Here is a 72,089-nt window from a genome sequence, read left to right as displayed (position 1 = left end):
AATATATTCATATAAAATACTCAAATATGAATTACCCACTTTAATATTTTGGCAATAGATTGAAGAAATAGTAAAAACATGAAATACCCACAACACACATAGTAGATATACACATTTAATACTGATTGGAACTGAATATTTTATTCAAATATATTTCTTCTACAAATAATTATAATTTTTTTTGCTGCTACAACAATTACAAATATCCTTTGAAAACACACAACTTCTCAACACTACATAACGAAATAGGCTTCCAGAGCACAACATCTGGAGCACTCTTTTTGGAGCACCAAAACCATGAATACAACAATCTCAATCGATGAAAAATAAGCATAATCAAACTACACTACCATATCTATCAAAAGTAGTCCTGAAATTAGTTAGAGAGTAGAGCCATGACTATTTAGAGCCAAAATTCAAAGAAGACAAGTGAAGACAACATTCAAAGAAGGGATTCCATACCTAATAAGTGTTAACTATTTTTTGCTCATATAGAAAAAATAGCCCTACATTAAGTCTTAGGTTCAAAACAAATAGATGAGTTTTCAAGTGTAAAACCAATAAAAGAGCCTTTTTCTTTTTCCTCATGTCTAGGTGTTTTGATGAAATAAATATGCTTTCAGTAAAAATTTAATGTTTATTTCAAATAATTTGGCATTCATAGTTTGAAAGTCATGCATATATTGAAGGAAATGCATATTTAGTAAATAAGTAAAACACTTTCCATGTTTCTCTAAGTTGTTGAGAACCCAAAGTGTTTCTCCATGTGTTACACCTTGCTCCAAATTTCTTATTCACACTGCATGAAGGCAAAGAAGACTTCAATTTTGATGTTTGGAGGGAAAATCTCTCATTCTTTCAGTTAACCTTGATTTAAAGAATCAACTATAGTTGAAAAAGTCCAAGGTCCTACATGGAAAGATAGGAAACCCTAGGTTTTCATCCTCATGCTTGTAAGTCTTAGTTCAAGCTATTATGGTGATCACAATCAAGAAAAGTGGAGAAGAATAGCTTGTTGTCGGCCATAAAGAGGGAAAAGAATGATACATTTCATGCACATTCAAGAGATCGAGTAGTTATAACTAATAAATCTATTTGTTAAAGAGAAATCATTACCATTGCAACATCAAGCTTCATTCATACCTCGGGTATGTACTTTGCCTCATGCTTGTTTAAGAGGACCATGCATAGAACATTGAGATTTGTATCTCAGCTATGAAGACATAGCGGTATATCTTTTTCTTGCTTCAAGATTTTCATAAAGGTTTTAGAGTTTCCATGAAAAAGGTTCGAGTGATTTATCACTCAATACAACAATGTTGCAGTATAGGAGGACCAAAATAGTGATACTTAGTTCTCTGCAAAATTCTTAGCCACGGTCCTAAAAGGTATAGAAGAAAGGGTTTGATTTTATCCATCTTTAGAAATAGTGCAGCGATGTATACAGTCTCATTGTCAATTCATCATCATAGGCTTTCAATAGAGAATCCCTTAGGCAGAGCACATGATATAATAAAAGGGTAATCTTTATAAACATCAAAGGAATACAGAATCATGTAATGAATAGTCAAGTATAATCTAAAGAGAAGAACCTCATTGTTATAGATCCATAAGAACCACACTTCACAATCACAAAATAAATCCCTCTAATGATCTCAAGCATTGAGAAGACAGTTAGAGAAATAAAATCCCTAGAGAATTCTTAGCAACCAAAGGTTAATGGACAACCACATCAAATGGATGAAGAGCATCCACAAAGAATATGAGGTCATACTCAGAGAAAAGAGTTTCAGCTGGTTAGAAGGATCCAAAAGCAAAGGCTATTAAGAGTTCAATGTCCATTGTTGAAATAAACCCTTGATTGTTTTGAGCATGGTCACATGGTGTATATAATCATGAGAAATATCATGATTTAAATAGTCTCCATGAAAGAGTAAAGAAGCACAAAGAATAGTTCCTTCAAGGACAATCACACTGAAAACAACAAATGTAATGAAAGATAGTAGCCTTATCAGCACAAGAGAAATTTCCACATACTCTCAGAATAGTCTTGTCAAGCTTCAAAGATCATTGTCCATACACAAATAAGACAGTCACATGAGCAACACAAAAATATCATAAACACCATTCTGAAGAGAAGTCTAAGACTTTTGATGCAGTTGTGCATACAATAGAACATTCATGCTAATGTAAATATGAGAAAAGACAGATTCAGTACTGTTTGTCAATGAAGATGCCATGATAGAAAGAATAGAGAATGTTGAGAAAGAGACTCAAGGAAGTTTCTAAACAGTGCACATCACAAGCCCATAAGGTTATAATTGATAGAGTCTAAGTATGAAGTCATCAAGATGTAGAGCAAAGAGTTTACATAAGGTTAAACTCAGAAAATACAGAGTAAAGACAAAAATATTAAAACAATATTATATGCCAAATAGCTATAGGAATGTCAAGGATTCATGCCAAAAGAAAAGTCCCAAAAATCATTCAAGCATAGATAAATGAGTGACAGAGGGAAGGCGGGGATTTCAGTCCATGAAGATTGCCAAAACATCATCAAAGCACAAGGATATTAGAAAAGATTCTCAGACCTACAGAGGATAGTCCCAACTATTACAGAGGAGTCATTAACAAGATTCCTTAACAAAGGTTGTGAGTTAAGGAAGATAATTTTAGACTAGAGTATGAAATGCTTAAAGATCAAAGAAGAGCACGGTTTGTAGATCTTGAATGTCAAGGCAAATCACATTCAAAATAGTGAAATCCCTAAAATCCTAAGAGAACACAACATGAAATCATGCCTCACCTCTACACTCAAACAAAGCCATAAAGATAGTAGAGCCTTGAAATAGGTTTCCATTCAAAGAGGGATTGTTGAAACAGTCATAGTGATTATACATATTCCTGAAATAGAAAGGTTCTCATTACTGTCAAGAAGGAACAAGGTCAAAGAAAAGGTCTACAATGTTGTATATTTCCCAAAAGGAGTTAATAGTCAAAGGTAGTGAGAGATCAGTCATCAAAGTGCAAAAACACAATCATACACAACTTTAGGGCATTTTTACAGACCTTGTGAAGCATGGAAAGAGTATAAATAGTATGGTCTTGAGGACAACGAACCTTTGAAGACATCAAAGAATAGAGATACCTTGGCCTGAGGATATGGTTAATGCATGAAGGAGTAGTCATTACTCTATGGTGCAACAAACAACAATGAAGGTAACACTGTTAAAAAAAGACACTGTATAAGGGCCTAGACAAATATCTAAAAGAATAATAGGTCACATTCTAAGGGTCTCTCTAAGGCAAAATAATGTCCCAAAAAAAGGATTACAATCCATGATCAAAGTATGAATAGAAGCAGAAGCAACCTTCCAAAGTAGTCACAGTCATCTCAAGTCACAAAGCGTTATACAGAGGAGTGACAGTTTGGTATTGCAAAACATAGTAATATATCCATGGAGAAGAAGAATGCAATCCCAAGCCTATAAAATGGAGGTTGTTCTAAATCATAGGGCATATTGTCCATATAACAATACTCAAAGTAGAAGGTTTTTTTGATCATGGGCGCATTGTAAAAGTATTTGATACAAACCCCATTCAAACCCTTATGAGAAAGGAGACATCATAGTTCAAAATACAATGGTTGCAGTATTTACGAGAAATTTATGAATGAATGGACCATGAAGTGGGTTGTTAAGAAGCTGAAAAAGAAAGGCTAGAAGCAATGATCAAAGCCTTTCACAATCATACTAGAGGACAAATGACAGATTTTTGTTCATATTATAAAAGAGAAAATGCTTTAAACTCGGGATTTGTTACAAATCTTTGGATAGTGACCTGGAGTAGAGCCTCAAGAGCCCTATATATGTCATTGCAAGGTTAAACAAGAGATTAAGATATTTCAAGATTACACAAACCATGAAGATGAGTAGCAAGGATCTTCACTCATAGAGTAGGCTATCAAATAGAACAACATCAATGTAAAGAGGTATAAACTAAGAAATAAGATAGTTATATCAAATGACAAGTAAAGAGGTGGAAATGACATTAAAATGATATATCAAAAGAACAAAAGTCATTCAGTAATGAAGTGTATCGATAGTAACAATGGATTCACATAAAGATCCACAAGTGAGCCAAGATACAAACAAAAAAATTAAGCTAGAACAGAGGACAACCAACATAGAAAATGCAAAGCCTAACAACCAAAGAGGACAAATATCATAGTCATGAACAATGAGGAAAAAAACATGCTGATATTTGCCACCATTATATGGCACAAGGATGGATCGAGAACACAAGAACACAACCCATTATAAGATGTAGTAAGAGTACACTGTAATAGACAGTAAGCATAAAGAGAGTTATTTATAGATAAGAAAGACATTAACTTTGCAGTCAAATTTAGTAGTATACAGTTCCGTTTGTAGGAATTATTTGACAATTTAGGTAGAGAAAAGGAGGTCTAAGAAACAATGATTTTGTGAAACTCAAAAGGACAGAATATAAAGGAGGTCTTTGATAGTCAAACCCCACTTTTACCAGTAGTCATCTTCCAAAGATTCTTCATAACCTTTTGAGAGAAGCACCCATAACATTTTAGAATAGTAAGCTACAAAGGAAGAAGCAAGTTCTAGATATAAAAGTAAAGAACTCTAGTGATTGACAAAGAGGGCTCTTAGCTGGTATTTTGGAAATTCCTGGTTTGAAAATAGTCAAAAGTTTTTAGTGGGAACAATACATCATAGTAGTGCTATCAGGGTACTCAAGAAGAGAAGCTTCAACATAGTGGCAAAGGTCCTCACAACATCAAGAATATAGCATCTCTTCATATTCTTAACAGTCATTGGCTTACAAGAGGGTAGTCATCACTTGGTGCACTGTTGATTACCCAAGTAGCTAAAGAAGCCAATACCATGATTCAAAGATCTAAGCCAAAATGAGTATCTCGGACCTATTTATCACATGTCCAAATCAGAAGTCACAATAAGAGTAGCAGCATTAGCATCTCTCTGCTAAATATAGTCTTGAGTATAGTCTATGTAACAATAAAAAGAGCTTATAGGTATGTCAGTAGAGAAACTACACTGGTATTGAGCATGCAACACTAGCAGTAAGAAAAAGGAACACTTGACACAGTCCAAAGATCATCAAGAGTCATAGACCAACCAATGCAAACTAGTCAATTCTTTATCATCTTTGTAACAAAAAACCAATCCAAAAGATAGAATATAATACCACAATAACTTCCTGGGATTGACAAAGTGGTTCTAGCTCACTTCCTTCCTTTGAAAGAAGCTTCCTTCAACTGAAGCTCATCCACGACCACACCTACAACTCAAATCCATAAGGACATAAATTATTATCCATTAAAATAAAGTAATTTTTTAAAAACATATCTGAATTCTTGTTGAACTGGTGCAAAATCTTGGGAAGTAAAGAAAAAAGTTTGAATTGAGGGACAAACCAATATTAATTACCATATCTTAAAGTTGAACAAACTTGTGAACTTGACAAAGGAATATTCATACCCTGCCAACTAGTGTGTCAATCCATCCCAAATCAATCAATCTCTGATGTTGTATATTATCTATTAAGAATTGTTGTCATTTGGATGCTACATTTGTTTTTAATACAATTGCGGGTTTCTACTTTTGATATATATTTTTGGATATTGAGTGGTTTTCAAGACTTTCAAATTGATGGCAAAGCAAATGTGCCTTATATACAGAGGTGAAAATATTGAGGTGGTACACATGCATATTTAAGGATAAACCACACTTGAAAGTTTATCTTTATATGATTGATTTTTCCTTTTTCTTCCCATTATAGTTTGTGGTTGTACTACTTTAAGAATAATTTTGAAAGCATCCCTTGTTATAGGTATTGGCTCTCTGAAATGTCTGATGCCTTCTTGCATCAAATGAATCTTGCTAAAATTAAAGGTTGCACTAACAAAGATGGCTGCAAAAAAATGACATTTTATTGTCCTCTTTTGCATTATTGATCTAAAGTTTGATACTTTTTATTATGAGTTTCAAATTGATTCATTCTGGCAGGTAGTTTCAGCTCTCTTGACTATCATCCTCAAGATTCTAAAAATGACTTATTAGAGGCATAGTTTTTTTTTTCTACACTCTATACCAAAATAAAAGAATACAAAAATTATTGTTGTACTTGTACAACTTTTTTATTTCACCTAAAGGATTTTTTGTTACAAAAGTCAACAACACTGTTGGAATTCCCATACAGATGATTTATTATGTGATGCATTTATGGGAACTCAAACAAGAAGCAAGCAAGTATTTCAAGTCTAGAAAAAGAATTGTATTGTCAAAACTAAGAAACACACATCAAGCTAAGAATATTTCACAAGCATTGAACTATGGGGCTTAATAGTATTGATTAACAAGGAAGAAACATTAGAAAAGAATAAATGACCATCATAATTTTTAATAGTTAGAAAAAATAAAACATATCATAATGATAAAATGCAGTGAGATGGGTTCCCCTATTAATCAGGTAATCAACAAGAGTTTATATTGAAGGAACCTAAAATGGTTGAAACCCTCAAAGAGGTTTCTCAAATCTATCCTCGGGTCAGATGGTCTCAAACATTATGGGTTTTTCAGGTCAAGGGCTTTAATTGAGGTTGACTTTAGGAGCAAGTTGGGGGAATTGATTGCAAAACAATTCGTTCAAGACTAGAATTTTCATGTGGTACATTCAAAACAGTGATTTATGTTGTCCAGTGAAGTTGTGGAGGAAGCAAAATCTAATATTTAGCATGGAATGTCAAAAAAAGTCAAGAATTAGATGAATAGTTGGAAAGGAAATTGATTATCCTTTGTGAGGCAGATAGCCATGATCAAAGTTGTTCTCCAAGCTATTCATATTTTTTGGTTCTCCATAATGCAAGCCCTAAAGAAGCTTCATTAAGAAACCAGTCAAGTTACGCCTCTTTTCTTGTGTTAGCAAACTAAAAACAATGAAAGATTCTCTCAGTTGCCATGTAAAAAATTGCCTCTCTAAGTCTACAGGGTTCATAGAAGTTAGAAATGGCAAGATGGCCAATCCTACTTTAAATGAGATGGTGGTGTGGAGGCTCTATTGAGAAAGTAACTCTAAGTAGAATACTATGATATGTAGGAATCATTTGTACAATGTGGACCTAAACAAGATTTTCACAACCACAATGCCTCCAAAAATCTCAAGCTTTTGGAACAATGTGGATCATGCCAAATCAAGGCCCTCTTTTGGAAGACTAACAACTAATTTGTGTGTGAAAAGTGGAATAAGTATCTGCAAGCTATAAGACACAACACTTCAATTACGTCATTACATGTATGGCTAGACACATATAAACATGAATAATAAAACCATCACAAATCGACCAATTGTCTTCTAAAAGATGTGAGTATAGACATGCTCTCAGATTTGTATAAGCAATACCAGTGATTGGACTACACCAAGACAAAGGATTTAATCTATATGAGCATGAGAATAAGCTAAATGGATGCAAGATGGATGCAAGATGGATGAAAGATGGATGAATATTCAAATATATGAATTCAATCAATCATAATTGAAATAAATATGCAAAAAGATAAACTAAGATGCAATAATCTCAAAACGAACAATATCTTCATTGACTCTAGAGAAAAAACTACATAATAACAATAAATCTCCACTGTGTTTTGAATGAGAGATGAAGGCTAAATTTATACAGAATCACAAGAGAGACCAACGGTCAAGATTGATTAGCAACGAGCGGTTGAGATTATTCAAGATAAAGCACAATTTAGGATAATTGAAATAATTGAGAGATCAAATTCAGTTAACCTTGAGATAGATTCCAATTATAGATTCATTGAAATGCATTCAGATTGTAAGTTTGAGTTTGCGTTGTAGATAAAATTCAATTAATTCCATGCACTTGTGATAAAAATAGGTGATTCCATGCGATTTCTTTAATTTATCCAAGAAAAGAGTCTTTTCAATGCAACTGAACTTCTTTTCTCAAAAGCTTTGAGTTCCAATTTTAGAGAATGATTAATAAATCATTTAATTTCTTTTCTGATTTCAAGTTATCTGAATTTAGAAAAAAGAAATAATATCTCAAGTTTTATTTCTCTTCAATTCAATTCTTTTATTTTATTTTCAATTTAACTCTTGCTTTGCATATTGATTCATTTTTTGTAATAAATTAATTCATTTTTTTATGATTAATGGCAATTTTATTAATTAATTAAATATGCTAGGATATTTAATAAATTAAATAGGATAATTGATCAAAATGATATTCTTGGAATGATTTGATTAATTAAATAAATATTTAATTAATATAGAATAATTCACTTGCCATGTGACATTTAATGATTGAAGGATTAATTAATTAAGTGCTCAAGGTTGATTTAATTTCCTTTGGTTAGGACCTTGGTGATGTTGTCAAGATTAGGGGCCCATGGTTTAGATGACCATTTTTAGGGTATTACATTTGCCCCTCTTTGAATTAATATGCAAGCAGCGTGTTGGTTCAAAGAATAGTTAATGTCTAGGAGATACTAGTTCTGAACTTGATTGATCATGAACCAAATGAAGAGCGAGGTGTTTAGCTTGATTTGGAGCGATGAAACTGAACAAAGGTGATTAAAGAAATACCAATCCCGAACTTGATTGAACTAGGACCGATGAAGAGAAAAGATACCAAACTTGAACTTGATTGATCAAGAAGCGGATCTTTTTGATCTATAACTTGATTTAACTAGACACAGTGAGCAAAGATAAAATCGATCTTGAACTTGATGGATCAAGACATGATGAGAAAAGATAAACTATCCCACTTGATTTGATGCGATGAAACTGAACACCTGCTTAGATTGAGTGTGTGATCAACGATACTCTTTAAACTTTTCATTGAGTTTAAATGAATAATCAGCTTGATGAAAAGCGATTAAACTGATTAATGTTAAGAGACTGATTTAGATGAAGACAATATCAGCTTGAATTGAAGCGATGAAACTGATATGCCCCTAGAGATTGATTTGATTTAGATGATCAAGAAATCTCAACTTGATATGAAGCCATGAAGCTGAGATGCCCCTAGCGATAAGGATTTGATTGATTTTATTTAGTTGAAAATAATTTCCTTGAATTTTGATTTGATTTGGAAAATTTGTCGACTTTAAAGATGTGAGGTCATAAGGTCATGAGTATGCCCCCTCGGGAGCGAAATCGAAAGATAGCAAGGGTACACGATTTTAGGCAATTGTTGGCAATGATAATTATATGAGCACCAAGAATGATTCAAAGGATCATTTGAAGATTTAGTGATAATTGATGAGAAATTGAGAGCAAAATGATGAAAGAATGAGTATTTGATGAAAGCACTAAGTGGTCTCAGGTTGTGCGAAATTGACTAGGAGATTGATCTCAGATTTTGATTTCGATCTTGAACATGGAATTAGGATGGGAAAATTAGCTAAGGGTACAATAAGCAAGTTGTAAAATTAAGGTTTTGGCTATATAAGAGGTCCAAGCGTCATTTTCAATTCATTTTAACCTCTCCAAGTTTGAAATTCTAAAATCCTTCTGCGAAGAAAAATGGCCATTCCAATCCAGGAGCATCGATTTGAGCGCCAGAGATGTCATAATAGACCGCAGAACTATGAGCCAGCGGTAAGTAACCAATTTTAAGCCTTTGCATTTCATCAATTTTAATTTTTTGTTGATTTTTTTTTCTTTTTTATGTCATTCAAAATCAGTCAATGTTGTTTTGTCATGCGAGAAGATACTATCTCTCGTATGACAAACTATCCTCATATGTTTTGTCATTTTAGGCTATATGTTTTGTTGTCTGGGGTCATCCCATGTATCGTATGAGATTTTTCTTGAGAGCTCATTTTATCGTGCGAGTGCATACTATTTGTCGTATGAGAGCCTTTTGTCGTGTGGTATGAATTCCTGACTCGTACGAGTTTCTTCTTACACTGTGAAATGTTGTATGGAAAACAGAGCATTTTTAAGGTCCAAAACATGAAATTTTGATTTGGCATTTTGTGTAGTTGGATTTTCCTGATGTTTAACATGTCTCGTAGCGTAATTTGAATGACTTTTTGATGCTCTGTCATTTTATTTTTGCAGGTTCAATTATCACATATCCTATTTTGGTGTGTCTATCCTCCTACGATGAGGCTAGTCTGTGAGTTGTTTGATGTTGATATAGCACATATTGACTTGTGCATCTTTACTCACCTTTTAGAGATGCCTAATATATGTGTGAATCATGGGATGCTTACTGTACTTGTTGAGCGATTCCATTCTAAGAATAACACCTTTCATCTACTAGTTGGAGAGATGACCATTACGCCAGAGGATGTTTATAGGATTTTGAGCTTTTCATTTGTTGGGGATAAGGTTGACTACGATTCTGCTCAGCATCCTGATATCTTAGCCTTGAGATGCATTTGTCATGATGAGGACATTCTTGAGCGGGCTATCACTTGGGATGATATGATAGATAGGTACAGTGAGAAGCTTCCCTTAGCATGTGTATTAGCAGGTTTCATTGGTTGTTTCATTATGTTGGACAGGGGACAACAAGGGTTTTTGTGGGTGGGCAAGGATGCTGGAGAGACTACTGACTAAGTCTAAGATATTAGGGTGGGGATCTTTCCTATTATCCCACATGTATCGTGAGATGCATGAGATTGCATACATGGATATGAAGAGCATGGCAACAGGAGTGTTGGTTCTTTAGATATGGGCCTAGGAGCATATCCCAGTTTGTAGACCGATTGTGGATGATGCTAGAGATCCACACCAGTCGATTGTTTATAAATATTCTTGATATGTTACTCAGCCCCATTTGGGCAAGACAGACTATTGGAGATGACAGCTCGATGATCATATCATTGTATTATGGAGACTGTATAGGGGTCTGGAGCTATGGGATGACTGGAGAGGACAGAGGAGAGATATGTTCATGACTCATCCTCTTATTGGGAGATCGATGTCCATCATTGAGAGATTCGCGGTGTTGAGAGTTATGAGGCAGTATGGTAGGCCTCAGGGCATATCACAGGAGTTCACCGCCTATGCTCGATATGGGGACGTGGAGAGACGAGGATGGGGATGGAGGCGGAGAGCCTATGAGGGAGCAGGGGGTAGCTGACCCACTACAGTCCATGAGAGTTAGATTAGCAGGTCTGGAGTCATAGTTGATAGTGGCTCAAACATATCTTGCAGAGCGAGACCGACAATTGGTGGAGGTCAGGGCTGAGCGTGATCGTCAACTCACTGAGATGAGGGCAGAGCAAAACACTCTTTAGCATGAGGTGTTGCATCAAACAAGTCAGGCATCATATTATGTTGTAGCATATAGTGTAGCAGTTCTATTAGTGCAACAAGTTGTCCCCTATTCTCAGTATATGGCACAATCTGAGGGAGCTCAGGCACCTAGGCAAGATGCTGGTCAGTAGGCTCCACCTCCTTCACCACCTGATGATGACGGAGAGGTAGAGAGCTAGATATTTATAGCTCCTAGATTTTGTTATATACCCCATTTTTCATAGCCCATACAATTCTTGCTCCGATGAGAGATTGTATATGACATTTGATATCATTTGTACTTCGAGATATTTATGATGATATATATGAGATCTTGATTTGATTTCATCATACTTGTGTTGATTGATTATGAGATATTTTTCTATATGCTTTATTCTATATGTATGCATATTTTTTCAGTATGTATATATGTAATGCAGATGAATATGGATGTTTTTTTTTTGTTTCTTTTCATATGCAAATAAATGATGAAAATGAGTAACTAGTAACACACAAAAAAATCATTTTTCTATGCAATAAGATGAATGCAAATGAATGTGTATAATAAAATGTATGGATCTATATAAGATTCTTATGTATGCAACTAACATCTCAATAAACAAGTACTCGATCAAAGAAATGATGAAAAAGAGACCACTAAGCTGAGAAATGATGATACTTCAAACTCTCATTCAGAAGATAAACAGATCATTGTTATCATGCAAAAATCACTCAAAATGCATAAAATGTAGAATGAATGCAACCTAAAACCTAGTCACTAGATTTGGAATGCGTAATTTTCATCACTGAGCGTTTACAAACATAGCAGGCAGAATAGAGTTCCTTTCTTTTCATGTGCAATATTAATTATCTTGTCCACGATGACCTTTTTTTTGTTCATATCCTTGGACAAATTACGCATGCATCTAGATTGCACATTTGAACAAATTCCCTCAAAATAGACAAAGAAATGATGCTAACCTCCCTGTAGCATACAAATAAGCGGAGTCAAGGTATGTGTGGCGATTTCACCTTAATGTGAAGGCACTTATCACAGACACCCAGTTGATTAGATGTTTCCAGATCATCAAAAACATTCCTACAAGAAGAAAACAAAGAAAATATTATGCCCCCAATCCTTGCTCCTCCTAGTCAAGATAGACTTCCTCGAGTTACTCAAAAGGAAAAATAATCAAAAACTAGTATAAAAGACAACACACAAAGAAAATTTCATGCATATCTCAAACTATTTAGTGATTTTTTTTCAGTATTGCTGTTTTGCTTGTGTACTCAGTGATAAAACTCTTCAGTAGTTAGGAAATAGGTGACTGACTCAGATTGGATGACCAGATATCACTGACGGAAAGATGACTTGGTTGATACTACTTAGGAAACATAAAATGCTCAGTCGATTACCCTAAGACTAGAACATTGATTAGTTTCAAACCATGAGGGTTCCAAAAGAACCAGGATGTCACAAAAGTGACTAAAAGATATGTATAAGTGAAAGCATAGATGCAACACTTCAGTACAGGAGATAAGATGAACCTAGATAAAATTCAGCAACCATACTGATCTATGTCATTGTTTTGATTTATGTGATCATTGATAGGAATGTCTGGTTTCAAAGAGTAAGTACCCCGTATAAGACTGATCTGTTTGGTTTCGAGTGTACCCTTCCTGTATAAGACATGTTGATGTTTGATAGAGTTTAATAGATTTATTAACAAGACATGCAATAAGTTTGATTGCAGACTTTGAGGGTTTGTCTGTGGTTGATTTGGTTTGAAGGATGGTCTATGCTTTCTTGCTTCAATTTTTCAGTTTTTTTTTTATATTTTGATTTTTAGGATTTTTTCAAGACCTTTTATGATTTTTAGGATTTTGTCAGCTATTCCCCTAGTATGCAGACCTATATGACATGATTATTTGTAGAATACATATAGAGACAATGATTTTTTGATATGACCTATGTTAATGCAATATGCATGATGAAGATGCATTTCCTATTTGAACAAGGATGACCGTGTTTGTTCAAAATTTCGTAATACACCAATTGAATTGAAGGTATAAAACATTTCATAGATAAATGGTCAATTGATCCTTAAGGTCCCCTAGAAGATCCAAATTAACACACTTAGTGACTAGGATTTACAAATGGAGAGGCAGAAAACTCCCCCAATAGATTCTTGAAACTTTGATTTTCTTTTGCCCATGTGAGTGCAAATGAGTTAATTTTTGCTCTTGTGTTCGCTAAAGATCCTTAGCATCCTATATGATTAGCTAGGTGGATTATCCTAACTTCAAAAGCATCATGAATAGAGCCTCGCTACTAGCAAGCTTTTAGAGCTCCGATGAGGTTATAGACTGTAATTTCTCGAATATTTCTCCATTACCAGTAGGCATCTATAGCCCTGATGGAGTTACTCGCATGTTCTCATAGTCAACATTTTTTTCGCACTTATACGCGTGATATTTCAATTATATATAATTGCTCTTTTGCCTTGAGATGAATATTTGGCATAGCACTTTTTCTCTTTTTTTTTTCTTGCCTTGATTTGTAAGTAATGAAACCTACTTGGGTGTGACAATTACAGCGATGCTAAAGTAGAATTTTAGATTATTCACTAGTCATATGATCAACTAGGTGTCTAGAATGAATTAGAGATATTATTAATGTGTTTGAGATATAGCAATTGATATATTTTGGATTAACAAGTCTCAAATAGTGAAATCATTACCCAACCATAAGTAAAGCATCGTCACGGGGTAATGTTGAAAATGAATGACCTTATGACCTCAAAGACTTCATGTCCAAATATCTAAGAAAGGAGACAACCTTTATTTGCCTTGAATGCAAACAGATGATAAAATTGGACAGTTGCCTTGATATATTAATGTAGCTATATGCAAATGCATAAATTGTATGAATGAGATGCATTTCAAAATGAAACTATATGTGATGCAGTGCTTTTCAGAAAATGATATGCAGTGCAGAAAAAAAATGCTAAACTAACCCAGCCCTTAGACATGATATCGTTGAAGGTGAATTTTGTTCATAAGGTCGGGGAGTTTTGTGTAGGTAGTTCATTGGTTCAGCATAAAGATGTCTTTCCAAGAAGGACTCAACTAAGTGTACATGTCCAGCATCTCCAATGTTGATTTCCTTATTTTTTGGATTTTGTGATGAAACTAGGGTAAAGTCTTATGAAAGGATTGGATAAGGGGTATGGAAGGATGAAAATGAGATGTTGGATAATGGATTAGATATTGAAATTTTGGTGCATAAGTGAATGGAAACGTTTGCAGGATCACCATTGGCACATATCTTGAGCGATGGAGGAACAACCAGGAATTTTGAGATTTGGATGGAGGAACAACCAGGGATTTTGGGACATAAGGATCCAAAATGGATGAAGGAGGTGATGGAGAAATATATTTGGAAGGTTTGGATGGAGGAACAACAATCTTGGTTGTTGATTTATTTTTTTCTTTAGACTGTTGTGCTTCAAGGAGACGCTTAGGGATCCACATGGTTTTTTTATTTTTCATGCTTTTGTAGTTTCTTGGAATACATTGCTTCTACAAATGCCTTAGGAACCCATATAGTTTTTTATTTTTCTTTCTTTTTCTCAGTGAACCTTTGTGTCCTTCTAGATGGATCGAAGGTATGTGATGGGATGGGGTTTGGGATAGACTAGCCTAGTCTATGCTCTTGGATCCTTTCCTTGGATCTCCTGGTGTTCTCCTCACACGCTAGGGTCTCTAGGACTTCCTTTGCTTGAGGAATCCCCTGACCTTTCCCAATCCACCCACCAATGAGTTGCTATGCTGCTCCTAAGGTCTCACCTACTCATGAGACTCAAAATCCCTTACTGTGGCTAATAAGGCCTAATCTTGTTCCACACCTTCCAAGGTCTTAGCAAGGTTGTTTCAGGTCTATTTTAAGGTTTTTCCACCCATTTATGAGCCCCCAAGAGGTTTCAAGATTCTAACCCCTTACCAATTTCAAAAATTTGGGTTTTTGCCTTAAAAAAGGGCTACAAGGATTAGGACCAATTAGGCCTCCTAATCGGTCTTCTAGGGCTCCCTCTCATAAATGACGCATAAACAACCCTATCTCCCAAAATGGACTGCCATTCAATTGGCAAGGGCTCAAGGATTTTCTAGGTTTTGGGCCTCCAAGTGGTCGTACAGTGCCTAGGGCGAATTTTGGGGTTTTACAAGGGTTTTATGAGGGTTTTGTAGTCTGCCTAGGTCATAGTGAAGGTTTTGTGTGTTAGCCACCTTGTGTGGAGGCTCCTCCTTCACACCATTTATGCTTCAAACACTCCTTTTCACTTCCTCCAAAGGATGTACTCTCCACTATTCAACCTTTCTCTCCAAGACCTCTGCATTCTGACCTCTCCTAACTGGGCACTGTCCAGTCTCGCCTAGGAGTAGGTCTTTTCTTGGCCTTCCTGCATTTTGAAGGTCCCTTCTTGCTTGGGACTAATTTATAGGGTCTTCACATCCATTCCCCATGGTTTCATGGTGGTTCCACAACGGGGAATGGAGTTAAGACTTCATTTACACAATCCTGTCCAAAACTAGACAGTAAGAAGACAATTTACAGACTATTTACACACACACTCAATCTACAAGTAAGAACCTAAACTAATTGCTTGAAATGAAATTATTTACACCATGAATGATAAACCACACAGTTTTGGACGTATCTCAATCCATTAACTTGCTTGCTTCCTTCATACAAATTGACTGGTAACAGTTTTACAGTCTCGGTCTGATGTTTTTGCTAGGGTCGTACAATGTCTAACATCCAACCCTTTCATTTAGGGTTTGTGGGTACTTATACTACCTATACCTCAGTTTATGTGCCCAAACTAGGGTTTTCCATGCTAACCTAAAGAATTTGACATTATGGTGGAAAAGTTGCTTGACAACTTTTAAAAGTTGTCATGCAACTTTTGAGCAACTTTCCTAATGTTGCTTTTTATGACTCCTAGACCCACAATGGGCCAACCTAAGGACACCACCATGTTAGAAAGGACCCCTAAACACTTCAAGGACACACATACACTCCATTTTCAAGAAAATCATAATCTTGACTCATGACCCCTAAGATCTCCACTAGGACCCTAGTTAGGACCTAGTCTAGCACACATGAGCTCATAGCTCTTATTCATGTACAATGGCTTCTAAAGAAGCATATCACCAACAAGAAAAAGAAAGAGAAAGAGTCTATAAGGGTGCTCTTTCACCATACTCCCCCTCTGCACATAATTAAGAAAAAGAAGAAGAGATGAGAGTCAGGTCTATTCCAAGTGCCTTGAACCTGCTCTCCTATGCCCATGTAGCTTCAGATACTGGTTGATCTGCCCATTTCACTAAGTGCTCCATGTAGACCTGATGTCTAGTTGACTTCTTCACCCTTGATTCCAAGATCTCCTCTGCTTTAGGCTTCTTCACTTGTGGTAAGACATTCACATCAAGGTCCTGCAGTACCTTGGCTTGGTTCTCGGTCTACCCTTCTATCTCACCCTTATACATGATCAGGTCAGTTACATTAAAGACTGGTGATATAGCTAAATCTGAAGGTAGGTCAACTTTGTAGGCATTCTTACCATATTGCGATAGGATTCTACAAGGTCCTACCTTTCTCATCTGCAGTTTGGTAGGCTTACCTCCTTGCATCCTAGCTTTGCTCAAATGGACCATCACATAGTCACCCACTTTGAACTGAACTTCTCTCCTTTTCTCATCCACTTTGGCTTTCATTTTTTGAGTGGATTCAAGGATGGCCTTCTTAATCTACTCTTGAACTTCCTTGATGGTTTGAGTGAAGTCTTCTGCTTGCCCACTCTTCATTTCCAAACTACCAAGGTCTCTCAACTCACATACTCCTCTTGGATGTCTGCCATAGACTACCTCAAAAGGACTTCTACCAGTGGTTCTATTCACACTGTCATTATATGCATACTCTTCTTGAGAAATGATTAGGTCCCATGTTTGGCCATACTCCTTAGTTAACACCTCAACAAGTTACCTAACACCCTATTGATGACTTCAGTCTGACCATCTGTTTGTGGAAGGTAAGCTGAGCTAAATGATAAGTTGGATCCTAGTCTCCTCCATAATGTTTGCCAAAAATGACCCATGAACTTGTTGTCCTTGTCTGAAACAATGCTTAAAGGGAGTCCATGAATCCTAACAATCTCTTTGAAGAAGAGACGTGCAACATAGCTTGCATCATGTGTAGTCTTACATGGGATAAAATGACTCATTTTGGAAAATCTATCCACTACCACATAGATGTTGCCATACCTATTTTAGTCTTGGGATGTCCCACTACAAAGTCCATGCTTATACATTCCCAAGGTCTGTTAGGGACTGGTAATGGTTGATATAAACCAACATTGCTTGATCCACCTTTGGCTCTTTGGCATACACCACACTGTTCTACATATGTTTTCACATCCCTTGGCAACTTTGGCCAATAGTAGTACCTCTATACTAAATATAGGGTCTTATTAATCCCAAAGTGTCCACTCAAACTGCCATTATGCTTCTCTTGGATGAGGTTTTCCCTCATGGATCCTCTAGGTACACACAACTCGTTACCCTTGAACAAGAGACCATTTTGGAGAGTTTAATCTGCATACTCGCCATGGAAATGGTTCTCAAACTCTTTGCAAACCTTGAAAGCTGTTGAAAAGTCTTCATCTCCTTCATAGAGGTCTTTGAAACCTTCTATGCCTATGCTTTGCAACTATAATTCTTGAACTGTCAATAACTTCCTGCTCAATGCATCTGCCACCCTGTTAAGTTACCCCTTCTTATGTTTGATAGTGAAGGTGAAGGATTAGAGGTATTCCATCCATTTCAGATGCCTATTGCTTAGCTTCTCTTGAGTATTTATGTAGCTCAATGCATTATTGTCTGTGAACACTACAAATTCTTTTGGAAGTAGGTAATGCCTTCATTTTTTAGGAGACTGCACTAATGCATATAACTCTAGGTCATAAGATGAGTACTTCTTCTTTGCTTCATTAAGATTCTCACAGAAAAATGCCACAGGTCTTCCTTCTTGACTCAACACACCACCTACTACAACTCCACTTGCATCACACTCCAAGGTGAATAGCTTATCAAACGTAGGTAGGAGAAGGATAAGTTTTGTGGCTACTTCCTGTTTCAACAATTGAAATGCTTTGTCTGCCTACTCAGTCCATTTAAACTTAGTTTTTAGACCTCCCTTAATGGTGTCAAGGACTGGTGCACATATACCATTGAAATTCCTCACAAATTTCCTATAGAATTGAGCTAATCCATGGAAACTTCTAACTTCAATCCCTATTTTAGGTGCAGGCCAATTCAAAATTTCCTCCACTTTGCTTGGATCCATCTTCAAGGTTCCTTTGGACACCACAAATCCTAAGTAAACCAGCTCTTGCTTCAAGAAGTCACACTTCTCAAGGTTGATGGATAGTTTCTCCTCATGCAACCTTTCTAAAACTAACCTCAAATGCTCAAATGCTCAAGGTACTCTTCCTTGGTTCTGCTATAGATGAGAATGTCATCTAGGTACACCACCACAAATCTGCCTGTGAAGTCTTTCAACACCTCATTCATCAACCTCGTGAAGGTTCTTGGAGCATTAGTAAGCCCAAATGGCATCACAAGCCATTCATACAATCCATCTGTGGTTTTAAAAGAAATCTTCCACTCATCACCCTCCTTAATTCTTATCTGGTGATAACCACTTTTAAGGTCTAGCTTGGTAAAATACATAGCCCCTCCTAAATAGTCCATTAGATCCTCTATCTTAGGAATAGGAAAGTTATACCTTATGGTAATCCTATTGATTGCTCTTGAGTCAGTGCATAGTCTCCACTTACCTCCTTTTTTTGTTGCTAGCACTACCAGGACTACACATGGGCTGATGCTCTTCTTAATTAGTCCTTGTTCCAATAACTCCTGCACTTGCCTTGCTACTTCCTTATTTTGATCAAGTGTGAGCTTATATGCAGCCTTGTTAGGTAAGGATGCACCGGGAACAAAGTCTATCTGATGGCTTATAGACCTTCTTGGTGGGAGTGTTGCAAGTGCTCCATGACTCACTATATCCTTATACTCTTGTAACATTTGCTTCACCTCCTTGGGTACTTCTGCATGCAACTTGTCTGCTTCCTCCCTTGGCTTCACAAAGATGGCACACTTCACTATCTCCTCCTCATGTAGCAAATTCAAGAATTCCTTACCAGTAGCCATTAAAACACTAGGTGTTTTTGAAGTGCCCTCTTCATCCTCTGTCAAAGACTGAATCTTGAAGGTCTTGTTGTCCTTCTTAAAGGATATGGAGTTCTTCTCTCCATCATAGATCACCTTCCTATCAAATTGCCAAGGTCTTCGTAGCAATAAATGACATGCATCCATAGGCAACACATCACAAAGGATCTTGTCCTTGTATCCTCCAATAGAAAACTCTACCCAAGTCTGCTCATTGACTAGCACACTCTGTCCTTTGTTCAACCAAGTCACTTTGTAAGGATTGGTATGGGGTATTCTTGTGATTTTCAACTTCCTCACTGCCTCTTCTGAGATGATGTTGTCAGTTGAGCCTGTATCAACTATCACCTTGCACACTTTACCAAGAATTTTGCATCTCACCCTAAACAATGCTCTCCTATATTTGGGTTCCTCCTTAACCGGCTGTCTAATCAAAATCCTATTGAACATCAGATTCTCTCCAACTTCTGATTCAATCTGGTCCACCTCTGGTGACTTGTTGTTTGAAGAGCCTTCTTGTGCATAAACAACCCTCTTTCCACTGTTTGATGTGGTAGGCTTGTCAGGGCATCTATATGTCGGGTGTCCCAATTGTCCACAATTGTAACACTTCATTGTTGCAAAATAGGAGTTACCTCTGCCAGTACCTCTACCCCTATTTGGACCACCTTGTGCACCTCTTCCTCTAGGATGTCCACCTCTGAGATTGGTTTCACTACCATGCTCAGTCAACGTGGCTTCTATTTGGTTTCTTGGCTCATTTGTCTTGCTTTGGTAACCACCTCAGTGATTCACTTGGTCTCTACCTCTGCCTCTACCCCTGTTATGGGAGTCTGCTTTCCTTTTGTTCCTCTCTTCTACCTTGACAGCAAGCTGATGACATTTCTGAACAATAGTAGGAGTCCATAGGCTTATCTCCTCTTGTATGTTCCACTTTAGGCCGCTTAGATACCTAGCCACCTTAATGGATTCATCTTCTTGAACCTTTGATCTAAGACAAAGTTTTTGGAACTCTTCAGTGTAGGAGGCTACATCAAGATCTTTCTGCTTCAATCCTTGTCTCTTCTTATGAAGTTGGACTTCGTAATCCTCTGGTAAGTAGTTCTCCTTAATCTTACTCACCATAGCTTTCCAATTTGCAATTGGTAGCTTTCCCATGCTAACCCTTTCTTCTTGCTCGTACTTCCACCATGTCAAAGCTACTCCCCTTAATCTTGATTTGGTAACTTTAACCTTATGAGCCTCTGTCACTCCCTCACACTCAAAGTGGTTTTCCATGCCCTCAATCCATTCCATAACAGTGTCTATGTCCATTCTTCCACTGAAATGTGGCAATCCTTCAAAAGCTTTGGTGTTCAAAGCCTTGATAGCTTTCACAAAAGGTTCTTCATTGAACAAGGGATCTGGTTCAAGAATTATGTCATCTATGTCTATAGTTCTCTTGCTTTTACCCTTGGTGTCTTCATCCCAAGGTTCATGTGTTCTCTGATCCACCACTTCCTGTAGTTTATCCCTTATCTCACTCATTGCTGCTTCAAGGAGTCTATTCTTCTCCTTCTACTCTTCTACTTCTCTAGCCAGCTCTGCATTAGTAACCATTCTTATCTCCCCTACTGATTCACCAATATATAGAGACATACATAGTCCAACAAGTCTTTGACTAGGCTCTGATACCAATTTGATGGGATGGGGTTTGGGATAGACTAGCCTAGTCTATGCTCTTGGATCCTTTCCTTGGATCTCCTGGTGTTCTCCTCACACCCTAGGGTCTCTAGGACTTCCTTTGCTTGAGTAATCCCCTGACCTTGCCCAATCCACCCACCAATGAGTTGCTATGCTGCTCCTAAGGTCTCACCTACTCATGAGACTCAAAATCCCTTACTATGGCTAATAAGGCCTAATCTTGTTCCACAACTTCCAAGATCTTAGCAAGGTTGTTTCAGGTCTATTTTAAGGTTTTTCCACCCATTTATGAGCCCCCAAGAGGTTTCAAGATTCTAACCCCTTACCGATTTCACAAATTTGGGTTTTTGCCTTCAAAAAGGGCTACAAGGATTAGGACCAATTAGGCCTCCTAACCGGTCTTCTAGGGCTCCCTCTAACAAAAGATGCACAAACAACCCTATCTCTCAAAATGGACTGCCATTCAATTGGAAAGGGCTCAAGTATTTTCTAGGTTTTGGGCCTCCAAGTGGTCGTACAGTGCCTAGGGCGAATTTTGGGGTTTTACAAGGGTTTTATGAGGGTTTTGTAGTCTGCCTGGGTCACAGTGAAGGTTTTGTGTGTTAGCCACCTTGTTTGGATTGGTGGAGGCTCCTCCTTCACACCATTTATGCTTCAAACACTCCTCTACACTTCCTCCAAAGGATGTACTCTCCGCTATTCAACCTTGCTCTCCAAGACCTCTGCAATTTGACCTCTCCTAACTGGGCACTGTCTAGTCTCACCTAGGAGTAGGTCTTTTCTTGGCCTTCCTGCATTTTGAAGGGCCCTTCTTGCTTGGGAATAATGTATAGGGTCTTCACATCCATTCCCCATGGTTTCATGGTGGTTCCACAATGGGGAATGGAGTTAAGACTTCATTTACACAATCCTGTCCAAAGTTGGACAGTAAGAAGACAATTTACAGACTATTTACACACACACTCAATCTGCAAGTAAGAACCTAAACTAATTTCTTGAAATGAAATTATTTACACCATGAATGACAAACCACACAATTTTGGATGTATTTCAATCCATTAACTTGCTTGCTTCCTTCATACAAAATGACTAGTAACAATTTTACAGTCTTAGTCTGATGTTTTTGCTAGGGCCGTACAATGTCTAACATCCAACCCTTTCATTTAGGGTTTGCAGGTACTTATACTACCTATACCTTAGTCTGTGTTCCCAAACTAGGGTTTTCCATGCTAACCTAAAGAATTTGGCATTATGGTGGAAAAGTTGCTTGACAACTTTTAAAAGTTGTCATGCAACTTTTGAGCAACTTTCCTAATGTTGTTGTTTATGACTCCTAGACCCACAATGGGCCAACCTAAGGACACCACCATGTTATAAAGGACCCCTAAACACTTCAAGGACACACATACCCTCCATTTTCAAGAAAATCATAATCTTGACTCATGACCCCTAAGATCTCCACTAGGACCCTATCTAGGACCTAGTCTAGCACACTTGAGCTCATAGCTCTTTTTCATGTACAATGGCTTCTAAAGAAGCATATCACCAACAAGAAAAAGAAAGAGAAAGAGTCTAGAAGGGTGCTCCTGCACCAGTATGCGAAGATGTACACTTTTTTTGATCCTGCATAAGGGATGGAGGAATATAGGGTCCTAAAATGGATGGAAGAGGTGAAGGGGAAGATGTGTACTTGGATTTTGGTTTAATAGGGATACCAACATCTTAAGGAATTTCACTAAGACCATGATTCTTAATATTGTCTGTAACATGTAGGGATTCTTGCTTGTGAAGGTCTACCCCTTTGCATTTATAAATATTTTGACTTGTAGGATCATGAGAGGGCTTTGTAGGCATGGTGGATCCTTGAGGTGAACATGGAGGATTATGACAAGGAGATGAAGGTATACTTTGATCTTGACATGGAAGAGGACCATTGGATAGAGTGGGAAGGGTGTTTGACTCTTTATTTTGAATAGAATCATTTGGAAACATGGAAGAGGCATCATGATCTAGCTCAGGAAGGATGCTTTACTGTTGAGATGGAAGGGGATCATCTTGGAAGAAATGGAAAGGTATAATGGGATTCTCATGGGATTCTAGGGAGGTAAGATCCTTTTCAACCATTGGATGGGATGGCCCTTGAGATATCCCTTGAAGGTCAACATGAGAAGATTCATAACTAGGTTCATCCTTTGAGGGATATGGTATGGATTGTTTTTGAGAAGGGTTAGGAGATGGAGGCATCATGGAAGATATGGAGGCAATATGTGAGACATTGCTCGACACAAGTTCATCATTTTGATCATGCTTGGTAATGACATTTGGTTTCTCTTCAGGTGAATTATTATGATCTTCAATTTCAATAACACCATTATCAAGGAGGTCTTGAATTTTATGTTTTAATTTCATGCACATTGAAGTCTTATGTTTGTTATGCCTATCATATGCACAGTAATTACTCAGAATTTCACATCCCCATGTGGTCTTTTTAGGAAATATGATAAGATTATGCTTAAGAAGCTCTTCCAAAGCTGACTCAATAGATTGCCCCAAAGGTATAAATTGTCTATCTAGGGGATAGATGTCTTTTTGTCTTTTTAGTCTGATTTCCTCTATCTCCTTTTGCAACTTTCAGTGCATCAGCTCTTGTGTGTCATCTGTGATATCACTGGACTCTTTTGGAGTTTCTATAATAGATGTATCTGAGAGATGATCTAGAACCCATTCATACTCATTGGAGTCAATTTCTGAATCTTCTACTTGTTGTCTACCAGTATATGTGACTGGAATTTTTAGTGGTGCAAACAATTCTCTGATTCTTTCTACCTCCCCTCTCTTATCCTTTGGGACTTCTACTTCTTGTATTGTTGTAGTTGATACCATCAGAACTTGAGTACCGGTTGTTTCCTCTCTCTTGATTGCTATTTATTCTTTGTTATTTTTCATACTCTTCTTGAGTCTATTGAGTCTTTACTTCCCATGATGTTGAAGGCAGTATCTTTTTCCTCCACTTAGACTGATGATGGGAAGTATATTTTTGGTCTGATGTCTTTCTTGGATTGTATCCTAGTCCAGCTTTATCATTTGTAGACTTAGTTTGTAGCTAAATAGGTTCAACAATACCTTCTTGATGTTTTCCCAGAGGACCATTACCTGAATATCCCATGCGTTGAATCATTCTATATGCGGAATATATTGTGTTGGGCGAATCTCACAATGTTGTACTTCCTTGTTTGCACTATCTTCCTTGAAAAGCCATTTAAGAACAACATCCTCTTCTATTTCATCTACAAGGGAATTAGAGGACTGTACAAAAAGACCATCATAAATAACCCTTGGAGTTGAAGTTTATGTCCTCATATCCTCTGATGGTTTTCCCAACTATCTTGGTGATGGAGAAAGAGAGATTAGTGAAAGTATTGGTTCTATCTTGTATCCATCCATACCAGTATTTATAATTTTCAATTTGTTTTCTAAGTCCTTCATCAAGGTTTCTGAACTTTCAGCTATAGAGGTTGCTCTATTATGAGGCACAAAGGTATCAACACTCTTTATCAATGCATTACAAGGGGAGTTTGTATCAGCAGGAATACTAACTTCAACTCCGTTATAAGGAAATTTTAAGCATTGATGATATGTAGATGGAACTGCCTTCATTTCATGAATCCATGACCTGCCCAGTAAAATGTTGTATGACAGAGGAAGATCAAGCACCTAAAAAATAACATCTCTTTCTATAGATCCTACCCTAATCGGTAATAGTACCAGACCTTTAGAGGTCCTTTCTTCTTCATCATAGGCTTTGATTGTTATTTCCATGGCCAGATCAATGACATTTTTAGAAAATCCCAGCTGTGTAAGCAGATTGTAGGTACAAATATTCAACCCTATGCCTCCATCTATCAAAACCCATTTAACTCGGTGTTTATGGATAATAGCTTCAATGTGCAATGGTTGGTTATGTGGGTGATTCGATGAGTTGTCGTCTTCTTCAGAGAAGGTAAGATAATGAGGTGAAGTTAGGTGACCCACCATATATTGAAATCGATCGATATCTAAATATTTTGGGACATTATTTGTGAGCAAGGCTTTGTCCACGATCTCTTTATGAGCAGAAGAGATTTTAAGTAATTTAAAGATGGAGATTTGAGCATTCGTTCGTTTCAACTGTTCGACAATGCTATAACTAGGGGAGGATGAAGAAGCCATCTGTTTAGATTTAGCCATGGTTGTATATATTTGTTTGTTTCAAGACATTGGTATGTTTGATGTTGTTTGAGCAGGATTTGAAGAACTAGCTCCTTGGAGAGTGACTTTCTTTTGAGCATGGGTCACAACATTTGCATTTTGTGATTCATTTTGTTTATCTTTGATTATGATCATATTGCAATATTCAAGTTGGGAAGACTCAATCATGTTGATCACATTGTCATTGTTGGTATAGGTGTAATTGACTTTAACACCTCCTCTTGATTTTGAGGAATCACCTTGTTCATAAACAGGTAAGGGACCCTTAAAAGCTTTGTGATCAGCGTTAGTCGCATGATTTCCAACAACAATTTTGCTAGAGTCGATGAGATCTTGAATCTCATGTTTGAGCTTCATGCAATTGTTTGTGTTATGACCTTTGTTTCGATGGTATTCACAGTATTCATTCTCTCTCCACCATTTTGGTTTGACTTCAGGATCATATGGCCTAGAATTTTCTAATAAGGTTATCATATCATTTGCGAATAAATTTTTGAAAGCGGATTCGTATGATTCTTCTAGAGGAGTGAAGTCGCATTTAGGTTTCGAAAGCCAAGGTTTATCTTTAAACCACTTTTTTACTTTCTTCGGAGGATTTTCTGCTACAGTTTCAGTTGCTTTGAGTGCTTGTGTATCACTATCCAAGTTAAATATCACGTATTTTGAGTTTTTTTTAACAGTGTCTACCACTCCATCATTAACAATGTTTTTGTTGTTATCTTTTCCATATTGCCAATATTTTTTCTTTTCTTTGGAACTAGAATCTTGTTGTGTTTCTTTCCAAAGTGAGATATATCCTTTCTTTATAAGCACATCTTCCATTCTGAGGGCACTGTCTACCATTTTGTTGAATGAAGGGTATACTTGCATTTAGATACTATATTTCAATTCAAGGATCAAGTTATTGATGAAGATATCCATCTTCTCGGAATCTAGAATAGGCCGTGAATATCTAGAGAACATCTTTCTCCAACGTTGGAGAAAAGTGAGAAAGGGTTCTCCTGTTTTCTGTTTGGTATTGCAAAGCTCGATCATAGTGACTAGGTGACAAATATTATAGGAGTATTATTGTAGAAACAATTGGATTAATTCTTCAAAAAAATTGATTCCCATAGGTAAGCTTGAGAACCATTCCATAGCTTGTCCTCCTAAACATCTTGGGAAAAGGCGTATGAGATATGTTTGTTCATGTATGAACTCCATACATAAAGCACAAAATTCTCTGACATGGTCTTGAGGATCTGAGTTGCCATCGTATTTGTCAAATTTCAGGATCTCCACTTGTGAAGGAAATGGAGGCATGTAAAGGTTTTTGTCAGATGGAAATGGACATATCGTGTGCAGAGAATATTATTTTGATGATTTATCCTTGTTTTTTAGTTCTGTTATCTCAGTCTATAATGCTTGTAATTGTTTGTTTACCATTTCTAAGGGTGTCTCTTCCTCTTTAGTGATGAGAGTCTCAATATTATAACCAATAGGAATTTTAGCGCCTTGTTTTGCTAGTTCTAGAAAATAGTCTTCTTTTTCTCTAGCCATGATAACCTTCATCATTTTTCAGAAATATTTATCCTTTTGATATTTATGTATGTCAATTTCTAGAGGTTAAAGGCTTCAGAATCACCTAATGAGGAATCACTGTTAGTAGCATGGATATTGAGATCATCATAAGTATTGTGTTTAGCAGTTCATCTTTCTTGTTTTGTTCCAGATATGGTGGGAGACAAGAGTTGATAAAAAATTGGTATATCTGATGATGAAGGTTTATTAGTGACAGAGTCCTCTACATAAAATGAGTTATCCTGATATGAAAAGGATGGTCCTTTGCCTCTGTCGGCTTTCTTACGAGAACTTCTAGTTTGAGTAGGCATTTTTATGACCAATGTGACCTAGAGTTGTTTGTGATGCAGAAGTAAAGATCAAATTTGAAGCTAGTTTGTTCGTTTAACGTATTGATTGAGAGAAGCAACTAAGATTTAGTTTGTTTTTAGGAAAGATCTATCCCATGTAAGATGTGATCTAAGTTACCTAGTTTGATTAGAGAGAAGTGACTAAGACTCGGTCCGGTTTCAGGAAAGATCTATCCTATGTAAGACATTATCTAAGTGACTTAAGTTTGATAAATAATTGATTGAACTAGCTACAAGATGATCGACAAAATCATGCCACACAACGGCAGAGGTACACTGTTTAGATTTGTTTATGCTCAGGATGATGATAACTAGTTTTATGCTCGATGTAGACTATTTTGGGCAAGCTTGATTATTCTGGACTGACCAAATCAAGAATTCGTACGATAGGGTTTACAGAACCAAATGACAGTTTGATAGATTCAGGATGATGAACACAGTATTTTGTACAAGTTGTTGCCTAGGTTCGTACGACAAGTGGGTATACCTCAGACGATAAACTGATGAATGTGATGATTTTTCGTACGACACATAATCAAGGGCCAGACAACACTTCCCTAACCAGGATGACAATTTATCAGATCTTGTACGACAACAAAAGTAGGGCCAGATGACAAATTGTAAGGCTTGATGAAATCTTGTACGAAAATATGTATGTAGTGGGATGATATTTCAGAAGACTCGTATGACAGTTTCCTAGACACAGACAAAATTCTGATAGATAGAGTTTTCAATGACTCACGACAACCAGTTTTGAGATGGACTGAGTTTTGACAACTAAGATAGACTAGTTTTTTATACGGGCAAAGTTTTGATCACTGAGTTATTTATTGTTTTCTCCATTTTTGGTATTCCAGTTTCAATTGCAAGGATGAAAACATAGTAAACACACAATATGTATAATGAATTCAATCACAGCACTCTAACCCTATGGAAATTGGTGAGAGAAGAAAACCTTTGCTTGCAGACTCAGGTACACACCCATTAGCTAATCAGAATACGGCCGCTGAGTCTCACGCAATGGATTCTCAATGTCGTATTAGCTGACTCCAAATGCTAATGGGGGCACGAAATGGAAAGTATCTTGGGAGAGTTACTATCTCTATTGCACAAAGATTATCCCCCCTTTCGTAGGTGAACCGGGTAGCTTCTATCTTATAGTTCTTAGTCAGGAATTTCATTCAAAATTACCCCTTGAAGTCACGCAAGCATGATTGAGGCCTATAGCCTGACAAGGTACCGAAACAAGTTGTAGTCACGTAAACGTGATTGAGACCACGAGGCCCTACAAAATACTCGATATGAGAGATCTCAAAGAGAAAACTCAAATAATCCTGTCCTCTGAGACTTTAATCACCAGAGACCTATTTATTATAGTGAGTTGGAATACCTAGGTCCGGCTATACTCACTTGGGTCGTTCTCACAGGGTGATTACTTTTTCCCTCTGTGATAGGCCTGCTAAAGGTACACAAATCTCAAATCTAGAAAAAGCCTCAAGGGTTTGGATTTTTTATTGTTTGTGCAAACAAGAGCATACTCTCCTACCTCTTAGAATTTTCTCAAAACATGAAAGACAGATTTTTTCACTAACCAGATAGCAATTTAGGTGCCTAGAAATGAATTTAAAGAATACACAATATTTACTTGAATCTCATTAGGCAACCTACAAAGACAACGAATCAGTAGTCATATTGTCTTTGTGTGACAAGCATATTCTTTGACAAGTGTTCTGCAAAAACTGATTAGGCTATGAAAATTCCTCAGACAGACAAACAACAAACCAAGGTCTTCGTTAGTATGATCAAATTTCAACAAAGAACCTGAAGAATGTAGTCTGTTTTTAGCCCAAAAATACAAAATATCGTACGACAATTCTCACTAGGTCGTACGATAATTCGTACAATATTGTACGATACCTGCAGTTTGTCATTTGGGCATGTGGGAAATCTTATACGATATTTTGCAGTAACTGTACGGACCAAAATCTGAAAAATAAGAAAAAATTTAGTCTTTGAGGCCGAAAGATTGAGTCTTCTGCCCCACGATCGGCGCCAGAAATGTGTGTGTGAAAAGTGGAATAAGTATCTGCAAGTTGTAAGACACAACACTTCAATTAATTCATTACATGTATGGTTAGACAGATATAAGCATGAATAATAAAACCATCACAAATCGACCAATTGCCTTCTAAAAGATGCGAGTATAGACATGCTCTCATATTTGTATAAGCAATACCAGTGACTAGACTACACCAAGATGAAAGATTTAATCTATATGAGCATGAGAATAAGCTAAATGGATGCAAGATGGATGCAAGATAGATGAAATATGGATGAATATTAAGATATATGAATTCGAGCAATCATAATTGAACTAAATATGCACAAAGCTAATTTAAGATGCAATAATCTCAAAAATCACAATATCTTCAATGAATCCAAAGCAAAAACTGCATAATAACAATAAATCTCCAAAGTGTTTTGAATGAGAGATGAAGGCTCAATTTATAGAGAATCACAAGAGAGACCAACGATCAAGATTGATTAGCAACAATCGGTTGATATTATTCAAGAAAAAGCACAATTTAGGATAATTGAAATAATTGAGAGATTAGATTCAGTTAACCTTGAGATAGATTCCAATTATAGCTTGATTGAAATGCATTTAGATTATAAGTTTGAGTTTGAGTTGGAGATAAAATTCAATTAATTTCATGCACTTGTGATAAAAATAGGTGATTCCATACGATTTCTTTAATTTATCCAAGAAAAGAGTCTTTTCAATGCAACTGAACTTCTTTTCTCAAAAGCTTTGAGTTCCAATTTTGGAGAATGATTAATAAATCATTTAACTACTTTTCTGATTTCAAGTTATCTCAATTTAGAAGAAGAAATAATATCTCAAGTTTGATTTCTCTTCAATTCAATTCTTTTATTTTATTTTCAATTTAACTCTTGCTTTGCATATTGATTCCTGTTTTGTAATAAATTAATTCCTTTTTTACGATTAATGGAAAATTTATTAATTAATTAAATATGCTAGGATATTTAATAAATTAAATAGGATAATTGATCGAAATGATATTCTTGGAATGATTTAATTAATTAATTAAATATTTAATTACTATAGAATAATTCACTTGCCATGTGACATTTAATGATTGAAGGATTAATTAATTAAGTGCTCAAAGTTGATTTAATTGCCTTTGGTTAGGACCTTGGTGATGTTGTCCAGATTAGGGGCCCATGGTTTAGATGACCATTTTTAGGGTATTACAACTAACACCAAGGATAATAAATTTTTTTGAGAGGATGTCTAGCTCATGGATTATTCAATTGTGCTTCATCTAGAGATAAAAGAAAATCAAAACAAGGCATCCCAAATCAATGAAAATACCTCTAGAAGGTCCGAAAATATATTTGTAGGCCTTAGGGTTGGAATAATCACTTGCGGCTGGATATGACTTGTTTATGGAATCCTACCATTTGGCATCTAGATCAAAGGTGTGGAAAAAGTATAGGAATCGCAGACCTAGCCTAAAGCTAGAGTGTTCTCGCAAGTTGCAATACAAATAAAAAATTGGAGATTGGCAATAAACAAAAAAGAGACATTCAATTGAATGGGGAATATGAAGAGTATCGGGAAAAAATAGTACTTGTTCGATTCATGCAACATGACAGCCCCTTCATTCACAAACTGGCCTCTCCCATGTCAACTCTTGTTGTTCTCTGAAGGATCCCTTGAATCAAGTTCAAGGATCTTTGAATGAAGTGCCATAATCCTTTATTAAGCGGTTGCAAAAGCAAGAAAATGAGTTGAGCAGGAGGACAAGAAAAAGTTATATTTTAGGCAAACTGTTTTTTCTTATTGTCTTAATTTGAGACAATTAAATTATAATACATGTATATAAGTTAAATATTAAATATGTGTTTAAGACAAAATTAATATTTTATCTTAAATTAATGTCTTAAACACTTTTATTATGTAGTAGTGATCTGTCTCTAGTAAAATCGTCATGTATTTACGTGTACAAATCCATAATTATCAAATTGTATTGCGGATGATCGAATCAACTTACATTTTAATAATATAGACCTACTTTAATAATATATGACTATTTGTAAGAATAATGTTCACAATATATACACTTACACAAACTTCTTGAGTGCCTCACAAAATCCTTAAAGTTGCAAGCAGGACATCCATGATATCCATGAATAGTGAGACTAGACAATGTGTCATCTGCAATATTAAACAAAAAATTTGTATAGTTTTTACTGTTCATCTTTCATGTTTACATCTTGCAAAAAGTGGGCATGACATGTAACCTTCAAGATATTTTCATTTTTATATCTCGTTCCTTTCAAATACGTATATGTGTGTGTGTGTGTGTGTGTGTGTGTGTGTAACTATTGTTAGTTAGACGAGAGGGGTGGTGAATCAGATAAACTCACAATTCAACATATTCATCAGATTCAACCTCGGTAGAACTTACTTGATATGCAACTATGACTGTAAATCATTCAAAATCATAAACTGATAAACTTGAAACATCAAAACACATTTAACACCAGATTTAACGTGGAAACCCAAATAGGGAAAAACCACTGTGGGATTTCGGACCCACAAAGAAAATATACTCTTCTAGAGTATGCTCGGTTAAAAGCCAATCTTGTTGTGAATCAGATAAACACATTGCTAGATGTGACCCGGTCAAGGGATTTCCCTCAGATCTATCAGAATCTTGCACTTTGTTAGAAGTGACCTTGTCAAAGAATTTCAAACACTCATTCAGAATGTTACCTTGCTAGAGGATTTACAAATAAGACTGTTAGGTCCACTCGGTTAAGAGATTTCCTGTCACTTACAGAAATAAATAATGTTGAAGTAATAAAATATATCTGCAACTTCACATCTGAAATGTTAAAGAAGACTCTATGTGCTCAAAATAATCTTGTCATAAGACTTATCTTCCTCCTTGCTAAGCTTCTCAATCTATTCTTAAATCAGATCTTCAATATTCTGTACTCGGTAATCACCTCAGCAGCATCACTATTCTTCTATTTGCCCACATTCTTTGTTCATCAACTATTCCTTATTTATAAGCAATTTCTAACTGCTTAATCTCCTTAATCACATTTCTCATGATTAATCTTAGCCATCAAATCTTCATACTTGACTAGGTTCATTGAATCCTTCAAACTGAAAAACGTTTTATCTTGCCTTGGAACTTGTATTCCTTCCTTGGTACTTGTGCTCAGTTATGACCATTCAATCTGTGTTGTAGATCTAACTCTTGAATTTTCATTGCCGTTGATCCTTAACTAACTTCGTGCACAACATTCCAATCTTCTATAAATCTCCAGCTCATTAGCATCCTTCATTTAATAATGTATTTATTCATCCAATGCATTCTATTACTGCTCAGTTGATACTCGGTTAATTCTGAACTTTACTCGGTAGACATTCTATATTCATCTCGGTTACTGTCTCGGTAGCTTTGCTTGCTGATGACACTCGGTAACTTATTTCTTCTTTAACCGATACCAATAACCTAGGTGTTTACAGACTAACTCCTTGCTCGGTAAAATAGAACAGTATCAAACCTTTACTCATTCAATTGCATGAGATCTTTTCTCCTTCTTATTCAGTCTTGAATGCACATATATAGGATATCAAAACAAGTAAAATAACATAATCTCATCACTGTCTAACTCGGTAATAGTTGCCCATTATTGCTCCCCTTCATTTTCACATTCTTTCTGTGTCACTTACCGACATCTTTATACTCATCAAAACATACTCTTTAAGATATGGCAACATCATACTGAATCGAAAAAACAATTGCTTGACATCAATGACAAAATAATATTATTAAGACAGTAATCATCCTTTATCAATTATATCATCAATCTCCAACAACCTTCTCAATATCCTCATACCAACAAACCTATTGTAATGCCAACAACTATTGTTGAAGCATAAATTTGATGTTTAGTTGTGTATTTTATCCAACAATAAAATTAGTCATTTTTATCTGTGTGATTAATTATTTAGGTGTGTTTTCTCACCCGATGACCAAATTAGTCATTTATAGTTGTGTTGCAAAAAATGACTAGGATTTGGTCATTTTTACTTTTCATGACTAAAAGTTTTAGTCACCTGGTCATTTATTTGTCATATTTCTACTAGTGATTCTTGTATCAATTTGTGTATCAATATGTAGGTAAGAAAACTTTGGCGAAGGAAAATGAAAAAAGAAGAGCAAAATAATGAACAACAATGTTGGAAAAATAGGGCATATGTTCCGAAATGCCGCTAGAAGAAGCAGAAGAAAAAGTATAGAAAGAAATAATTTATGATTCATGATCTCATGTGCAAGAGCATGCTTTATTTTGTCCTTTGGGGAGTCTGATGCAAGGGGGTCGGTTTATTCTCTTTAATTTTCTGGGTTTTTTTTTTTGCAAGAATCATTTTGGGTAAAGGCAGATCTTGTGGCCACATGGACAAGAAATTGGGTAGTCAATATAGTTGCCTTCGACAGTAGGTTGTGAATTCTTGAGGATAATTTGAAGGTTAACAATCAAAGTAGATAAGGTGGAACAATTTAGAGATTAATGAAGGAACAGAAAGAATCGATTATGACCATTAGAGGCAGAGGGGGGTTGATTCATAAATGAAGATGGAAAGTTGAAATAGTTACATGGACATGCAGGAAAGGAGACGAATGGGTAGAGAAGAGAGGTCAAACATACCAGACAACACGGTAAGGTGAAAGATGCCAAACAAAGAGGAGGTTCAAGTAGGAAGAAAGTTGCTTGGCCTGGCAGCCCAGTTTGGGATGAAGAGTTTGATGGAAAGAAATTACGTTGGTTCTAGATCAGTAAATGCTTGTCAAAGAAGAATCAAATGAGGAAACAATGTATGGAAATGGTTCAAGTGAAAGAAAAACTAGGTGAAGTAGAGGAGAGAGGGAAAATGGTTGGAAAGAGTTTTGACAGAGACGACACAGCTTAGGAGTACTTTTGTCATCTGAAAAATAAAAATAAAAAAGTTACATTGATCGTGGAATAATCACATTGATTGTGAATCAAAATCAACCCACTAAAAGACAGAGAAGGCTGTAGAGCAAGGGAGGCGTTGACTTCATTTAGTTTAGTTTTAGATTGTCTAAGTAAATATTAGAGGTGATTGTTTTGGGAGTCATCTTCTCATGTATTGCAGAAATAAGATAATCATTTGAGATTTTCCTTTATTCTATTGATTGACCAAGACTTGTAATGATTTTTTGGCAGGGATATATATTCAAAATATTGCTTTGTTTTGCAATGTGTTCCACTGGTTATTGCTTTGTTTTGAAATAGATTGTTACCCTTTGCAATCCATATCTTTGTTTTGGCAGTTGGAGAAATCTATCAGAGCATGATTGCATGACTATGTGTGTATGATGTGTATGTATGTGGAATAGTACATCATCATTTGGTATCAAAGCATGAGTATGTAAGATGGTTTCCATCATTTGATATCAAAGCATGAGTATGTGAGATTGTTTCCATCATTAACTTAAAAGGTCAACTCATTAACATGAATCTTTAGAACATTTTCTTATTGGTCCATTGTTTTTGAGAAGAGTATATCCAAGTTTATACATTTGAGTATCATTCATATGTTTTCTTCTCCGAGGGAGTCTTCCAATAAGATTAATGATAATTTTAAATATATTTTAACATGTACTCAAGCCATATATTGCTGAAATTCATAAACCACATTTAAAATCTAGTAAGGATGCTTTTTTAATGTAGGACTGAAAATATAAAAGGAAATATGAGATTTATATGGTTGTTAGTAGGAAAACTGTATTCAGATGAAATATGACTAGCTTTAGAACATTCAATTTATAATTTTAAGATATTGTTAGTGATACAATTCCACCACTAAAAATTTAATATTTCTCTAGTGAGTGATATTCGGAATATGCTTTTAAGGCCACTAGATAATTATTTTTAGCTATCTTCTATATTTTGACTAACCATCTTTTACTTGAATAATATTGCTTTCTTGCTCTGTAATATTGCTTTCTTGCTCTGTAAGAAAGATCTATACCATTTTTTCCTCAAATAGTGCATATCTATATAGTATATAAAAAATGACCATCAAAAGGAAGTCAAGAAAACACCATATGGACATTTATAATTCAAGACAAAGGAATAATTGTAATTTCTAAACACAAAATAAAGTGCTCAGCATTTCTTTTATTGATGCAGATTTGAACAGCAAATGAGATTTGAGAAGAAAACCAGAATTGAACAGGGTCTTGCTTTAAGAAAATTAACTTATCAAAATTTATGAAGATCCATGGCTCTCTTGTAAGAACAATCCTCACTTTCCCTAGAAAAGCGCCAGTAGCTCGGTGTAGAGCAGCACATCATGCTGATTCAAAATCCTACATTGGGATCTCAACTAGTGCACAGAAAATAATGAAGAAAACAATATACTCTAGAACAACGTCCATAACAGTTGTTTAAGAAAGATGAGGCTAATGAAGGTGTTGAAGAGATGCCAACAAATCCATGCAAGCCCAAATCAACATGAATTTTTTTTAAAATATGACACTTATTTTAAAACACAATTGTCTAGGAGTACGGTTAAATGGTGTAGTTACCTAGTCTTGACGTGTATGCCCTTCCATAGAACTGGGTATGTGGGGAAGTCACAGGGAACAGATGGTTTTTACAACTTCATTTGTAAAAACCATCAAATCGTCAATTTCTTTGAACAGTGAACACCAAACCCTTAATTGATTTTATTTTTCTTAAAGTAGCATGCCAGTCAACCCGATGTTCATCAGATATTCCCAACTCTTTCCACGCTTGATTGTCTACTGTAAATTCAGAAAGGAAAGTTGGGTATAACATGAACACAAGGTTAGTATTTTCATGTGGGGATTTTTACCAGAACTTTTAGCTTTGAGCAAAGTGGAAAGTTCCAGCATTGGCCCCCTTGAGTGGATGGAACTTTTCAGCGGTGGTAAGCTTTGAGGATCCTCATCAAGAAGCAGGATACACCTTTATTTGTAAGCTCCTTCTGTAGCTCCCGAACTGGGATTTTATGTTTCCCTCTGTGACAACAGAGAAATACGTCTTTAGGCAAAGACCCATTTCTTCCTTCACCATTTATGTGAAAACAAGAAGTTTATATTATGTTTGTTAGTTTCTTCTTTGAGTTTGAGTCAGGAAAACACATAAAAGAGAAAAACCATGAAATCAAGTGCACATCACCTTTGTGCTGAACCCATCACAGCATTGGAGGACTTTTCCTGAAAAAAAACCTTTGATTCATCTTACTAATTGATCTGATATAGAAGACGGTATCAAAGTTAAGGAGGCAAAATGTCTCCTCTTACCAGCCTTCAACACTGAATGACCCATAAAACAATAGTTTAAGATGGAGGTCAATTTTAGGGCTGTTGTTTTCAATCGTTACGCGGTCCGAATGTGACACTGTCGTAAAGCAGTCGTAAGATATTATTTGCACTTTTTATGTTTGGCATGCAGTGGCTCGCATATCGTGTCGTAGATATTTGTAAGAGACAAACAAACAGTCAAGTATGCTCCCTACATGCTATTTTCTTTTGTCTATTCTATTTTGTGGAGGTAATATGAAAAAGAGACACAAATCGAAGGAAATGGCGACATGTCTATTTTGTTTCTTTGAAAGAATAGGGAGCTGTCCATTGTTTACGGCTATGGAGAAACATAGTTAACGCTCATGTTATTCATAGTTTACAATAAGAAAATTAAACAGAAATGAATGAAATCGATACTTTGGGTTATGATTCAGCTTCCGAAAACCCTTTCTTTCTAGTATATGCAAGGTCTTATATGAAGTTAGATACTTTTTATAAAAAATGTCTCTATTTCATAGTCATTTTGGTCGACAATGTTCTACTGAAATATTTTAACAGGGTTTTTTTTTATAATTTCTTATTTTTATCACATTGAATGGGTTTCTTGACTGATTGTTTATGTTTTTTTTGCACAGTCCTATTTTTGGGTGGTGGCTATCCAACATTATATTTAGCACAAATTAGGAGGAACTTTTCAAAAAAAATTCCAAGTGTCTCCTTCGTAACCCGTGCTAAATAGAATGTTGGGTAGATGCTTCCCTATTTTGGTATGTTTTGTGGACGACCAATCTGATGTTTAGCAGGCATGGCCAAAATTGATTGTCAATTTTCCATTCCGCTTTGAAATAGGTAGTGAGGAAAGTAAATAGAGGGGTGGTGAAAAATTGTTCTTGTTTCAATGGGTTTTCCATAGCTGTTTGAAGCCTCAATTCACATGGTATTGTTCTACACTAGCATAGTTTTACAAAAAGCATACAAATTTGCATGATTTAGTAAGATTCAATAATATTGAATATTGTGGTATTTTATTAATTTATTTTTTGAAAAATGAATTTTCGCTATCTTATAATCATATAATTAGACAAGCATTGTTTGAAACTCTGCAAGTTTGTGGATAAATGTTAATGTATATATTGAAATTGTATAAAAAACTAATGGTTATTTGACAACCTCTACAACATTTGACATGGGTTCCTTACTTATCACACATACAAAGATTACATGTTCATAATGTTGAAGTGTACATACAACTTGTAGATACATATAAGGTTTACTAATAATATTAAGTTAGATATACTTGTTTCACATCTTGCATTTTGGGTTAAATTTGTAATTTTAAACCATTTTAGAAAACATATCATGTTTTCCAACATGATTCTTTTTTTTCCTCCTTATTAAATACACATTATGTTTTAATCAATATTGGCTAGTTTGATCCTAACACACTGCTAATAGAAATGTAGTACTATTTTGTAGGCTAATAAAAACATAAGAGAAAATGATTTTCCTCAATAATGTTGTTTACATCATGCTAAAGGGAAAAGTAAGGAAAACTAAAATAGTGGATCTTTTTATGTCATCTATTTGAAAAGCCTTTCAATAGCCTTTGTTTGGTGTTTAAGGCCCTCCTCTCCATATGTAGAGATAGCAAACATTAGATGTGCAACCATAGACTAGACCAATCTATTATATTGTTGTAAGGCATTTTTGTTATCAATAATTGTTCGTATGTGACATTTAGAGATTATTAGTCGCACTGTTTTTTAACCAGCAATTAAAAACACATTATATTTTTTTAATTTATAGATATTCCTAGTTATTCCAACACTATTTTTTATGGTAATATTTTTCCTCCATATCATTTATGCTATTTAGATTTATGTTTGTTTTCAAAAAAATTAAAATTTGTCATCCTTATGTTGACCCCATCTTATTATGGGTGATAAGAAAATTTAACAAATGAATGAAATCAGAAAATTGGGGTTTTCTTTTAAGTGATAGAATGTCAATGATTAAACTTTTGAAAGACCTTCCTTTCAGTACGACTATGGTGTTCAAATGTTCTTTAATTTACTATTATTTATAGTTTTTTGAATTTCATGTTGTTATGGTCACCAATAAACCTCCACACCCTTCATGATTTGATTTTTAACGTACAATTCAAAACACACTGTCTATTTTAACTTGTAATTCAAAACACACTATATTTTAACCATTCAATGCACAACATAGTCAAACCATATGTTTTTAACCATGTATATCTAGGTCTGAATTTTAAAAGTAATAATACCATTGTTGCTATTATTGGGGGGAAGGTATATACTCTCCATAGTATAAGTTACAAAACATGGAATCTTTTTGTTACCTTGTGAAGTGCACATTACATAATATGGCATGTTTTGAAACCTATAATTTCACATACCTAACACACTATCATCTTGTCATCATTTTTTATTAGGATAAACAGGTTTTGAGGGGACCAGAAGCCCTGTACAACAGGTTTTGAAGGGACCCGAAACCCTCAGATTTTTCAGGGAACCGAAACCATCAAAAGGACGTTGCAGACAGATCCTACAAAGCCAAATAGCAACAAAGCCACAGTCAAACAGGATAACAACTCTTGTGGCACCAGAGGCTACAAAACACAACAGCCAAAGCGAAACTACCGCCAGCCAAACATAAAAGATAGACAATGCAAACCAGACTAGAAACAATAGCAGATCTAAACCACCTTATAGATCTGAGAAATAGAAAATGAGGGTTTATCTGGCACCCCTAGCCAAAAAATAGGGTTTTCTCAGGCTCCCTTAACCTGTAACAGAGTCTCCAGCTCACCAACAGCAAGACCTTAACCTAACCAAAAACACAAACTGGCCAAACTGGACCCTTGAAAACTACCAACATCCAGTCTGTCCAAGAAAGAAGTAAAAAACCAAGGGTTTTTCCAAGCTCCCTCAACTAGGAAAGTGGGTTTTAAGAGGCTCCCATAACCTGAAAACATAGGGTTTTTTCAAGCTCCCTCAACCCTGAGCATGGGTTTTACAAGGTTCCCATAACTTGACCTGAAACAAACATAGACAAAAGGGTAACTCCGAGTACCCTCAACCATGAGTGTGGATTTTACAAGGCTCCCACAACCAGCCAAAGCCTAGGCTTCAATAATACAGCTAGAAGGACCAATCTGGGAAACAGGGTTTTGAAAAGGAACTAAAAACCTTGTATAATAGACATCAAGAGGGTTTTGACCGGCTCCCTCAACCCACAAAATAGACTGGGATCAGACAGGGATCCCAAACCATTCTGTGAAGCACATCATGAGAGAAATGATAGGTGTGTCGACTTGAATTTCATCTTCGGAATACTACTTGCAGCATATTAGTTTCATAAAATACAAAGGAAATACCACAGGAAATCTAAACTCAACCAATGAAACTACTCGAAATGAATATAAAATAAAAACCATTATTACCTTCATGATTTAAGTCTCATTGTGTCCTAACTCCACTGTTCCTCGTTGCAGAAGATTTGCTCTCAAACAAGCACTGGTAGCTTTCAAGATGACATATGAAGAATGGACTGATAGTTAACTGATACTATGATATGCAAATGAGCTACAATGCTATGAAAATGATTAATGCTCAAAAACTCTAAAATGCTATTTGCTTCAAACTCAAACTCACAATGCAACATGAAGAATCCTAGATGACTATAGGATTAGCTTATTAGTTTAAAAATAGCTTAGGAGACCTCTTTTTTATAGATTTTGGAGTGCATGAGCTTAGGTGGCAGAGATCAACAGTCATGATCAAATCTTGCAGATTGGATGGCTATAAGCAAGAAGCTGAAGGTTGAGATAAAGGGGGAATGAGAAGACAAGTGTCACTCATCTCACCTTGACTGAGTTGAAGACTTGAGAGGATATAGGATAGTTAGAGAAGTTGTAGGAATGAGAGGACAAGTGGACTCAAGTCCTCCTAAGATATAGGGATGTTAGAGAGAATATAGAAGACGGTTAGGAAATATGTGTACGTACACGATATTTAATTTATTTTGGAAGTTGGAGATAAGTGGCTAAGAAATGTTTTATTTATTTTAATTTTGTTGAATTAATTTAGCCACATGATGGATGAGTTGGCAAAGGAAAGATGAAGTGGAGATGGAAAGGTGAGTTGGAAAAGGGAATAAATAATTAAGAAATTATTTAATATTTGAGACTATAGGATAGAAGAATAACCATTAAAAATTAGATATTTAATTGATTGATTAGAGGAATAATTAAATGATTAGAGAAAAAGGATATAATGAATTAATTAATAAAAAATTTCAATTAAATTAATTAATAGAAGGACATAAAATGAATTAAATAAATTAATCTTTTAAATTAACTATTTAATAGAAGTATAATTATTAAATATTTATTTAATTACTCATAGCCATTTTTATGTGTATACATTTTGCCCCTCTTTGAAATGATGTTGAGACAACATTGATTCAAAGATTAAATCAAGTCTCGATAATGCACCTGATGAAGATAAAAATCTTGATTGTGTGCCCCCTCGAGAGATTAATCGTGATATTGTTGAAAATTTTGGATTGAACAATTAATCTCATGATTAGTGAAAATGTCCTTCAATTAAATTCATTTGTGAAAAAAATAAATGAAATTACCCCACTTAAAAGCATTAATTACTCTTTCAAATGGTAATTATAAAATTAACCTAGGTTAATTTTATCCTCATTTGCATCCTTGTTAGCTTGTGGAGTGAAAAGAATTTTCTTGTTGAGTTGGCAAAATGGTGATCCCATTCGAGAACCATCGATTTGAGTGTGTACAACATTATCAACGACCTCCTAAGTATGGCTATCTGGTACATACTTCTCCCGAGCTTGGTTGCAACTTTTCGTATCAATTTCCTTGTTTTTCAGCACATGTTAGGGTTTGTTTTTTATTTTTCTGATTTTTGACTTTGCGTTTCAGCACTTTTTCTCCGTAGGTTTGCACATTTGTTAAAAAGGTTAGCGCTTTTGAATGTTTTGTTACCGCTTCTATTTAAAATGTTAGCGCTTTTAAAGATTTATCATTTTTGATCCATGCGTTCACGCATATATGAAAAAGGTTAGCACTTCTAATTGTTTTAATGCTTTTGACTTGTGTGTTAGCACATATGTTAAAAAGGTTAGCGCTTTTGTAAGATTTGGTGCATGTGGTAAATAGAATAGCGCTTTTGTCTTGAAGAATAGCGCATTTTCTTTAGATGAATTTGTTTGATTTTGTTCATGTTAAAATTCAATGAGATGATCTAATTTAGGCATTTTGATGCGCAAATGTGATAGATAGGTATTCAATTGATGTCTTGATTGATAGAAATTTTGATAATTTTGATCGATAGGATAAACAATTGATTGATTTGATTGGTAGATTGATTGATTAGCTCTAAGAGACCGGTTCAGTTTCTGATGAAGAGCATAATAGAGTTTGATTGAACTCATTGATTCATAGAAAAACCATTATTGATAGTTTTAGGTTTATTATGATAGCCTGATTTGCTTGGTTGAAAAGATTTACCAATTTTTTATGTGATCGATCATTTCTTTGTTAGATTGATAGATTAGCGATCTCTAATAGATGATTGATAGAGATCAAATTCTCTTGTTAAATAGGAAAAACTCGATGTTCTCTAGTGTTGGGAGAAATTCCCGGTCATGGGACATTTAGTGCCAGAGCTTACACAGGTTGAGATTAGACATATAGATGCCTGCGGATTATGCCATTTGTTATACATGCCTGATATTACCCATAACAGGGGTTTGTTGACTGCCTTAGCAGAGAGATGGCATAGCGAGCATAACACTTTCCACCTGCCCTCTGGTGAGATTAGTGTGACACTCGAGGATGTCTACAGGATTCTTCACATTCCCATGACTGGGGAGTTAGTCCAAGTTAATTTTCAAGATCTTGGAGGGACAGAGGCTTGCAGAGCCATATTTGGTGATGAGAGTATTTCTAGAGGAGAGATCCGATGGGAGGATATGATCATGTACTACGAGACTCTCCCAGTGATTCTTGCAAGTTTGATTGGTGGATTTATCTGTCTAGAAAGGAGATCTCAAGGTTTCGTTGTTGGTTGGGGTGAGATTCTATAGAGCATGATGCAGCATCGAACTTGATATGCGTGGGGTGTTTGCATGCTTGCTCATTTGTATCATGATCTTCATCAGGTTATTTTCAATGACAGTGCTAGTCTATCTATAGGATGTACACTTTTACAGAGCTGGTGTTGGGAGCACATTGTTGTTACTCGGCCTATCCATCATAGAATTTGTGGTGATAGGCAACTATATGTCTATTTATATACAGGTATCCTTACTCACCATAAGTTGGGTAAGATGGAGTATTGGTGTTGGGCTCTAGATTCACTGGACAACATCATTTGGAGACCCTATATCAATTGTGAGCCATGGATGGATGATGCATGGACATTACCATATATTTTGTAAAGTAGATATCTGATTGGTCATACTCCATACATTGTTGAGCAACAGTTGATGAGTCATATTTTGAGACAGTTTGGTATCATTCAACACATGCCTACTGGTGTCACTATATATGCACGACAGTACAAGGATAGGCGAGATTGGGGACCTTCTTTGTCTTTTGAGATAGCACACACAAAGATTCTAGCTACTCCTAGGGTAGCTTATGATTTGAGATTATATATTCTAGATCCTGGGGTCACTGCGGATTATGCTTAGTACATGCTTGCACACCCTTTTCCTCATATTACTGATCCAGCAGACTCTCCTCCTAGCTCAGTAGATGAGGAGGGTGATTCAGATGATCCCATCATTAGGATATGGAGATGAAGATGAGAGCTTAGAGCTTCTCGAGAGGTTCGAGGTGAGGGAGATGAAGGAGGAGATGGAGGTGAAGGTGGTAGGAGACCTGAATAGAGAGGAGGTCGATTGAGAGTCCGTGGAGGACCTTTTGGACCGGTTGGCAGGGTTGGGAGACCACTTCCCATGGGAGGGAGAGATTCGGGATGGATTGGGAGGGATACATGCAGGGCAGGTATGAGATCAATGAGAGGATTACCCTCTATAGGAGGAGGTAGGAGCACTAGACTGGATGGGGGTTGTAGGAGGCATTGATTTTGGTCAAATTTATCCAGATCCTAGGGTTATTGCAGCTCATGGTGGAGAGGAGGAGGATTTAGAGGATCATGTTCCACTCATTAGAGGATAGGTCTTGAGGGATACTCGGGTTGAGATTCTAGGAGGAAGAGAGCGAAGTGGAGATGAGGGGATTCAGGATCATGTTCCTTAGTAAGATGTGTCAGACCATGAGACCTTGGATAGTCTTGGACTACAGATAGATCAGCTTAGGGCATAGGTGCAGACACTTATGACAGAGAGAGACAGGGTTGTTAGGGGACAACAGGATACTCAGGGTCTTCTTGATCACATTCAGCAGGTTGGGTCTAGCACTCTCTCAGTGGATACTGTTAGAGAACTATTCCGGGCTGGGAAGGAGAAATCACACTGGCAACGATTATATGAGGATTTAGTCACAGAGAGACAGAGAGCAGGGAGCTATCATACTACTGTGAGGATGGATACTAGTAGCGATGGAGTCATGGGACCTCCTCAAAGGAGTGGTGATCAGGGGGGAAAACCATTGGGAGGATCTTCTCGCCCATAGCCATAGAGACGGACAAAGTCAGGTGGTAGTGGCATAGGACAACCTTGACTTGCAGACGTGATTTATATTGATGAGGCACTTTTATTTTATTATTGATCTGATATCATTGTATACTTGGACTTTTTATTGTTTTATGATGATCTATATGCAGATATGGACCCTATATGATGCCGATGATTCATGATTTATGCATATTACTCTATATGATGATGATCTATATGCATTGATTACATAGATTATATATATATATATATATGCAGTGATGGATGATGTTATGATGATGATGATGCTCTATATTATGCAATGATGATGAAATGAAAATGCAATTGATTTTTTATTTTTGATGATCATGGATGCAACTGAAAATGATTACTAACTTAAATGATATGCTTTACTTAAATGATGCAAATGCAATGATCTATATGAGAATGCAAATGAATGTTGAATTTTTTATTTTTAATGTGTATGCATATAATGATTTTAAAATGCAAATGATCTACATGGAATGTTTTTTATTTTGATGATTATGAAATGCAATTTATGGATTCTTATATGTAATGCTTATAATGATTATGATGAATGAATCTAAATGCAAAGATGTACCTAAATGACTTTAATGGAATGCACTCAATGAAATATAAACTAATGCAATGATTGAAATGCAACTAAATGAAATGAATGATGATAATTAAAATGATTCGAAAGATAAATGAACCTATAATGATCAAATGAAAATTGTTTTTGTTTGTCCAAGTATACTCAATCTTTATTTATGATCGTTGATCTCCGAATGGAATGAAATTCTTATAATGCAGATGAATAATGAGCTAATTTAAAATGATACTTCCATTCTCCATATGTTGTCTTATAACAGTACTTGAATTCATCATTGAGCTTTAAAAATGTTGTAAGAGAATACAAGAAACTTGACATAATGATTCAAGCTGACCTGAGTATTTCTTGCATGGATTTTGATATAGCAAGTTTATACAAGCAATTTGATATAATGAATCAAGTTGACCTAAGTATTTCTTCTGGAACAGATAGGGATTATCCCCTTTCATGCATGACTCGCAATGTCCTCCTTGATTTTTTTTCGATCATATCCTTAGACAAGTACATACCTTAATAAGAGATAAACCACAGATAGCAAACAAAGAAAATAATCATGCCCCATCATAGCTTCTCTAGTCATGGACATCCTTGAGTCGCATAGAGTACATGATTAGCAATAAAATCAAGATATAAACATTGAATCTTGTATGTCATTCACATGTTCTCATGGCATTTAACTAATATAATCATCTTGATGAATGATCATTGATAATCTTTTATTACTTGCTGGTTGATTCCTTGTTTTCTAAGTTTCACGATTTGGTTGTTACAAAATGCCTTGATCTTCGTTGCTTTGTTGCTTGTTATCTATTTCAAAACCCTAGGTGTTTTTGGTTTTTATAAGTTTTTTGAATATTTTGAATTTTCAAAGATTTAAAATATCACCTTGGCAAAAAGAATTAGGATTTTGCCACCAGCGGAAATAAAACTTTATTATGGATGTATGAATTGATCAAGATCCAAACCATGGTGGGATAAAATGCAGATTGATTGATAAAATCCAAGATAGTGACTACGCTAAGTATGTCAAAGATTGTTAACTGTTGGTAAGTTGCATATTTCCTGCTAAATGGTTCAGAGCAATGAATGTGAAATATGAAATGGAAAGGCTAGGATAGATGGAAGCAATAGATGCAAATAGGATGGAGTGAATAGGTGCGCAAAGTGATCTCATAGATGGAAGAACTCACTTTTAGATAGTGCCTATTTACCAGGTTTTCACCATCTAAATTTATTGCATTTTTTCCATATTTTGATTTTTTTTTCTCTTGTTTTCACTGTTTTATGCTTTTTAGGGATTTTCTACTTTTCCCTTTTTTACTAATTTCTTTTGGACTTTATATGTTTTTTACTGATTTCTTCAGGACTTTATATGCTTTTTACTGATTCCTTCAGGACTTTATATCTCAAGCATAGAATTTCTTGAGATGGATGGAATTGATAGTTTCATCAAACCAATCACCTTCAGGGGTAGATAACTTGTATGCCCCTGAGCCATATGCTTCTACTATGACAAAAGGACCTAACCAAGTTGGTTCAAATTTACCCTTCTTTTCTCAGTGTTGTTGATTTCTCAAATTCTCCCTTAGAACTATATCTCCAATTTGAAAAATTTGTGGCTTGACTCTGTGATTATAACTTCTCGCCATTCTCTATTGATGTACCTTCATAAGAAAGCATTAGTTCTTTCTCCTTGGAGAAACAATCCTAATCCATACCATTTCACCCAATGGTTGTAGATCATCTTCAATCAATTTCTTAGTTTCAAAAATGTTCTTGAAGTGGATTAAATTCTACTCTTTGATTTTTTTATTTAAGAGTCAACTTAATGACAAAGAAAAACATTTTGGAACCAATTGGGTGATCTTCATTCCATCGTCTATCTACATTCTTGAAAAAAACCAAATCTTTCATCAACATATTCTCAAATTTGAAGGGGTATCTTTCTCTTCTTCTTTACCCGAGAATGTCCATCCAAATTATGTAGTGATCAAAACTAGAACATGGAAGGATTGGTCCCTCAAAGGTGAAGGGAAAGGATCCCATATCTCCAAAGACAAGAAACATATTAGGTTTTCCTACTATGTGACTGAAACATAGTCTCCTGTTGGTCCATGTGTGTATACCATTGGATAGACCTAAATTCATTTGGTGATTCCTATCCACCGAATCCTAGAAATCCTTCTAGAATTAAAATTCTCCTTTAATAGCCCCTCTTTTGTCCATGTCAAGAGAATAGTATTAAAGTTTCCCTTATAAGTTGGGATGAGATTCCATGAAATTTTGTACCTCTGTCCATAACTCTCTCTTCCTAATGTATGGATTTGGGCCATATACATTCACCATTTAACAAATTCAACACTTGAAAAGACACTTTTGACCATGCGACTCAACCGATTGGGCCCCTCTGCCAATTTATCTCAGCACACAAGCTACAATTTCTAGAAGGTGGCTAGACCCCCTGAAGCCCCTATGACTTAAACCCTCCTCACTTGCCAAGTTTTTAGTTTTTTTCAAATAATTTTAAATTAGTATCAGTCATTTTGGATTCTTGTATTAGAAAAATGTGTGCCTTTGAAAGCTCTATCTTGTGATTTATCAAGTGTTGCTTGTTAGGGGTGTTTAAGCACCAAACATTCCATGATAAGTGCCTCATGGCTCCTTGGGAAGGGGGATCCTTTCCGTGATCTTAGCATCATGGTGGTTTTGGCTAACCTTCTGCATCCCCATCTAGAGCTCTCTTTTACTAAAATATTTTCCTACCATTGGATATGCCTTTTCCACAATCTGGAACTAACTTCTTAGTAGACTTTCCAATATAATCCACCAGGATTTTATTTTTCTCTAGGTCTATAGTCTCTCCAAATCACAATAATTTCTCTTCCTCTAGCAATTCTCCTTCTTCTATAATTTCTTTCTATAAGCCTACGATAGATTGGGCAATTTGACCTACAATTGCAGACTCAATCTCATATCCAACCCTTGTATTGTTGATTGGATCCATTGCATCATAGGCTATCTCCAAGAATTGAGTATTAAGATCTGAGTGGGGAAGTAGAGGGTTACCCAAACCTACAAGGTTTGGGTCCGATTGCAGGTGTATCCCCAAATTTGGGTGGTCCACTAGATCCTCTACTAATCCAATCAAAGTGTAGCGTCCTAAAATTGCGACACTTGCAATTTTGACTGCATTTGGGTCTTCACGATGGCGATGCAACACGGAACCTGAATGGAGACCCCGAAACTTGTTCATGACATCAAAAACTGCATTTTTCAGCACCCTGGCCTGATCCTCCTTGCACCCTGTTGTCCCTGGAGGTGGGACTATGGCGCCCAGCGCCCTGGTCCTTCAGGACTAGGGCGCCCAGCGCCCTGGTCCCCCAGGACCATGGCGCCCAGCGCCCTGGTCCTTCAGGACTAGGGCGCCCAGCGCCCTGGTCCCCCAGGACCATGGCGCCCAGCGCCCTGGTCCCTGGCCCTATTTTTGGGCCCGGTCTCTTTTGGGTCTTGGGTCTTTATGTTTGCAAATTAGAAAATAATGTTTCTTGGTCGGCCTAAGGTCGGGAAAATCAGTCTTTCAACCCTAATTGACAAGTATATAAACTACATTTCCTCTCCCATTTTGGTAGAGGGAAAAAAAGGCGAAAGCGATATTCAAACATTCAAGAATTCAAGCATTCAAGCATTCCTTCAAGCAATTGATCATTCCAAGTCTCCATTCAAGGCTAAGTGTTGCATTCAAGACAAGGATTCAACCATTGAAGAGGAGATCACTTACAACACATTACATACTACATGCATTACACCTTCGCATGTAAGAATACAAACATTCTTACAACAAGGTATCAGTACTTGTTTACATTACAAACATTTACATTTACAGCATTCTCATTTCTTGGTTAATTCCAAAATTGGGATTTGACCTAAAGGCAAACCCCTCATCCCTAACCCCCCAATCGTCCTCTCTTTTTTGTGTGTAGGTTGCAGGTACGCGGCTGTAATTGAAGATCTGGAATCCTTGTGCAGAGACGAACAGATCCCCCTTCGTTTCGCGGATTTTTCGGAGGACCATGTGCACGCCGGGCGCCATCGTCCCGTCAACTTTCGCTCAAATTTGCAGAACAGCACCGTCTCGACATTTTACTGCTAATTCCAGGTCCGCAGCTTCATCCCATACCCCTATCTCTGTTTATAAGCGAATCTTTCCTACTTTACATGCATTCCTAGTTCAATCTTTCTATCTACATTTCTTTACAAAAGAGGGTATCCTTGATGTCTTAACCCTTGAAACTCATTTAGAATCCAATCTTGCATTGCGTGGGATTGGATCTTGTGGGTTTCAACCCCTCTTTTGAATGTAAAGTCCTGGGTCAGTGCAAGAAGATGAGTCCACTTTTTGGCCAAAAAGTGGAAGTGTTTTCCCTGTTTTTCAGATTTTGTCTCACTTGAGCTTAAATTTTGAAACACTTAGAGATTGAATCTTGAAAAAAGTCAGTAATATAAAAGATAGCTCTCTGAGTGTACTTTTCAAATATGTAATTTATTTTAATACCCACATAATAAAAAATAACTTTTTGAATGAAGTTCTAAAAACTATGTTTTAAAAATGCCTGTTTCAGGACCATACCATGCATGTGTACGACCCACACTTTTTGACACAATTAAAATTATTTTCTCAAACCGTTTTGGGAAATGGTTTGTAACACACTGAAGATTGATGAGCATATTTTTCTGTATTTTTTTTTCAAATATTTTTTTTTAATTAATTTTTTAATGACCGTAATTATCTTTTTAAAAATTTGACGTGTACGACCCACATAATTTGACGTAAACTTAGTATTTTTTGAATTTTTTTTTTTTTAAATTGAAAAGAATTTTGTGTAGATTGATGACATATAATTTTTTTTTCAAAATTCATTAAAATAAATAAGTTATTAAATTAAGAAAATTAGTTAATATTTCAAATTTATGACCCTGATTTAGTATAAATTAAATGAAAAATAGTTAAAATAATCAATTTTTAAATTAATTTACATATTTAGAATCTAGACAGTATAATCTGAAATGGGTTTCAATTTCGTATAAAAATTCTTTGATTAGAGGCACGTAAACTATTTCATTTCATCATATTTGTGCTTTCATTCATGGAGCTTTGAATTTGCAGGTTCATGTCTCAGGTGTGGCCATCCCAAGCCTATCCTGGGCCTAATCCCGAGGCAAGTGGCGGGTTGTGAATTCAAATTTTACATAACGGGGGCCCGTTTCATTTTCTGCCCGTTGGATTTAACAACGGGCCCCCGTTATTTAAATAACGGGCCCCCGTTTTTAAAAGGGGGGCCCGTTGTTAAAATAACGGGGGCCCATTATTAAAATAACCGTTGCTGTAAAAAAAAAACAGATTGCATCGATTTACTACACTATCATTGAAATCCGTACTGACAAAGATTTTTTACATCATTTGGCAGTACTTTTTAATATTTTTTACGCGATTTTTTGAAGACAAGTTTTTAAAAATGGGTTCTAAGCAACGTCAAAAGAAAAAAAAGAGGACAATGACAGTGGACGAAATTCAAGCACAAAGAGAGAAGGAGGCAAAACGCCAAAGAGATCGAAGATCACAACAACGGCAATTGAATAACACTTTTGAAGCATCTAGTTCAGTGCCCGTTGTAGATGAGACCATTGAAGACATCATGATGGATGCAAGAAATATAGAACCACACACGGGTATGACTGTTGATGCAAATGTTGATGTGGATGCGAATCCTGGTATGTTTTTAAATCCTAATGACTATGATGCCAATCAAATTGCTGATTTAAATGAAGCTGGATATAAATTTCATACACCAATATGAAAAGAAATAAAAATTGAAAATATTACACCACCATCTCTAAAAGAAAATGAATGTAATTTGTTTACTATTGATAGCAATGTGCTAGATAATCTTAATGGGTTAGTTTCTTGGAGACAAATCAGAACACATGCAAACAGATTATATAAACAATTTTTCTATAATAAAAAGTTAGGATTCCAATGTCAATTAATGCTACAATTAATAAAAATGTTAAAAATGCGTAAAGTCATGAAAAAAATAGGTATTTATGCAAAACCAAAAAGAAAAGATGAATCATATAAGCAAGTTGTATCTACTGTTGCCAGTGCCATCAATTCTATAGGAAAAACAAGTCGATCTAAAGATAAGAATGCAGCACGTAGAGTTATAACAACTGCTATAGTTGACAAAATGATTGTTAATAAAAGAATGTTAAGTGATATAAGTGGCTATTTGAACTTACATCGTAGAACCTTGTCAAGAGCGGCCAAAAGAAGAGACACAATTGAAATTGATCCACTAAACCATTGTTGGAGTTTTAGTGGTAGACTTCAAAGGTCGGACATGAAATTAAATGATGAAACTAAACAATTAATTACAAAATTTTGGCATGATAACACTAGAGTTTCATCAAATGTTAGAGATGTTTTAAAGTTAAGGGTGGGATCAAAAATTCGTGATCCTCATCCAAAACATCTTCTTGACATGACTCAAACTGAATTCTTTAAAAAATTTAGTGATGAATCTGTGTTAATGAATTTACGAATTAGTCAAAGATCATTTGAAAAATGCAAACCCTGGTATGTTAAAATCAATAAACAAAGAATATCTTGTTGTTGTAAAACTCATGTCCAGTTTCGTTACTATTATGATGTTTTTCGATATATTCGTTGTATGTTGCATGGTAATGATCTTGTGCAGGATTGTGGTGTTTATGTTCCACCTGAAACTATAAAAGATTTTATTGGAAGTTTATTTTGTAAACCACCTAATGAACAATTATTTCTTTCCAGTTCATGCATTTATGGTCTTTGCAATTTATGTGGGAACTATTCTTCGATAGGTGAATGTTTGCATGAACATGTTTCATCTGAGTTTGGACAAAAAATGGTTGATGTTAGGAGATTTAAAAATATAGAATACCCTCTAAAGGATGGAAAGATGGGGAAACGTTTAGAATTGATTACAGAACAGAATAGTGTGAATGCATTTATTAGTGAGTTTAAAACTCATATTGTTCCAAAATATGTGAAACATTCCCAACATGCCCGATGGCTTGATGGACAGTTTCGCATATGCAAGAACACATTTCCAATTGGAACAATAGTATCAGTTGTGGATTTTGCAGAAAATTATACTCTAAAACCACAAGAGGAAACTCAATCACAATACTACAACTCAGTGCAAGTGGCCATATTTGTGCACATTATATATAGACATGACCATGACAGTACAGAAGATAACAGAAAAATTTTGAGGGAGTATCATTTCTATGTTAGTGATAATCGATTACACTCTTCAGAGTTTGTCCAACATTGTTTCGAGGTATTTTATGATAATCTTAAGGAAAGAGAAATTGACATGAAACAACATATGATATGGTCAGATAACTGCATTGGACAATTCAAAAATGCAAGAATGTTTTATTGGCTATGCAAAGTTCACAAGATAACCAATGTCCAACATTTATGGAGTTTTTTTGAAGCGGGACATGGTAAGGGGGAACACGATGGAGCCAGTGCCTGTATAAAAAGAGCTCTTGCTAGAGAACAATTGAAATTCGAGGATGCAGTGAAATTCAGAGATGCTCGTGCAGTTGTAGATTGGTGCAATTCAAAGTTGTCAAAAGGATCAACTGAAAACTCTGCAATTCGACGTTTCTTCTGGTTGATAGAGGAAGATAGTATTCCTATTCAGCATGATTGTAATACCATCATTGGATCAGCTAAATGGCATTCGTTTAAGAGTTCTAATTCAAACACATGGACTATATTCACAAGGCAACTTGCTTGCTTTTGTCAGTTTTGTGTTTTTGGAGATTGGGAATTTTGTGAGAATAAAGAATGGGTTGAAGAATGGCAACAAAGATCATTGACACCCATAGATGCAAATGATCCGCATGAAAGAACTGATGAAGATATGGATCAAATGTTTGCATCAAATGACTATGATCGCATTTCAGATCTTATACAACAAGGTAAAATTATTTTTGAAATTTGTTTTGATTTATTAAATAGTACATAAATTTATGAAATCTTACAGTGTATATTTTTGTTTTTATTTCTCATTAAATATTAAAATAAAATTGTTTTGTGCACAGGACATGTCTATGTTGTTGTTGCACCAGAGGACAATGAAGAGGGGACAGAGTATTGGTTGGCTCGATGTGTAGAGCCAAAACATAAGCTAACTACTCCTCGAGTAGATGATGATGGTTATGACTATCCAACAGGATCTGTGGTTGTTGTTGGCACTTGGCTACGCAAATATCTAACAAGAAAGAATGGATTGCCCGCATTTGAAGATTATGAATTAGAGAAAAAGATTATACATTACTCACATTTGGTAGTGGCAACTAATATAAAATTGGATAGATATCGTGGCAGGCCTGCTAATAAACAATTATGGACTCTCTCTATGGAAGAGCACGAGAGAATTATAGATGCTTTGCAAAAGAGAGAGGATGCAGATGGTATAATAGAATGAATATCAAGTAAGTTATAATTTGAACCCTTAATCCACCTCCCTTTTAAAAGTCGTGATGCATATTATATATAGTATTTTAAATCATGAATCATAATTACAAAATCTAATCTACTAAAATTTTGTTTCGGGTCTACCACAAGTAGAAGGCATCAATGAAAACAAAGTTATTTGTGCATACTTTATGTTTCATTTTGAATAATTACAAGTAAGTTAAATTTTTGTACCCTTAAGGCAAATCCATTTGTATTTTAAATTCAATGTATTCTGATTATAAAAACTAATCATATGTATTTACTTTTTCTAGGTCTCTCAGAGTAGACTTGGCCTCAATGACTACTATATTGTTTGTGCATACTTTATGTTGTATTTTAAATTCAATGCATCCTGATTATAAAAACTAATCATATGTAATTTTTTTTATAGGTCTCTCAGAGTAGACTTGCCCTGAATGACTACTATTGTTTGTGCATACTTTATGTTGTATTTTGAGAGATATAAATCCTTATTATTATAATTTAAATAGACTGTTTATTTTATTTTAGATATGTCTTCTTGATTACATTTTGTGTACAATATACATAAATGAGAGACTACTGGTCAAATTTATGAATGAGATAATTATGTTTTAATCAAGTTCTATTCATTATATTTGTTAAATGATACTTTTTGATTTAGAATATGTTATAATTATAAGATATGTTTCGATACTTAGTTCATGATGTATGCACATGTAGTTTATCTAATCACAAGAACTATTTAAATAAAATTCCAAAAATAAAATTACAAGTCCACATAATGCCTATAAAGTTGTTTAAGCACAACTTCCATAAATAAAATTTCAAGTCCACATAATATATAAAGTATGCGCAAAATTTCAAGTCCACATAATTTCAAGTCAATATATATGATCTAATGTGCACATAATTTCAAGTCCACATAATATCTAATGCGCACAATACACATAAAGTATGCACATAATATATATGATCTAATCCTATTATGAAACTATCCATATATATAAAGTATGTGTGTGCACGTGTAAACAAATATGTAAAGCCCGTAAAATAGTACATATCAGAGCCAAATAAACAGTAAAATTTCAAGTCCACATAATCCATATAATATCTAATCCATATATATGTCTAGATGGTAACATGATGTTCACTCCACATAATATCTAATGTGCACAAAATATATAAAGTATGCACAAAATATATATGATCTAATCCTATTATGCAACTATCCATATATATAAAGTATGTGCACGTGTAAACAAATGTGTAAAGTCCATAAAAAAGTACATATCAAAGCCAAATAAATAGTAAAATCTAAGTGCTATCATCAATAACATCTCGTGGTCTCTTGTCCCCAGGACGTGGTCCAGATCCACCTGTCTCATGCTGTACAATAAAAAAATAATATTAAAATATTACTTGAAATTAACTATTAAAAGAATCATTTATCAAATATAGTAGAATTCGTAAATTAAGTTACAAACTTACCATATGCTCATCAGATCCTGTAGCAGTATCTCTCTTGTCCCCGGGACGTGGTCCAGATCCACCTGTCTCATGTTGTACAATAAAAAAATAATATTAAAATATTACTTGAAATTAACTATTAAAAGAATCATTTATCAAATATAGTAGAATTCATAAATTAAGTTACAAACTTACCATATGCTCATCAGATCCTGTAGCAGTATCTCCTCTAGCAGTATCTTGTGCAGTATCAACACCAAATGCAGTGCTAGCTAGCTCCTGTACAAGGTCAAATTCAAAGTGTCCAATTAAATCTTAAATTAAGAGTCAAAATAAGATCAAATTAAGTATTACATATTAATACCTCAAAGGATGTCGATGTGCGTTCAAATTGGCTCTGATCAAAATTATGAGGATAACCTATCCTAATGGTAGTGTCCACCTGCATACATGCATTTAATGAAATCATATTTAGTGAACATATATATGTGTACTAAATAATTTCAAGTAAAGTTACAATATTGTAAGAGTTCATATTTAAGTTAAGAATTATAAGATACATACCATAGATGGTGTCACAATAGTCAGACCCTCTTCTCGATGTGATGTAGAGGGTCCCTCATGACCTGAATCCTGGAGAAAGAAGCATTCAATGTATCAACATGAAAATTTATATAATATACGACGATAGCATATTAACTTAAAAAGATCTAGTACAATGTCTAGATAGAAATTTATACTATACCCCATAAGGTGTGCCGAGTTGTCTTCCAGTAGATGCAATATTGACTCTAATATTAGGCGTAGTCCTTATCTACATAAACAAAATTTATTTAATGAAGTATTAGATTGTATAAAAAAAGAGATGCACTTAGTTTATACCTATATTTAATGAAGTACATAAAAACGTTGACATGTACATGTATATATATCTATACCTGGTCAAGATGAACATCCGAGCAAAGAAAATCCATATAAGATGTCATCATACTATCATCTGCTGCATCATGCTCATCTGGAACTGAAGTAGATCCTGCAACAGTAGTAGGACCTACACACGTCTCATGACAACTCGAACACATATGTGGCATCCATCGAGGAGCAGATGCCATGTGAGCAGCTTGCTCACTCAGGTTCCCTGTGAGGGAAGTCAAAGCATCTAATGTCGAAATGAATGATGTATTTTGGACATCTGCAGGAATCGATGGAGCAACAAGTGGAACTATGGGTGGATCCGGTAGGGGATTATTACTCCGTGCCCCTAATCTATGTTGTGGCATTCCACGACCAACACCCTGGAATGACTTAATATCAAAATAATTTGGTTTTTGGTTCATTACAAACTCACAGTATAATTTCTTCAAAAAATAAAAAGGGACCTCATAATTACGATGTGGTGGATAATCAAAAACCATCCACCATCTATCCCAAAAGTATCTAGCCATTTCTGGATGCACACACCACCTAATTGAAATTCTTTTCTGGTTAGGTTGCATTGGTTCTCTTGTTTTTGGGTTGGTAAAATATGGACATAAATGAGCTTTGGTTATTTTCAAATCTGTGATTTGTCTATAAGTTAAACCATCGGCATAAAAATCACGCAACTCTTGTCGTCGTCTATGAAATTGATCTAATTGAGAATCAACAGATCTAACTGACTCGACAACAGTTTGCATTGATTTTGCAAACTCTACAAGATGGGGTGGCGTGACTTGCTCATTTTGGATAGCAGCAATGTTTTGTTCAATCACTTGTAGGTTTTCATTAATTCATTCTCTTAAACGAATTTCATCCAATCTAGGGGGTTGTGGTGGTGGTGGTGGTGGTGGTGGTGGTGGTGGTGGAGGAGGAGGAGGAGGAGGGGGTTGTGGTGGGGGATTTTCACCTAATAGTTCATCTATGTCAAAAACATCCATGATGGCAAAGAACTCCTGCATATATAAAGATATACATGAATTATATACAACTCTATGTCAAAGAAGAATCTATTTTACTAAATTAAAAAAAAACATTTATAAATAGTAACATTTCTATGTTGTTGAATGAGATACACATGAAATATATAATATAATATTGAACTTTAAAAAATATACATGTACATACTATTGAATCTTGAAATATAAAATTTGCGCACAAAACTTAATAAAAAATTTCAATGAAACATCATAAATCTATTAGAATTCAATTACGTAGTTTTGAGATAATTGTCATCAATTCATATTACATTGATTAGTCTTCAAACAATCTTTAAAAAAAACTAATCTCCCATGACTATAAATGACATACTTAAAACATATTATATTCTAAGTGGTTGTCATGTAAAGACAAAACATCAAAACTTTTGAAGAGTTAAGCATATTTCACCATTAAATTTCTCCCATAATCAAATCTACACAAGATTATAATTTACAAAAGGTCTTCAAAAAATATTATTTCCTATAAATCATTTATTATAAAACTCCGCAATCATTTGTTTTCATATATAATCTTTCTATAAAATTTAAGATATCAATCCATACACAAATTCTCTTACAAAGTTGAATAAGAAATGAAGGATAGAGGATTAAATACTAAGATTGTTTTGAGAGATCAATGGAGTAGATTGATTGAAAGGATTGTGTGCATTAGAAGCTTCCAAGTGGCAACTTCAATGTTTGGTGCACATGAGGAGTTCATGATCCAAGAAAGTTTTGAGGAAAAGGTCTTCTTAGGGGCGTATACACCAAGATGTTGTAAAAAAAGGTAGCCAAATGACCAAAAAAAGATAAACACGAGTGCGTTATTGGGAAATTCATTTAACGCATTTGAGGTCTTTTTTGTAGTGTTTTTTTCTTACACTATACTAGGCTTGTTTACACTATCGTAGGTTCATTAGGACTATCCTAGGTTCATTAGGATTGTCCCAAGTTCATTATTGCTTTCTTAGGCTCATTAGGACTTTCTTAGGTTCATTAAGACTGCCCTACATTCATTAGGATCATTTGAGGCTCATTGGGACTTTCAAAGAAATGTTGCTCTCTCATTAGGCAAGGAAGATATAGACCCTTTAGGTTCTCTCATGTTTTATAGACATTTGATAGGTTTTAAATTTGAAATATTCATTAATGGCGTTAGTCTAGTGTTTCTTGGTTAGTGAGGAGGATCAGTAGATGTACATCATTAAAGTTTACATAAGGGTTGCATTCAAGTCTTGAAATACTCCATCTCTTGTTCAAATATATGTAAGAAGGGGAGAACATTGGATATATTACATCATTAGATAGTTTTAGATTATAATAAAATATAAAATAAATTAATATTTAGATGTTGAATTATAGGTTAGTTAATAGTTAGTAATTAGTAAATTAGTTATTGATTGGGAAGTTGCATTCCCATAGGTTAGTTGGTTCATGTCCAAAAATAAGGACATGATGTAATGTTCAAATCAAGTTGTGATCTAGATTAAATTTAAATATCTTAGTTTTCATAATTTAAATTAAGATATTCATCTATAATAATGGTGTAGTCATTGTAATTATAATTTTTCACATAATACATACAACATCAATGCATTAAGCAAAAGAGGACAATTACAAGGATCAACATGTTCATGTAATGAATCACCATGATGACCATATAAGATGATAGATTTTAACTTAACAATTTGAAAGGTTACATAATCCTTGTAAGAAAATAAGGAATGAATGAGAATAGGTTATCATCATTTTCTAATACAAAAGAACTCAGACATTATCACTATATACATAGCCCAAAAAAAACTTATACATCCAAAATGACGTGGAAACAATATTCAAACCTCAAGGAATGTATAATAGAAGAATGAACAATGGAGATAATCAATTTCTCAATCTAGTCCTACAAAAAATTATTTATTTACTCTTGAGACATGAATTATGAAACAAATGGAAAAGTAAGTAACAAAGAAGATAAAATTATAATCTAATAAAATAGGAAAATAATACGTCAAGGTACATTCTAATAGTCAACCTTGCTTTAGAATTTTTTTCTTAAAAATGCATCTACTATTTACTATTGGCACTTTCCCCTTTTAAAATATTTCACACCTTACCAAAATTACCCAATGGTCCAAAATGTTATTTTCCGCATGGTTTATGATATTCACCCTTTTCTAGCATGATAGTTTAACTAAGTAGGTGAGAAGTAAAAAAAATGCCAAGATCATCTTATTTTTAACTCCAAATTTTATATTGAAGGTTTCAAAGGGTTCCTCTAAAATAATTTTAATATAATTAACTAATAAAATGTAATTTTTAACCAATAAACCAAGAAAAAGATTATATTTTAAACGCTAGTGAATGTCTAGGCCAATATAAGACAAAATGGTCTAACACTAAGCATGTTGTCACATATTTTCTAAATAAATTATTATAATATGGATATAACCATTGAGTTTTAAAATTAATTAGCCTCAATAAAAAAATCTCAATTTCTATATATTTCATAAATGCATAATTATTATAATATGTTCGGTTTTATTTCAATTTCATTTTCGAACATTTTTGTTTTTGTTTCCATTTCATTTTTGGTTTTTTGTTTGTGTCGATTTCATTTTCGAACGTTTTTGTTTTTGTTTCCATTTCATTTTCGGTTTTTTGTTTGTGTCGATTTCATTTTCGAACGTTTTTGTTTTTGTTCCCATTTCATTTTCGGTTTTTTGTTTGTGTCGATTTCATTTTGTTAATTATCTAGGTTTGGTTTTGGTTTCTAAATTTGTTGATTACGGTTTAGGGTTAACTGTTCAAAAATATTTTACATCAAAATCAAGAATTTACAAATATAAAAAATAATTTATTTATATGCTACTATTAAAAAAAACTAAAATAATAAAAAAAAAACTAAATAATACACAAAAAAAAGAGAAAAATACACAAGAAAATTATGAAATGTAAAAATAGATGACAGAATGTGTACCTGGGATAGTGGTGGAGGCTTGAAGTGGAAACCACAGCACGGGGGCCCGTTTTCGATATCCTTTTGTGTAACAGTAAAAATGAAAAATTATCCCAAAAAAAGGGTAAAAATAGCTTTTCAAAACGGGCCCCCGTTTTTTAAAAACGGGCCCCCGTTTTGTTTACAAACAGGGGCCCGTTTTGTTTAAAAACGGGGGCCCGTTTTATTTGGCTTCGGCACCCCGTGACCTTTCAGCTCGGGAGGCCGAACCATTAACAGGCCCCCGTTTTGCGGAGCACGTTTTCCAACGCGCAGACTTCCACGAATTTGTGACTCATTAGCTTGCACATACCCTCCTTCCTAAGTGAAAACCATCAACCCTAGTGACTCTCCCTTCTCTCTCCTTGGAGTTGGGGAGGGGAGAACGACTAGGGTTCGATTTTTCCGCTTTACATTTTGGTGAACCCGATGTGAACATCCTCATTCTGATTATTCATGGTTAGATCTGAAAAATTTGCTTCCTTAATTACATTTCCATGTTTGATCTTTTGCAAAATTTAGAGGTTGATTGCATAAAAACCCTAAAATTTTCTTTTTAGTAATTAAGCTTGTGAAATGTTTAATTGTTAATGCTTGTTTCAGATCTACCCTTCTATTGCAAATTGTCAATTCATATTTGTGCTTTAATTCTGAAAATTAAGTGGTTAAATGTCAAAACCCTAATTTTTAAGACCTTCTTGATTCAACCTTTGACTGATAATTTCACTAATCAAAACACTTCCAAATCAGTTGTAACTTTGGATTCCGCAATAAAATCACAATATCTTTCATCCCTGAAAATTTGGAAAAAAGTTGCGAGGACCGTGTGCACCCCGAGCGCCATCGTCCTCGACATTTTTTCCGAAATTTCGGGAGCTAGATCTTACTGTATTTTTCTGCTAAAATCCAGAATTTTGGCTGATTTTATCAATTTTAACACTTTCAAAATTAAAGTCAAAGTTGGTCTAGTGATTGCTTGGATTAAGGCTTGTAATCATTCAAAAATTGTTGAAATTGAACTTTGTGTCAAAATTGTGTTCCTTACTGTCCTAAATCTGAAAAGTGTGTTAGCATTCATCCGAAATTTCAGTGTTTTATTCAAATTTTTACAATTTGTGACTTTTGAAATTAAGTGTTTAATTGCAACAACTCTGATTTCCACTTTCAAAATTGAATTTTGCGTGAAATTGAGTCAATTTTTTAAATTTCAAAACTTGCATTGCTTTTAGCATTCCCTCTAAAATCATAAAATTCAAAATTTCAGTTTCCCCCTCTTTTTAAAAATTCAAATTTTACATTTTTCAACAATCTTGGTAGGGTTCAATTTTGAGATTGCAACTTTAATTTGGCCTATCTACAGATCGTAAAATCACTCAATTTTTTCAGATTAGCTTTAAAATCATCATAACTTTCATCCCTGAAAATTTCGAAAAAAGTTGCGAGGACCGTGTGCACTCCGTTCGCCATGGTCCCGGACATTTTTTTCGAAATTTCGGGAAATTGTCCTGATTGTATTTAACAGCTTAAATCTAGGAGATTGGCTGATTTTATTGAAATTTGCTACCTCTAAAATTCAAAATCTTCTCTCTCTCTTTTGTGCATGAGTTTTACAACAATAAGCCCTACTTACACTATTCCCGTTAGACGAAGCCTTAGAATTAAGTCTTTCCAAGGTTTAATTACTGAGGAGATGGAACCTAATTTGAATGGCCTTTTTAACGAGGATATGGGTAATTCCTCTAATCCTCTTAATGATGAAGAATCTCTCCATGAGGTTTCTGTAGAACAACTTTCAAAATTGGATAACCAATTTGATGATTTTCGACAATGGATGTCTCAGGAATACCCCGATAGCGAAGTTCTTTCATTAATTGAGGGTCTAAAACGTATGGTTCAAAGTGATAAGAATGGAATTGATATTTTGCGTGGTATTGCACACATTGTGGATTCGAATGTGATGCCTATGAAGAGTTGTGCCGAAACTTTGGGTTATACACAACCTCCTACTCAAGTTAATCATTCTATTCATTTGACAACTCCTATTGCTAGTATACCTACTTTTACATCAAACATAATGACTACTTCAACACAAGACATTCCCCCTATGATCACCAATCATGGGGGCAATCCCTCTTCTTCAATCAACCTCTTCCTTCATTCAATCCAACTTCTTCATTCATTCCTTCAATAAGTGTCCCTATTATATCTCCACAAATGAACATGACGCAAGGGGGCAATTCGTTTTCCATTCCTCCTTGTAGTGTTCCTCCTGTCCAATCATCTCCTATGACTAACTATCATACTGTCCCACCACCTTACTCTCTACCTTCTTTCAATAACATAACACCTCCATCACAATCTAACACGTCTAATATGAACTCTTCGACTGAAGCGACCATTAACAATCTTGCACAAACTGTCTCTTCTTTACAGCAACAAATTGCCTCTATGAATCAATCTAAGTTTAGTGTGCCCACATTTGATGTTGCGAGCCCACTTTCTCGACATTGTTCGAGCTATTCCCCCTAAACATGTTGAAATTCTGCATTTGGAGCTTTATAATGGTAAGGGTGATCCTCTAACACATGTTAAGACATTTCAAACAATATGTACCGATTTTGCTTATGACCAAAGGTTGCTTGCAAAATTGTTTACTAGAACGTTAAGAGATAAAGCCCTACAATGGTATTGCTCGTTGCCTTCCTATTCTATTACTTCTTTCGAACAACTTGCCAATGCTTTTATTCAACAATTTCAAAACAATATAATCCTAAAGTTACTTTGATTGATTTAATGCATTGTAAACAAGGTGTTAAAGAAAAAGTGACTGATTTCATTGGTAGATATAAGCATTTGTATGCTCAAATTTCCTTTCCAGTACCTGACAATGATATTCAAAGAATCTTTATTTCTAATTTACAAAAAGATATTAGAGAAAAACTTCTGTTTTATGAGTTTACTTCTTTCCAACAGTTGTGCGCAACTCTTCACAATTATCAACTGACTGTGAGTCAAATGGAACAAGCAAATCCTATGGCTCCGAATGATAAGGGTGATAGTAGTCAACAACCATTTGGGAAGTTTAAACCGAACAGAGAGTCCATTAAATTCAATGAAAACATCATCAACAACAATGTGAATGCAGCATTAGGTGTGCCTCCTATTTCTAAGTTTTTTAAGAAAGAAAGAAAGTTTACTCCTTTGAATGAATCATTGCATAGTATTATGAATAAGTTATTGGAAAAAAATGTGCTTACTCTTCCTCCTATAAGGCAAATAGATCCTGCAAAGATTAATTCACCCTATTTTGATAACAAATCTTTTTGTCAATTTCATTGTTATCCTGGGCATGATACTGAGAAATGTTTTGCTTTAAAGGGAAAAATTCAAGATTTGATTGATAATAATACTATCTTTGTTTCTGGTGTGAATGATAAAGGCAACACATCTGTAGCTCCTCCTAACCAAAATCTTAAGATTTTTACTGATCCATTTCCTTCTCATACCTCTAATGCGATTGATACTACTGATTCCTCTGTCTCACCTGATGATCTTGTGTCCATGACTCCGAATGTGATTAACTTTGTAGAGCAGCAGAAAATCCCTAAAGAACCTTCCATCACCTTTGATTCCAGTGAAACTATCAGGGCACCTGATGGTCCTTTATATATAGTTGCAAAAGTCAAGAATACACCTTGCCATGGAGTGCTTATTGATCCTTCTTGTATGGTTAATGTCATTACTGAAGAATTTCTTTTTACTTTGCAATTGAATCAAGTGATCTATGACGAAACAAATGTGGTTGTGAAACTATTTGATGCATTTTCTTCTCCTGCAATTGGTTCTATTACATTACCTATTGAGGTCCATAACAAATCCCTTAATGTGAGCTTTGCTATTATTCCATCATCCGAACAATTTCGTGTGAAGCTAGGCTATCCTTGGCTATCTTCCATGAAAGCTATTGCTTCTCCTATTCACAACTGCTTGAAATTTCCCCATAATGGTGAAATTGTTACTATCAATCATAGCCTCTTTAAACCTACTGAAAGAACTTCTGGCGTTCCTATTGATTACTTTTGGCCTAAACAATTCCAATATCTTCCACCGCGAAGTGATCATCTTTTCAAATCTTATCAAAAGTGGAAAAAAGATATGATCCTATCTCTAAGTGAACCTAGAACACCCAAACTTGACATTCCTATCGTTCTTGAGAATGAAGTTCTTCCTTTGAAAGATAAAACTAATGTCTTTCCTCAAGAAGATTCCCAACCCATCCCTATGAATGTCACTATGCCTATATCTAATAAACTTCCTAAAAGTAGACCTATACCTCCTCGTCATGAGGGGCTTGGTCTCCTTCCTAAACCAAATTTTCCTCCTTTATATGGAGCAGTTCCTCCTCCTTCCTCTTATGGAGAAAAGAGACCTTCCTCTTCTCCTATTATTCAACCTAAGAGACCACAACCTAAACACCCAAGTGATAAGGATGAGAACATTCCTCCTCCTCAATCTTCTCAACTTCCTACTAAGACTAGACGAAATCGTTCTGCACGTGAACGCCGACGAAAGCGTCGTCTTAGAGCACAGGCAGCTACTTCTCAAACTTTGCAATCCCCAAAAATACCTTCAGCTAGTATTATTCCATTTTCTCCTTAGCCGGAGATTGAGCCGAAATCTCCTAAACATAAGATGTATGATGGTCTTGATCCTGTGCGAGTTAAAGATCCTATTTTTATAAATCTTGATGATGATATAGATGAAAATGTTATTCATGATGAAAATGTTACTCCTGTTCATTCTGATAGTGAATATGAATATGTTGATGTTGATAACCATTTATCTAACGCATTTTCTAAAGCACTTATCCTAGCTCCTAGACAAGAACAACGTGGCTCGAAACATGAACATAGCCCTTGTTTGGATCTTGTGATAGCTCCATCTGCTGTGTTGGATGTTCCTCCTCTAGTGTGTTTCCTACCTTCCTGAAATATTGATCAGTAAGATCGGGGGGTAGATGACGTGCTAGACTAGTTTCATTAGCATAGCAGACTCTCTTCTTCTCTCTTTTGTTACTTCTTCTATGTGTTACTCTCATTCTTCTATTTGTTGTCCTTAGTGTTGTCTACTTGAGGACGATGCAAAGCATTGAGATCTCTTTTGGTCTCTCTCATGTTGACTCAAAAGACACATGTGTTCCCTTCTTCTAGGTGACCTTCCTTGATTGGGGAATGAAGAACAATTATGCATACATACATATGATATACATGAATTATCATACAGCATACTGACCCCGAGGGAAGCGAAGTCACCTTGTGCTTTGTGTTTTGTGTCTATTATCCTTGGGCTTATCTCACACTTGGGGGCTAAATCCTTGTGATAACGTGCTCCTTTCCTTTCTCATTTCTTATATGTATCACTACCTTAAAGCAATCACCCCCGGTGAGGCGTGTGCGATCGCTTTAACGTAGGGGGGCATGCATCCCGTTCATATCTTTTCAAGATACTTGAAAATTTCTTTACAAATTTAGCTTTGCCTTGAAAATTTTTGATATCTTTCTTGCATGACTCATAGTGAGGGAACCTTACTATTGACAGTCATGGTTCTCCCTTGTGATCTTCCCTTTTACTTTGTCAATCGAAGTCGTAAGATCCTTAGTCCACTGGGGGCTTGGTGTATCTTGCCTCCTTGACGTGGTGAAAGTTTTTCAGTGTTGTTTCCTTGTACTTTACCGGAAGTATGAGCGTACGCTTATACTCCCGCTAAAGTGGGGGCTAAATGTAGCGTCCTAAAATTGCAACACTTGCAATTTTGACTGCATTTGGGTCTTCACGATGGCGATGCAACACGGAACCTGAATGGAGACCCCGAAACTTGTTCATGACATCAAAAACTGCATTTTTCAGCACCTTGGCCTGATCCTCCTTGCACCCTGTTGTCCCTGGAGGTGGGACTATGGCGCCCAGCGCCCTAGTCCTTCAGGACTAGGGCGCCCAGTGCCCTGGTCCCCCAGGACCATGGCGCCCAGCGCCCTGGTCCCTGGCCCTATTTTTGGGCCCGGTCTCTTTTGGGTCTCAGGTCTTTATGTTTGCAAATTAGAAAATAATGTTTCCTAGTCGGCCTAAGGTCGATAAAATCAGTCTTTCAACCCTAATTGACAAGTATATAAACTACATTTCCTCTCCCATTTTGGTAGAGGGAAAAAAAGGCGAAAGCGATATTCAAACATTCAAGCATTCAAGCATTCCTTTAAGCAATTGATCATTCCAAGTCTCCATTCAAGGCTAAGTGTTGCATTCAAGACAAGGATTCAACCATTGAAGAGGAGATCACTTACAACACATTACATACTACATGCATTACACCTTCGCATGTAAGAATACAAACATTCTTACAACAAGGTATCAGTACTTGTTTACATTACAAACATTTACATTTACAGCATTCTCATTTCTTGGTTAATTCCAAAATCGGGGTTTGACCTAAAGGCAAACCCCTCATCCCTAACCCCCCAATCGTCCTCTCTTTTCTGTGTGTAGGTTGCAGGTACGCGGCTGTAATTGAAGATCTGGAATCCTTGTGCAGAGACGAACAGATCCCCCTTCGTTTCGCGGATTTTTCGGAGGACCGTGTGCACGTCGGGCGCCATCGTCCCGTCAACTTTTGCTCAAATTTGCAAAACAGCACCGTCTCGACATTTTACTGCTAATTCCAGGTCCGCAGCTTCATCCCATACCCCTATCTCTGTTTATAAGCAAATCTTTCCTACTTTACATGCATTCCTAGTTCAATCTTTCTATCTACATTTCTTTACAAAAGAGGGTATCCTTGATGTCTTAACCCTTGAAACTCATTTAGAATCCAATCTTGCATTGTGTGGGATTGGATCTTGTGGGTTTCAACCCCTCTTTTGAATGTAAAGTCCTTCCTAAGTGAAAACCATCAACCCTAGTGACTCTCCCTTCTCTCTCCTTGGAGTTGGGGAGGGGAGAACGACTAGGGTTCGATTTTTCCGCTTTACACAAAGATAGAGTCATATTAATCTTCTCTACAATAGGAAAACTAGAATCCACCCCTAGTGGTGTTGGGGATGGAGTAAAATTTGTATCAACATGTTTCTTTGTAGCTCCCAAAGAATCTTCCTCTAAAATTTGCATCTTGCCTTCATCTATCAACTAATCACCCTTCACATCCCTTGCATCTAAGTTATCGAAGAGATCTTGTTTAGGATTTTCCATTGTCAAAGTTGAAGCCACAATTATCCCTAACCTCTTTGGTTTTTGGACACCGCCAAGTGCTACATTAGAAACTTGTAGGCTCTTTTCTCTATATAAATTTCCCCCAAGACCTTTATCTATAGAAATCTTTCAAAACCATCTTTCATTTTTTGCAATGATATCCAACTCATCTACAACTCTATCCACCTAATTAGCCTCTACACAAATCTTCACCAATGAACCCATAATACCCTTGACAAATTCTTCATCCACACTCAGAAAAGAGCCCAAAACATCTCCTGTTACCCTCAAATCCTCTAAATTCCAATATTCAGAGTGCAAACCAACCAAATTGATCCACATCGATGTCTTTCTAATGTGGTGCTTAGTTGGGTAAAATCTGGGTAAAATCTGGGTTCCTAATCTATGCTATAAAAATTGAAACCTTTGAAGAAAAATAAGGCTACCATGCAATATTTCCTATTTTAAATCTTTATCCATGCTTCGACCAGAAAGGATTCATTTGGTAGGGATCTTTAATACTTAATTTTCCATCGAAAATGCTAGTCCACCAATCCAAAATCTATTTTCAAGGTCATCCTCAAGCACACCATCAAACAAATAACGCTCGAGCCTTAAGGTGATCCATTCAAGGGGATATGACTTTGGAGGATATAACAAGTGTTGTGCTCCTAAAAGGCTTTGAGACATTCCCCCCTTGTCCTATTGTTCTTTTTCCATTGATTTGATTCTAGATCATCCTATGACCTACAAGATTTGGCTCCCTTGCTCTCTACTCTTGATGAAAACCACATTTCTTAACTCCTTTGTTGCTTCCTATGACTCCACCTAATGGAATTACATTAGCCCCGGTGATGAATGAATGTTTTTAATAACGTCCATGAGGCCAAACAACCTATGGAACCCACGAATAGCTAGCAAAAGAAGCATTCAAAGCCCAAACAAAAAACTATAACTATCAAACCTCATTCTTCTTCTACATCTTGGATCTTCTGTTGTGCATCTTGATTAGGAAATCTACAACTCTTGTTATATTTTTTTCATCAAATAGGTTACTCAAAGTGTTTATATTTAGTGTCTCAACATGGTTGATCTGAATGTCATTATAGGTTGGACACTCCATGATGTAATGTTATTCTATCTCCACGACCCCTTAAATGCAATATATCTACATCTTTTATCTTTGCATTCCTCTATGGGTATCATTCATCTCTCTGTTTTGCATCTAAATTGATATGAGTTGGTCCTTATCTGAGTAATTAACATTTTTTTCTTCCATTTTATGTTCATTCCTAATGTAGTTCTTTTGTGTATGGTCACTTGTGGGATTGAAATGTTTGATATAGTATTCCTTTTTTCCTCCCTATTAACATGCCCACATATTTTATTTGAATTTTTCTTGCATGTATTTTTTACTTCTCCATTGTTATTTGCACAATCTTTTAGGTTAATATGGACCCATTTATTCATCCATTTAATGTTTTGTTCATCCATGTTCTCTTCCTTCTATCTAGCTTCTCTCTCATTGTCATTTTTGGCCACTGATGTATCTCCATATTTTCTAGCCGCCTTATGTAACTTAGCAGTCAGAAAATAGCTAATGTCTCAATAGGGAAAGCCCCTACCTCCGCTAGGACAATCTCATATGGGATAGATGGTTTAATCTTGAGGCTAGTCATAATTAAATATTTTTTGTAATCTCTCTATTTGTCTCCATTTCTTTGTTGAAGTGTTCTTGCCCTATACTTCACATCTACATAATACCACTGGAACCACAAGAAGTCCAAAAGGAGTTTTCTTAGTTTTCCAATCCCATAGTTTAGCTCTTCTACATCTATTTTGGAGTGAGTATGAGGCTTTCCATCCCCCTTTGATCCTTTTTACTCTACATGTTTCCTAGCTTAGTTTATTATGGAAGTCTAGGCCAAGGTACTTATATTCATTGATCATTTGTAAGAGGTTGCCCTCAAAACCAAATTTTCTATGGACCTTCTTTCTCTGAACAAGGTAAAGATCATGACCTTGGTTTTTCTAGTGTTCAATTGCATCCCAACCTCATGGCAAAAATTTTCTAGAGCCTTCAAGTGTTCTTTCAAATCTTGTGTTACTTTTGCCATTAAAATAAGATCATTAGCATATAAAAGCAGTTTTATTACATAGTTGGTCAAATGAACTCCCCCACCACCAAACATGTCTATCTATTCCTCTAACTTGTCAATGTATAACCCAAATAGGGTAGGGGATAATGGGCAACCCTGCTTGACCCCAATGTCACTTCTGAAGAATTCTAATATTCCTTGTTTGGTTTGTATCTTGGCCTAGACTCGGTCATACAATCTATTAACAACAACTCTATATTGTACTAGAATTTCCAACCCTTCCTTTCTACTCCACAATTTGTTTCTAGGTACTCTATCAAAAACTTTTTTGAAATCAACAAAGAAGCAAAAGACTTCCCCTCCCTGTTTATCCCATACCTTCTCAATCAAATGTCTAGGTGTAATGCAATGATCAATGGTAAAGGAGAAGGGATTTTTGAGGATCCATTCCCCATTTGTCGATGTTGACTCTTTTGCCTTCAATCAAATGTCTAGGTGTAACGCAATGATCAATGGTAAAGTAGAAGGGATTTTTGAGGATCCATTCCCCATTTGTCGATGTTGACTCTTTTGCCTTGCATGCATGTGCGCACCATTTTTTTATAATATTAACATAATATCTATCATTTAAAAAGTTTTTTGAGTCTCAAATGAATCTCTTTGTTATTATTTAGTAAATTTTAATAAATATAATTAAATAATTCTAAAGTAAAATAAAATAACTCTCCAGTAATATAAATTATAAAATAACTTTAAGTAAAAAATAATTTAAAATTTATTTGTGCATTTTAAGATAGATACATTTAAGATATTATGTATACAAATCTTTATATTTATTCATTTGTATATAAATTTATAAATATATAAGATTTAAATATTAATATTTACATGTTCAAATTAGATGTTTGTAGGATTCATATAGATATCTTGATCTGTTTTAGATAGATATTTTTAAAGATAGGTATGCTATTAGATTAAGTATCTTTATAATAAATCATTCACAATAAATATGTTTTCAACTTTTCTAAACCAGTATATTTATTTATGTGTTTCTTCATTTTAGAATTTCACCAACTATTCTACTTTAATTTGCTGGAAAAATAAGAGATAAAAAATAAAATTATAAATAGCTTTGTGACTGTCATCTTTGAAGCAGGAAAAAAAAATAAAGAGATAATCCTAAAATAAAGAGGACAAAGGAATGTGAGAATTGGATATGGAAGCTGCTTCCTTTTTTCCATCTGTGTTGAACATATGGATCAATGATGAGCTGGCCAAAAAGACCAATAAATCAGTGATCATAGATCCATGAACACTCCAACAACAAATGAAAGACAATATGTCCATGAGCAAAGTCAATATCAACAATATCCTGATTTGGGTGTAAAGCTCTCTATGGGAGAATAGTTTCTTAAATTCACATCCAATACACAAATTAGGTCTGTGACCAAATTTTTTGTACTGTAGCACGAATAAACTGCATACTACTCAGTGGTTGAAATTGAAAAAAAGAGGCACTATTTGCTGCAAACTAAATACAAAAGTATTGTCTGTAGCATGACACCTGCCCAGATGATATCAAATTGAAAAAGATACTGAATTGCTGCACAATTTTTCATAGATTACCATAGAAAAAAAATTAATGCAACAGCAGACTTTCACAGTATAGAATACTTTCTCCCACTAGCAAAATTAATTTACAATTAAGCCTTGGCCTTGATACCACTGCCAGCACAATATTGAAGTGCAAGACAGAATGAGCTGTAATATTATTAGTGAAAACTAAAGATGCACATTCTTATTTTATTTTATTATATAAGAAGTAAAGACACAGTTTAATTGTCAAAAGCAATTAAAAATAGAACTACTAAAGCTGAAAACAAAACTAAAATTGTCTTAACTCAAAAGATCAACTCATTAACATGGAGTTTTACACCATTAACATGGAGTTTTACACCATTTTCTTATTGGTCATTGTTTTCCAAAAAAAAAACTGTTTCCAAGATTATACATTTGAGTATCATATGTTTTCTTCTTTCGAGGGTGACTTCATATAAGATTTAGGGTAGTTTAAAATATATTTTAACGTGCACTTAAGCCATATATGGCTCAAATTTGTAAACTACATCAAGAATCTGGTAAGGGTGCTTAGTTTAAGTAGGACTGAAAACATATAGGGAAATATGAGACTTATATGGTTGTTAGTGGGAGAACTGTATTCACTTTTCATCCATTTCTCTGCAAATATATGTCTAACTTTAGAACATTCAATCTACGATTTAAGATAGTGATTTTAATACAATTGCAGCATCAAAAATTCAATACTTTCTCTACTGAGTAATATCTGTACAGCATTCAATCTATGATTTTAAGATAGTGCTTTTAATACAATTCTAACATAAAATATTTAATACTTTCTCTATTGAGTGAACTTCAATTGCATTTTTTTCCTCAATAGTACTTATCTATATAATATATTGAAAATGCCTATCAAAAGGGAGTCAAGCTAAGACCATATGAACATTTATAATTCAAGACAGAAATGAAGAATTGTAATTTCTGAACACAAAATAAAGTGCTTAGCATTTCTTTTATTGA

The sequence above is a fragment of the Cryptomeria japonica genome, chromosome 5 (assembly GCF_030272615.1).
Source record: "Cryptomeria japonica chromosome 5, Sugi_1.0, whole genome shotgun sequence".
NCBI lineage: Eukaryota > Viridiplantae > Streptophyta > Pinopsida > Cupressales > Cupressaceae > Cryptomeria > Cryptomeria japonica.
Note: the sequence above shows the minus strand (reverse complement) of the source record.